Consider the following 60948-nt stretch of genomic DNA (forward strand, 5'->3'; position numbering starts at 1 on the left):
ACCAAGTTCTGCAGACGCAGGTAAAGGAAACAAAATGCAGTAGCCAAAAGTGGTACCTGAGGCAGAGGTGGTAACACTTCAGTCCATTTAGAATACATTCTCAAAGACAATTAAGATTTCTTACACTACCTTTGTATTCTTGCCTCTAATATCCAAAATCTACAGTGATGCTCTTTTTCCCTTTTCCAAGGCAAAGGCCAGCTGGCATTCTCTAATTCAAAGGGAACATTTTAATAAATCAACAGCAAATGTTGTATCTCTTGAACTGATGAAATGGCATTTGAGGACATAATATGGTTACATCCTAAGTCACACACATGGTGAAGATTCTAAGGACTGCTTGAAACACGGTTAAAATACTATATGAAGTGGTATTTCCATCACCTGAGAAATCTGCTCATATCTTAGCAGTAAATGTGTTCTGCCCTGCCACAGGAATCTCTGTACAAGCCATGCACAAGCCTGCAAACACCTGCAAATGATGCAGTTCTCAAAGCTAAGGTGATCACCCCACTATTCCAGGGAAATTAGGAGGCACTGCTGGATGCTTGGAATTTTTGAAACGTGTGTCACACACCTACAGACTCAAACCCAAGTCTTCACTGGACACCTTTAATAGCTTTGGAAGATGTTAATTTATGTATCTTCTTGTGTAGAGGGCTACCTGCTCTACTTTGAGTAGCCCTGGGGTCTGCCTTGGCTGACCAAGGTCAGCACTGCCACGTTCTGAGCCATCTATCAGGGCTGGCAGCAGTGTCAGAGGCATGAAAACAGCGGCTCCCATTTCCTGAAACCAGGAGCCACCATCTCACACACCGGTGGGATAAATCCTCTAAAACTAGAGCAGACAGACCATGAGTGTTGTGTCCTCTGCATGAGGACAAATCCCTCACTTCTCATTTAAGGCCACAGGCAGTGTAGCATGGCTGCAGTCAGAGGCAGTCATGTCTGGGGTAGTTTTGCCATGACAAGTGTTTGCTTTGGGTGTCTACAAATCTAAGTTACAGCATCTGACAGATGCCCCAGTACAGTGGCAATGTTAATGTGACCCATCAGAAACTGAGACAAGTTTCTACAAAATACAGCATTTCTCCTGGGTCGGTTCAGCCTAGTCATGCAAGGAAAGCTAGTGCTGCAGAGTACTCTGGAAGGCAGTCTAAAGGAAAAACAAATTGCAGAAAATGCTGAGGTAATACACTCCTCCTCAGCATGCCTGCAGTCCCCTCCAAGCATCTCACTCTTCCCCATGTCTCTGCCAAGAAGCATCCACAGTGGGCTGGATCTACATTAACAAACAGCTGCTGTTTGGTAAGCTTCCTTTAGCACTGCACCCACCTGGGAGGCAACAAACACTAGGAGTGAAAAGTTCATTTTTGCTGGCTGCAGAAGATTTGCTTGCTGCCCACAGCCTCAGTGCCCACAGACCAGCTTTCCAAACATTCACTTCCACCCAGAGAAATCATTCCTTAAAATAATTATTTTCCACACAGTATGTATTTGCCTGGACTTGGCTGCAAGGATGTGTTTGTGATCCAGAGAATCATTCTTCTCCCCACCCACAAGCTTTACTATCGTGCTCATGACCCTGTTCTTTTCTAGCAGAGAAGGATGGGAGATTATTTCAGAACTCAACTGCTGGACCACACAGAACACTGATGTGCTGCTTCTCCATCACTATAAAGTCTAGTAGGACACTCACTGTGTTTGTTCTGGCATCCTGGAGAGCAATTTTCCATGCCCTGCAAAAAAAACCAAAAACCCATTGGTTAGTGGAACACTGACAAAAATTAATGCCACCTTTTTCTTTCAGGTCAATCAAACAAACAACGTTAGCAACTAGAGGTACTGCAGGAGCAGAGTTTAAGGTACTGCATGCATCAAAGCCTGATGAGACACTCAAATAAATGCACAAAATTGTTACACCAAGACTAAGAAATCATTTCTTTGCGGAGCTGAGAAAGAACAAGGAGGAACAATAGGAGGAATGGATGCAGTTTTGGAGGTCCTTGCTGCAAGCACACCAGGTAGGGAACATGCAGTCATGCAGTCAATGGGAAGAGATGCACCCCAGCAGAACAGCTCATCTGTGCTGGTTAGAGCAGGGGCCTTGCTGCTGCTGCTGCTGTTCCCAGGAGGCAGGAACACCTCACCCAGCTCCTGCCCTGCCACAGGGCTGGGAGCACACTCCATGGAACACACTTCCTGCCAAACAGTGATTACATGAGTTATCTAATTCTATACAGCCCAGCTCAGCTGAGAGCTCACAATAGTGGAACATTCCTCCTACTGCTACTGGGATGTCCCTGGGCTAATGCCGCATCACGTGCTCTTGAAGAATGGTAAAAGTTTAAAAAAATCTGTTTAACAAGTCTTGTATTGATCATATTAATCAGATTCTTCTACTCCTCCTCACCCTTCAGTGTTTTCAGTGACTTAACTTGCAGTTAGTTTGCATGAGCCTGAAACTTCTAGGAGAGATACTGGGGTTTTTGTCACTGAAAACCTGCTTTCATTTGCTTGAAAACATTCTTAAAATATATCTCTGAAAGTCAGAAGGGAGGAAAATAACTAGGGAGAGGGATAAAAGAGGGAGAAGTAGCAAAAGCATTTTTCTCTGGCTGTCTTACAGGCAGTCATCTGCACTCTCTGCACAGAGGTTGACTGTCTTCCCATCACGGCAAACAATCTGCAGTAAGCAGTCTCTGTGCTTCCCCTCTGGAGGCTGGAAATCTGAGTGAGAGAAACAGACATGAGTTATGAGTATAAACAGCACTACAGGAGCACATGGACAAGGAGGGAGTCAGTTTAAGCAAGTCTGGACAAAATAAACTAGGGCCAGTTGTAGCTGCCTTCCGTGGCATCAGAGCCCCAGAAGGAAATAACCTGTTCTTACTCCTCAGAGTGTCCTGAAAGTAAGCAGCTCTGAACACCTTCCCTACAAAATGCAAGTGTCTCACAGCAGAACTAATCCACACTTAGCAATGGTACTGTGCAGCACTTGTGGCCTTCCCTTGTGTCAGCACCAAGTCAGCACTAACAAATGCCAGAAGTGAACTCAGGAAAAACATCTGCTGAGGTTTCCCATTTCTAGCTGTGCCTCTCTGTCCACCCAGCACTGTGGTTACACCAGGACTGCTCTGTATCAGACACACAGCTCTGCTGAGGTTTCCCATTTCCAGCCCTGCCTCTCTGTCCACCCAGCACTGTGGTTACACCAGGAAAGCTCTGTGTCAGACACACAGCCCTGCTGAGGTTTCTCATTTCTAGCTGTGCCTCTCTGTCCACCCAGCACTGTGGTTACACCAGGAAAGCTCTGCATCAGACACACAGCCCTGCTGGGAACATCCCATCCTCCTGCATGCGTGGAACACTGTCCTCCCTGAGTTTTAACAGGAAGTATCAAACCCTAACCTAACCTATCACATGGTGATACCACACCCTGGGTATCTCCAAAGCAATTTAAGAGTTGGTGGGGTTGAGTTTTTTTGGAAATGGGGGATTCAAGACCAGTGAAGTTGCACACACTTTGGACATGTTTACATCTGTAGCAGTGCTGTGTGTGGTGTGCTGGGCAGGCAGTGAACTTGTGAAGAATCTCTGGATACACAAACCCTGAAGGTTTCATTATTACCTCGACATTCGTTCCCCACTCTGAGGTTGATGCAGTGGACCCTCATGTGGATTTTATCTTCCAGATCACGGCGACTTTGATCATCATAGAATATTAAGCGGCCATCAGACCAGAGATCAAACCAGTTCTTCTTCCAACGCCGTAAAATAGTACCTTAAAAATCACACAGTCACTTTTGAGGGCACATATTGGGAAATATTTCTGTCCTAAATATGATAAAAATAAACCAAGAAATCCTTCACAGTTGCCCCAAACAACATTCCAAAGTGCCAAGCAATATCCTGTATTACAACATCCCCACATGGGAACATTAGTGAATTGGGTGCCATATTTTACCTAGAATTCAAAGCAAAACTGATTTTAAGTGCATAACCTAATGCTTGTGTTCTAACTTGCTGCAGGAACGAGCAGAGGGCATGATTAATTGAAAGACACTAAGCTGAGGTGTCAGGTAATGTTTCCAAGTCCCCACTTACACAGCACTAATTGCAGAGCAGCATCTGAAGCTGAATGCCAGCCAGACACCTCAGATATATTTATATCCTGTTTCCCACTGGAGCACCCAAAGGTCATGTGGGAATGCCGTCATGACACGTCATTATGTGACGTGTCCTTAAAGTAAAAAGGAAAAAACCCAACAAAAACAACCCACAGAACTTCTTGTTTTAAGAAAACCTGGGAATTACTCCAACATCAGCTGCTCTGACGTTTTCTGAAGAAATCCCAGTGAACAGAGAAAGAAGGAAGAGAAAGATCCGTGACTTACTTTGCCGGAGCAGCCATCCGCTCTTCACAAATGCCATTGCTGCTTAATCTAGTGGGCAGAAGAGGAAGGGGCAGGGGGCAGAAAAGCAGTTGTCAGTATTCCACAGTAACACATTAAAAACAGGCATCTCAATACCATCTATCAGAGCTGCATGTACCCAGCTCACGTAGCAGAGACGCAGCAGATCCCAGCTGAAGAGACTCAGTAAGCACAACTGGTGCTGTAGGACATAACAAAGGTGCAACTGCAGAGATCCAGCGTGACTGTCAGAGACCACCTTGGTGTTTAACTGGCCAACAAAACCCTCCTGCTGCTGCTCTTAGGAAATGGGGAAGAGACAGGCTGCAATGACTGCTTCCTGACTCACCAGCAGTTCCTTTAAAGTCCTCTCTGCATACGTGTACATCCTGTATTCTGCAGTCTCAAGTTACCAAGCACTTCTACCTGCCTCTCTTTTTTTTTTCTGTACTTCCTCTTCTGTGTTTTTCATTCACTGGCTCAAAGTCCAGACAAAACAAAAGCTGAAACAGCTTAATCTTAAACAGGAAGGAGAAAGCTGTTTTTATGACTTCTGTTTCTTTCAAATCATCACTAGCTCACTCTAAGAATTAAAGTAAGTAAAAGATGAGCCCATAAAGTAAGATTTTCAGTTCTCCTCAGCTTTTAAATGAAGTTTGAAATAGCATGGCAAGGAGTCTGTGTTAAATTCAAGCCATCACACGTGACATTAAGTACCCGGCCACTGCATTCTGGTTTATGAGCATGCTGAAAAAAGACATCAAACATGGGATGTATTGGAAAGTGAGGTTTTATTTTACAGCCTAATGGTGTTCTGATTATTGTTTTAAAAGAGATTATAAAAACTCAACTGTCCAGATGCAATTGAACTAGAAAAGGAAGAACAGAAGCATTTTAAGCTTCCCCTGAGAAGGCTACTTTTTAGAAATTATTTGTGGGGCCTGTAAGAGAGACAGATATGAGAGACAATATGAGAGACAGAAATGATACTGAAACCTAACAAAGAACAATAATTCTACTTGTGGCAGCATGAGGGGGTGAAAAGTGGCAGTAGATTTGGTAAACAGAGGAACTTTTCCCAGACAAACCTCAGCAGAATGTGCTTAAAGCTGAGGAGAACAGACAAAAAGAAGAGTTTTGTAATCTTCTAGCAAAATATGAAGTTACTAAGGATTCATCTGTTTCCTGACCTAATGGATATTACTTGTAGCTGTGTCGTCTTCAGATTACTGGGCAAATACTGTAGCACACAAGATTATAACCATCAGGATTTCATATTTAAGGAATGTCACATCCTGCACAGGCTTGGATATGATGGTGAGAACCACCTGCAGGTAACGTCTGTACTACAGAACAAACCCCTTATTCTGGACTTTTGTACCAGTTTGCTGGGAAAAGCAAGATTCTGCTGAGAGCCCACTTCTGAAAGGCAGTGTCAGACTCCTGTCCTGCTCTGGGGTCTGAGCGTGCTCTTGCCACCCCTATACAGAGAGAGAGCTCCAGAAATAGAGGCCAGTTAATTCTCCCAAAGTAACAAAGCAGCACAAAGGACCTCGGGCTCATTCTGCCACCACCCCAACACAGGCTTCCTCCCCTTGATTCTCCTTTACAAGCAGTCTACTTGCTCTTCATTTTCACAGCAATGAGTGTCTCTAATGGTGTTTCCATGTCTTCCAGTTTGCCCAATAAGGTGAAATCACTATTTCTGGAGGCTGTTTCCTAGTCTACAAGCCAGAAAAGAATTTGCATGAACTTCAGTTCTGCTGCAAGTGTTAGGCTAGGCCACGGAATGTTGTTGCTACCTTTAAACCAACTCTGTTACACAATAGCATAATTAGATTTAACTTAGACACAAAAAGGGGAAGGACCAAAGAAGAAAACCACTCTCTTGACAAATTGAGTTTTGCCTGTGATTACAGAACAGCTCACAAAGTCTCACATTCAGAATGTTTCAGAGCTGTCAAAGCTACAAGAGCAAAGGGGCTTCAGCAGCTGTAGAGCACCTTGCATGTAACCTCAGAGGCAGCAAATACCCTTTCCCAAGTCAGAGTTTAAGTGCCCAAAAGGTCAGCTCTGGAGAGAGAGCAAGGAATCACACAGAAAAATCTGTCAGCACTTAAAGTAGGAGGTGCAAAAACAATTAGATATTCTTCCTGGTCCTTTTTAAGCACAAGGGCTCATTTGAAGTCCTCTACAGTATTCACAGTCCTCCTACATGATGCTTAAAAGTGTATTTGCGGAGCTAGAAGACAGCCTAGCAAGATCAGCTGCATCTCAATAGTACTTGCTTGTTAAACCAGCCCAGTGCCATCAACATGAAAAATGAGATTTAAGCAAAGATAAATAGTAAAAATAAAATTATTAAATGTATTAATAAATTAATGATTTAAAATTACCAATATGAATAAAAGTGTTTTGGTGACTGAAATCTAAGAATAGTAGCACTCTAAACTGAACTTGAGTTAGGAGTAGATGCAGCAAAGAAGTGGGACAATTCCTTTCTGCTCCCTGGAACAGCGGTTTTCTGCACGGAATATAACGTGGAATATCCAACAGTCTGTTCCAGTACCTTTCCCGATAAAACACCCTTTAAAATAAACCCAGTGTTTCTCCCTGCAGCCTGTAGTCCCTAGCAGAGCTGGCAGCGGGCCCGTGTCGCTGGGAGGGCCGGGACACAGCGGCAGCGCCGAGCGGAGCGGGCGGTGAGCAGCAGTGCCCGCACACGGCCCAGGTTCCTCCACCCTCGGTACTGGGGCAGAGCACAGGAAGCGCAGTGCTCTAGCGTAACCCTGCCCGGCCCCTCCCGCTCCCCACAGCGCAAGTTTTCTATTCCTGGAGCTGCCTGACTCCGGCCCAGCTGCGCAGGCCCTTTTCCCGGCGCTGTCTGCGCTCTCCCAGCCAGCTCCCGGAGCCGCGGCTCCGTCCCAACCCTGCCCGGCGGTGCTCGCTCCCCCCGGGACAGCCCCAGGGCGGCCCCGGCCCTCCGCGCCTCTGCCCGCCGGGGAGCGGCTTGGGCTGGCGCGGCCTGGGCTGCCCCGAGAGCCGCGTCTGGCCCTCCCCGCCGCCGACAGCCGGGTCCTGGCACGGCTCCCGGCCGGGTCCGCGCCCCGCTGACCTTGGCGGGGCTGGCGATGGTCAGGCCATCCCCCGGAGCCGGCCCCCTTGGCCCCCTCCCCGCGGCCCTGCCCCAGCCCGGCCCGGCCGTACCTGCCGCTCCCCGCGCCCGCCGCCCGCCGCCGGCCCCGCTCCGCCCGCGGGCAGCGCCAGCCCCGCCTGACGTCAGCCGCGCCACACCGCCCGGCCCGCACGGAGCCGCGGGGAGTGCGCCCAGCACGGCTCGGCACGGCTCGGTCCGGTCCGCATGGGGACGGCTGAGGCGGGACTCTGACCCCGTCCCGTTAATGCCTTCCCCCGGCCGCCGCCACACGCGCTTTGCCGGCGCTTTAAATCCATCGCCTCTGCCCGGGCCGGCGGCTGGCACAGCGGCGGCCTCACGGCACTAAGCGTTCTTTCCACCGGCTTTTCCTTTTGCTCCACAGTGTGATCTTACAGAGAGCGGCAGGCGCTCTGTTCAGGCAGTCCCTCAGCAGCGGGGCCGGGCAGAGGCCGGCTGCCCTGGTTACATAAGGCAGCAGCGGCACGGCCGGGCCGGGCCGGGCCGGGCCGGGCCGGGCGGGCCCCTCAACTCTGCCCGCACGCCGGCACCCACGGGCCGTGCACCGTGCCAGCGGCTGATTGACTCCAGCGTTCAAACTGTGTTTCCATTTCTAACGCAAAATGTATGAGATGGTTACTCCGTGCGAAAAATACGTATTTTATGACTGGCTTTTTGCAAATATTAAAATGAATATTTTATGTGTAATGTTAGAAAGTTATGCTGTATTAATTTTCTTAAGTAGTGTGTTAAATATAGTTTTAGGTTACACCCTCTCTTAATCAACCTCATCATAGCCCTCTCCTATGCCCTCCCAACCTTAATTGCAGTAGCCTTCCTCATGCTAGTAGAGCACAAAATCCTAGGCTATGCACAAGGCCAAAAGGGCCCAAACATTGTTGGCCCATTCGGGCTCCTGCAGAAACTATGCTATGTAGGATACTTTTTTCCTAAAGAAAGGACTCACAGCGAGATAGCAGCCACAGGAAACCTGAATCTTTCAGAGAAAGAGAATTTATTGCTCTCTTATCAGAAGAAACTAACTTCTTCCCATTTCCTCAGCCCTGAAGATGCTGTCAGGATTCAGAGGAAGAAGCTGACACTGACCAGACAGAATCCTGTGTTTGAATGGAATTTATGCATCATGGATGAAGTGTATGAATATGCAACAGGCTGTTGCTTTTAAGGATTAATCCTCTGTTAACACGTGTCCTTTTTCGGGCTTGTGCTGCCCAGAAAAAGGTACCCAGACTGTATATAGCTCTTTGTTCTTATTGTCTCTTATTGTCCTAATCCAAATTACTATTACTCTAATTATATTGCTATTTTTCTAACCATTTTATTACTATTAAATTTTTAAATTTTAAAAACAAGTGATTGGCACTTTTGACACCAGCTAATTAACTCCGTCATTCAAATTGTGTTTCTATTTGTAACACAAAATGTATAAGATGGTTACTCTGGAAAATGAGAACAACCTCTTATGCAGATGTGATATTTCCCCTGATTGATGGGATTTCCTATTAGAACTTTTCCCAGGCTCATTCTAGCAGCCTAGGAGGGAATACTATAGTGGATATTTTTGCCCCTGACATCCAGGAGGAATGATAAGGAGAACTCCATGTTATCAGAAGGCTAATTAATTACTTTATTATACTATATTATTCTATACAGCACTATATTACAGAATGCCACTATTATAACATCTGTAATTAAAAAGAAAAAAAAATTCATTAATTTGTTTCCTTCAGTCAATTTCTTTTAGTCGAGATAATACAGAAGTAATATTCATCATAGTTACAATTTGACTTAATCTGTCAACAAGCTCCTCAAATTCCTCCTACCCATCTATTATCTCTTCTTGAGCACAAGAGCAGTTCTAACTAGAAATTACATGGAAAGCCTGTGGCCCTGTACTTCAAGGCTGCAGTGTGGCCTTTGCTTTCATGTATCTCTGAAGGACCAGAAAATGCTGTAGGCAGAACAGGGGGGACAAAAGCAGATCATCTATCTGTGAACAGAAGAGGTTTCAGAAAACACCAATAAAGGAGATTTGTATAGGTCAAATTCTATTTATGTAGCAATCCTTTCTCAGAGGCTAAAATTGTTACCTTTGATTGCTGAAAAAGTATTTTCAGAAACAGAGGTATTAGGTTGGTGGTGGGAGGCAAGACAACCTTTACACCGGGGGAGGGAGCAGTTTTCTTCTGGAATGAAAAATCCTCCTGTCAAGGATTTGGGAATCCAGCAGCTCCTGCCCTGGGTGACAGTCACGAGGGGACAGCTCCCTTTATGGCACGTGTTCAAGGCACTGGCTGTCTGGGTTCATGTAAAACTTTAGTTTTCATGTTAGGGTTACAACCATTTTAAACTTCCTCAGGCACCTGCCAGGTGTTTCCTGGATGAATTATCTCCATGAGTGCAGAGCATCAAGGCTTTGTTTTGGAGCTGTGTGGGACCATGTCCTGTCCTGTACCCTCCCTGGAAAGTCAGGCAGGGCTGTGAACCCAGCCACAGCAATGCCACACAAATCCCATGTGAGGCAGCAGGACAGAGGCCCAGAGCAGGAAAGATCAGATCTTCAGTGTGCCAGCACCCCAAGCACATGCTGCAAACACATGCAAACATCTCTCAGGTTTATCATTCTGAGATCTTTTGAATTAAACCTGTTGGTCTCCTCATTTGCTGAGGAAACTTTGATCAGTGAGTTTCTAATTAGCTGTGCTGCAGAGCTGAAGGCCTGAGTATTAATACCCTCAGCAAAAGAAGGAGAATATTTAGGTGAATACTATTGCAACTGGAGATTTCTTTTCAAGCCATTTGCCAGTGAAGTGTGAAAGTGAAGGCTTTTGTTCAAATGTTCAGCCTGTTCATAATTGCACTGTCAGTCTGGTAACTTCCAAAGCATGATGTAAGATTCATCCCTCACTAATAATTCTGAAAAAATGTTTGGAGTGTTAAAGACTAACAAAACCCTGGGGTTTTCACTCCCATTCTTGTCCTGAATCAAAGCAACCAAGGCTGAAGTTCAACTTCCCCATCATAGTTACAACATATCAGGTAAAATTGAATTGGCAAATTAAATTTCTAAACCCCTAAGAAATTGCTATTTGGGAAAATAGAGCCATATGTGACTTCTAATTCTTTGTCATAATGCAGCTGACATAATACATCTCTTCAATGCATGCTAAATTTTGATTGCCACCAACATAAGCATTTGAATTCTCACAGTTATTTGAGGGTCTTCAGCTGAAATTTGAATTTCAAATTTCATACTTTGATTCATAAAATATAATTAGACTCTAAACTAAGCAGAATATACATTTGCATTAAGAAAAAGCATTTCAAACAAAATACATGCCAGCATTATTAAGTATTATAATTAATGCTATTAATATTACTACAACTAACACATGCTTAATCAGGCTATTTTTTTTTTTTTTCAGAATCAGCATTGCTTACAAGGTAATGAAATGAAAAGGAGTAAAATCAAGAAAACTATTATTCAATCAAAGATCCTTGCTTGCAACAAAAAGATCAGGAGAGCTGCTGCTGGAGAACACCTGAATACGGAATTCAAAGAACTAGGACTCCAAAAGGATTATGTGGTTATTATTTATTAGTGTTTCAAAGCTTAAATATGAAGGTTATGGGCAACTTGAAATTAGGCATTAGGTGAGAATAGCAGAGAAGAAGACAGGGAATAAGGCAAGCTTGATTAAGTGTTTGGGAAACTAAGCCAGGTTTCAATAGTTTGTACACAGCCTATAAAGCTTCCCTGATGAAAGAGAGATGGAAAAGAACATATTTCTGTTTTTCCAGAAGGTTGTGTTATTTTAGCCATGTGTATAATAGTCCTGAGCAGAAAGGTAAATCATAGATTTGGAAACATCTTTCTGCAGACTGCCTTAACACACTTGGATGTCTCCAGTGGAAAAGCTCTTGGCTTTCAGTTCCTGCTACTTCTATGGGTAATTCACCTGCACCCATGATCAAAATTCCTTGGCAGATTTTACCTGCAGAAATGAGCCAGTGTGATCAGTTTGTGTGGTGCTGCCACATGGGAGGTGTGTCCCCAGCTGAAGGCGTTCCTGTGGAGGTCCTGCACAGCTTTCCCTCCTGAGCACAGACAGCTCTCCTAGCAGGACTATTGTCCTACACACCAGGAGCTAAAGTGAAGGGCACAGATTTTTAAATTGATTGGGATTTTGTTCTGCTCAAATTTGCAAAATATAATGTATCCATGCAGCAAGACACAACACAGAACTGCCAAGCAGTGTATAATGCATGTGGAATGGGCAGTGAGCTTGCAGGCTGCACAGATGCTCTGCTCCAGCTGAACTTGGCCAGAGCTCACACCCAGCACCACAGACTGCAGCATGTGCTAATAATCTGGGCACTGTGAGGCCTTGGGATTTTAGCTTTTCTATTTTTAATATATTTTATATATATCTTCTACATATTTTACATTTTATTATTATTTTATTTATTGCTAATTATTAGTGGTATTTATAACTTTTATTATTATTTATTTTATTAAATATATTTAATATATTTTTCATATATTTGTAATCCTGCTGTTCTTTAGTGTCTAACTCTAAACTCCACACACAGTGTGAGCTGCTGCTTTCCCATTTTGGGCAGACACAACAATTCCTCTCCAGGCCTGGCAATCAAGGACACCTCACTGCCTCAGGCCCCAGAGATGGAAGCAAAAGTGAGTTGGGGGGAGCAAACTTGGGGTACATGGCTTCATTACCTGCAGCTGGAATTGGAAGATGAACCCCCAATATGCAAATGGCCCAAACTTATAAAAGTGTGCAAACCTGTGAGCCATGGTCCATTTTGGGTGTAGCCCCTGTGGTACTTTGTCTCACCTGAATGTACCTGAAGGCCCTTCAATAAATAGAACTGCTTTTATTCCCTTAATTCTGTCTGGCCTCGGTTTTTAGGTAGCCCAACAAGGCATCAACTAGAGCATCTCTTACATGGAAAGGTTGAGGAAGTTTGTGGTATTTTTGGGGTCCCCAGGATGAAGGAGGAATTGAGAATCTGACTCCATGTTCTTAGAAGGCTAATTTATTATTATATTATATTATATTATATTATATTATATTATATTATATTATATTATATTATTACATTACATTACATTACATTACATTACATTACATTACATTACATTACATTACATTACATTATATTATTATAATGCTATACTGAACTATTCAAAAGAATAGAGAAAGAATACAGACGGAAGGCTTAACAACATACCAATGAAAAACCTGTGACCCCTTCCAGTGTCCTGACACAGCCTGACCATGATTGGTTATTAAGTTAAAACTATTCACATGAATCCAATCAAACAACCACCTGTTGGATAAACGATCACCAGCCACGTTCCAAAACAGCAAAACACAGGAGAAGCAAATGAGAGGATATTGTTTTCCTTTTTCTCTGAGACTTCTCAGGCTTCCCAGGAGAGAAACCCTGGCAAAGGGATTTTTCCAGAAAATGTGACAGTGCCACAGGTGCTGTGGCATGGCCCTGCTGGAGCAGGGATGATGGGGCACACAGGGACTGCAGACACACAGGAAGGGCTGTGCCTCTTGTCTTCCCACCTGCCCTTAACTTAAGAACTGGACTTTGCTAAAGGTAATGTGAGCAACAGATGTGTTGACAGAACTGAGAAACAGTTTCAGAGCAACTCAAGGACTCAAGTGCCTTAGAAAAATGTAGTTTCTTAGAAAAATTTGTGAGCTAAAACTTGAGAAGGATTAGCTCTTGCATACTGACAGCAGGAGTGAGAGACTTGCCCGAGGGCATGAGAAGGCTGTGGCAAAGGCAGAGGAGCTCCTTGACCTCCAACAGAAACCATCCTTGCTCTCCTTTGCCTCCTCCTGGCCTGCAGCTTGTGCAGCACTCCAGACACCTCATTTCTGCCGTGAATTGATCTCTTCAGACACTGATTACAGAGGGAACAGCACAGTATGTTCGAACAAGAGGCATCTGCAGCTTCCTGGTGCCCAGTGCAGCTCTCTGGAAGCAGATTGCAGAGTACACTGAGAACAGCAGACAAACAAAAAGACCAGCCAAAAGCTGAGGAACTTTCTGGGTGAGACTCTGGGATTTCATTGTCAGCTTCCATTGTTCAGATCTGATTAAAAACAAGCTGGCAGGAGAAAGACCACATGCTTATCAGACATCCCTGCTGGTCACACCACTGGAAAGCCATTTTGCTGTCACTGATGCAGCCTGTTTGGCAGGAACAGTTTTGGATCTCACTTTTATTTGCAGGCAGTTTTGAAAGGCGTGGGATTATCAGGATTATCCTTTGCAACTTGCAGAAAAGTTCCTGTCTCTTTGCAGCCATTCTAAAGAGGAAGAGAAGAAAAACCTAGAAAAACCTAGAAAAAGTAAAATATTTCTGTTTCCATTAATAGCTGTGTTTGGGCCTGACAGCCAGCCAGCATCAGTGGGAGCATTTCCTCTGAATTATCTAAGCTCTGACTTTCACCTTTACTTTACATTGGCTGTACTATTCCATTAGCATATAAAGAGTGCTACATGCACAAAGATCTACAGTCATAGCCAAAAGAAAGATATGTCAAGGAAAGAAGAGATCAAAAGAATAATTATATTTCATTTTCACTGAGGGACTAAAGCACAGGAACAGTCACCTGAAAAATCTGTGCCACTGTGATGAAACACATTTACATTCCCCTTGCCAAACTGTCAAATATTTGTGTTCCCTCATCAGACTGCCACAGTCCAACGGCCACCAGAAGAGAAGCTCCCAATCTATATTTTGGTCTAGGACTATTTTTTTAACCTTATTTTCAGTTACATTCTGCTTGTGATTTGGACTTTGGAAGAACTGTTGGTGAGGGGGCATCTGTTTTGCCTAATTTCATTCTTGAAGCTTGCTGGAACTGGTGAGTTAAAAGTCAGTTCTCATACTCTGAAGACCTGGTTCTATTTGTCTTCAAATGCACATTGAATTCCTAACTCTTAACCCCAACCTGCCAAACACTGGAACAGTAGAAATCACCATGTCTTCAGAGGCTTTTGCATTAGGCCCCATATTTTTTTCCCTTCTCTTGCAGCAGTCAGACACTAAAACACTGACACAAAGTTGAAGGTGAATATCCATTGCCTCTTGGGAATTAGCTTGCTGAGCTACAGTGACATGTGCAGGACATGCTTGTGTTTGGTTTCTGCTTTTCCGAGGGACAGGCTCCAGTTCCTGCCTCTCCCAGAAGCCCCTGCATGCCTTTGGATTGAGCAGCAGGAGCTCTGGCTGCGAGTAGAGCTGCTTGACTGCTGGAATTTTATTTTACAGCTGAGATCTGCTGAGGTATTCTGGTTTTTTCCAAGTGACCATAGGAAATCCCACAGTTATTTTTCAGAACCAGGGCCCTGTAAGAGGGCCAGTGCATTCCACATGCCCAAACTCAGGTACTCAGAATTCTGTGCTAAGAATAATTTCTGCCCAGCTGTGCATTCCCACTGAGGCCCTCTGACCACATTGCAGCATAGTGCCAGTTGTTGTTGCTAAGACAAGCCAGAAGCAAATTATCTCCTGCCAGCCAAGGAAAGGGCCAGCATAGAAATATGTCTCACAAGGGTCTCTCTTCATCTACCCCTTTTATTTAGGTCTTCTGAATGATCATTCTCATTTATTCTTGTTCTTTTCAAACCTCCACTCTCACTTCTGGGACTGGACATTTTCACATACAGATATTGAAGCAAAGACCTTCTAGACCTGTGGCTGCAAGAGTTAAAGCAGAGAATTCAACATTTAGCACCAACATTCAACTTGTAGAGTTAGGAGGAGATGGGCACCTGAGGAAGCAATCAGGAGAATTTACTCATCTGAGCACAACTGCAGATTGCATATCAAGCTGCAATGTTCCATATGTAAATCTGAGTGCATGGTAGTTCCCTTCCAGCCTGCACCTAGGTTTGCCTTTTCTAGAAAGGAACAAAGGATGGAAGTAAATGCCTAGGCTGAGCTAAGAAACTTCCCTTCTATCCCTTCTCTTCCTCACCACTAACATGACAGCAGTGTCTGGAAGTCTAAACTTTGGATTTGAATCAGAGCAGAAATGTTCTCTCTTACCTCCTCACTGTGTCAGGTCTGGAAGTGTTTGCAGGTAATTGTGAAATGCAAACAAAATGAAAATGGTGAAAATTTCCATTTGAAGCACATGAAGGTATTTCCCCATGTTGTTGTGTCAGACCAGCATTAGAATGTAATGAAAAATACATTATAGAATATAGTGAAAAATACACTCTAGAATGCCTGTTTCTGCAGAAGTTTGTAAATCCAGGAGGATAATAGCCTCCATATCATATGTTCTTTGCATAGACAAAAGCTTTGGAGACAATTACTTGAAAATTCCTCTGTACCTTGCGGAAAGCATTCACCAGATAACAGTGATGGAACAATTAAGCTCCAGGCACAGAGCCAATATGCAACTGATTTTAACAGTGTGTGGATCAATTGCTGAAAACCTCATCTGTATAGAAAAGGCTTCTGAGCACACACTGAAAGCTCTTTGCATGACTTGACCCATGCTCTAACAACGACCAGAAATGGAAAGTTCTGCTGTTGTTTGTGCCACAGTAAGAACAGAGCCTGGGTGTGTCTGTGTGTGTGCACAGAGGCAGCCCTTCCTCCGGTCACTTATTTAACAGAGCCATGCAGGAAGGGTTAATGCACCCATCTCTGACACCAGCTTTCCAGATAAGGTGCTGTTTATTTACTTGGAGCAGGTTAATAAGTTGGCTCAAAAGCAGAAAGCTGTTCCAAAACCATGCAAGCAAGAAAAGCAGATGAGTGGTTTCAGGGACTGTGGTTGCACTGTGGTTTTATTGTCAGCTGTGTCTGCATTTCAAGGTGCACTGTCTGGTTTCCAACCACCGTAACATTCAGCCAAAACCCATGTCTTCAAAGAAATTATTTCAGCCAAAGACATAAGATCAAAGAGCATATTTCAAACATTCTTTGTTCAAATGTTACTTGACTCTAAAAAAGTTACAAACCTCCAGAAAAATGTAAGATCTGTGGGACTCAAATTTTTTCTGCTGTGTTCTGTGTGGTCCCCTACACACTGGGGTTTGGGCTCAGCCAGGCCCTACTGTAAGTCTGGCACTGAGTGTGCCTTTGGTTTCAGATTCAATAAATCCATGAAAATCACTAATCTGGAAACATTTCATTTCTGAGTCCCTTCATGGTGCCCTTTTCTCTGCCAGCCACTGAGCCCCTGTAATGTGGTAATTCCACTGCTGACAGAGCCTAAATGAAGCCAGCCAAGTTATAAATGTGTAATAGGATTTCCTGGAAGCTTCCTCAGGCTGTCCCTATTTGTGTAGCTGGAAGTGCAGACTTGCCAGTTTATTAAGTGTTTAAAGAAGCAGTTAGGAATTAATGTTATAAACAATCCAAGGAGGTACATCATCCTGCTCCTTAACTTTCTGAGGCACCTTTCAAACACTTACATGGTACTAATTCATCCCATCAGACTTCAGACACTCCATTTAGGCACTGGAACAGAGTACTTTTGTTAGATTCCCTCTAGAAGACAGAAAGGCCTTTCCAGAGATTGCTTCCACCCATCTCAGCTTCAGTTCTTTAGGAGGGTCTTCTTTTAAACTTCACTTTTCAGGGGTGCCATTGAATAGACAGAAACGCTAAAGTGATCCTTCTCCTGGTGTAGGTATGTGAGGAGTTTACCACTGAGTAGAAACATCCTGGACCAAGGGTTTGCCACGGTATCTTGGAATGTTTGGAAATTGTGGTTCAAGATGATTGCTGAGCATGGGGTTCGTGCAGTCACTGACTCACAGATAGCTCTGGCTTCAGCCTGAACTGTGCCTCCAGCCCTCACCACTGGGCCATTTCTCAAAGCTTGGCTAAACATCTGCCTGCTCTTTCCTTGGGGGAGAGGGAAGGGTTGAGAACTATGAATAATACTAATTAATATTTTATTGCTTTGCAGTAGCACAGAGCTCTGCCCAGTAACCTAAATAATGCTTGTCCCAGGAAAAGCACAGGTACATTAAAAATGCTGGAAGGCTTTAATACTTGTATTAAATGTTTATAATTTAAATGTTCATAATCATCTTTGAGTCTCACATGCTTTCCTTTTGGTGAGTTGAATTCTGTAGCACTTGTGCACTGTAATCATCATTCCTGGAGGCTTCCATCTGAGGGCTGGCTGCTGCCATTGCCCAGCTGAGTGCCAAGTGCTTTGCATCCTCCTTCTGTTTGTACCAGTCTAATCTCTGCATGGCATTAATGCTCTCACCTCTGTGGCACTAATGCTTTCACCCCCAGCCCTTGTGATCTGCATTCGAGAGCCAATGATGACAGAAGGAGCTGCTTAGAGGAGCCACAGCAAAGCCTTTTCCTAATGAAAGCATTCCCGACAATTTACTTAGGAACTTGTCAGTTTTCTTTTCTATTTCATTCAGGAAGCTTGTGTGGGAATAAAACACATCATCTCCACAGCTTATGCAACTGTAACAGAAATACAGCACAGACATCCCCATTAAGTGCAAGTGGATTTTTTCTGTTTGCCTCCATGCACTTGCTCTCATCAGAAACCTTCATTGACCTCCTGGGAGCTCTTTGGTTTCACACAAAATGGAGGCAAAACCGATGCCAAGTTGTAATAGGACTCCCATTTGTTCCTGCATCAAAAGACTGCCAGATAGGGCAGAAGGGAGTATCTGGTTCCTGGTGTCACTCTTTATACCAGCAGGCTGAAGGAAACAACATCACTGCTGGGCTCATCTCTGCAGCCTCAGCTGACAGGGCTGGCACGGAGCGGGGCACACGCTGCAGGGAGGGACACAGAGCCGAATTATTCCCATGTCCATGATACACTGAGTGCACTCAGTTCACCAGGGATAAACAGAGCTTTCAGGGGGATGGGGACAGCTGAGGAGAATTCTCTTTTGATTTACATCCTGCAGCACTCGTCACAGGCAAGTGCTATGAAAACAGCAGGGATATGGAAGCTGCTTGCTGCAGCTGGGACATTCCTGGTTCCTTTAAAAACTCACTTTCCCAGGAAGAACAGATCCAGTCTAACAGAGCCCATCACAACTGGCCTGTGCAGAGAAAGGCTCTCACTGCTGGAGCTGTAACTCTGCTGAGACGTGGCTGTTATGAGCCAGCAAGGCTTCAGGAGTGCCTGCCTGCCTAAATAAATAGAAAACTTGTGGAAATACAACCCCCAGAGGATATGCAGCATACCAATATGTGCTTATCAGTAGCTTGTCCATATTTGCTTTGGACTTCTTTCAAAGTTATTTAAATGTATAGGGGGATAATTGACTATCTAGCCTTGTATTTTGGTTCACTTTAAAGCCTGTACCTGCCTCGGGCTCAGGTTCATTAAAGTCCTGCAAGGTGCCTGTAGCATCAGGGTATTGGCATTCTCTCTTCTCCCTGCCCCCCTCGAAGGCTGCACCAGTTTGTGCCCTGCCATGGCCTGGATTTGGCTCTCAGGGCTGCAGCTGCAGAACAGGGGCTGCATTGAAGCACCAGCCAAGGGGCTGCAGCCATCAGACTGGGTCTGTCAGGAGGATCCCACTTTTAAAGGGTTTGTTTTGTTCTTTATCTTTGCTGCACTGGCAGAGAGAAAAACCTGTGAGGCTGAGGTCAGCCAGCTGAACTGGGAGGAAAGTGCAGGGGAAATTCCATGGAACTGATCAGACTTGTACCACGAGGTCACAAACCCAGAGCTTGTTTAGAAAGGGTGTATCTGGTATTTTCTGGATACTTGCAGAAAGGCAGGGAGCTCATGATATTCAGAGTTGTGAATTTGTTCTGGCTTTTTATTTTTTTCCTTCTCAAACAAAATTGAATTTTCTCAGAGATGTTTCAGAGCTTTGTCCTATGTCCCCTCTCAGGTATGGGTTACGTGAGGGAAGAAGGATGTTAGAAAGAATACCAAACATAATCCAGTTTAGAAGAGCTTTATATAGCATCAAGAAACATCAAGTAACATAGAATCCACTCCAAGCATTGTCCCTGTGCCCGAGTGCAAAGCTCTGAAGGGCAAGGCAATACAGAGCTGGGAATAGCTTATTGTGTCCATTTGCATTGGATTGCCTTCAATTTCTTACTAAACTGCTTACAGAAATTTAATTATATTTGTAAGCCGTATTCCATCAATATGTGGTGCTACAGAATTGTCTTTATTTGATTACTTTTCTGTGTATTAAAAGAAGTATAAGTCTTACTGTGGTATGCTATAGTTAATATTTGTAATATTTTTTTTTTGTGACTAGATACCTTCTGAGGCTGATAGTAGGAAAAGCAAGTGAAATAGGTTCATCTAAAGTTCAGCACCTAAACTTATAATTTAAAAAGCTGACTTTGTAGAAAGAGAGCAGCTGTTAAATCCTGTAAACTACCTGTGCTGAAAAGTAAAATTTTGTTAAAGACAGGCAGGGTTGAACATGTACGATTAACCCACCAGCAAAATAATTCTGATAGAGCCACCAAAGAGTCACCTAGTCCAGAATTCAGTTTATGGAAGTCAAGCACTACTTTCATGCCAAGACTAATGTAGAAAGTCTGGATATCCCAGAAAAAACCACAAGCATCAGAAAGTCATAAAGAATTCAAGGGCAAGGCCCCCACAGAAAGCAGCACTTACTAACAGGCACTGTTAAACTCGATGAGAGCAGCCAGCATTTCACACACGTGTGAAGGATTACACCTTCCTGCAGAAGGGGGCTGAAAGCAGCAGCATAAGGAAAAAAGGGAAGAGAAAAAGAGAAAGAAAAAGAAAAAGAGAAAGAAAAAGAAAAAGAAAAAGAAAAAGAAAAAGAAAAAGAAAAAGAAAAAGAAAAAGAGAAAAAGAAAAAGAAAAAGAAAAAGAAAAAGAAAAAGAAAAAGAAAAAGAAAAAGAAAAAGAAGATAAAGACTGATATCAGCATTACGTACCCCAGACATGTGAAAAGACATGAAACCCCTTGGTTGATACAGAAACTTTCTTGTTGTAATTGCAGACCGTACACATTAGTTATTCACATGAAGCCTCTGGAAAAGCAGGAATGTTCTGGTTTTATCTTGAAATGTGACATATTTTACTTGGTACAAGGAATTGTACTCTAGGCACTACTTAGCTCCATAGCTGAAGGAAGAGTTTCTGCCTGAGGTGTTTAACATGTCAGTTAGCAAGTTCAGAAATTGCAGTGTAAAATCCAAGGCACCATGAAGACTGGAAATACTCTCAGTTCTGTGTGGCAGTTTAACATCAAAGATCAGAGAATGCAGTTGAAAATATTGCTAATATCAAGACAAACAACACAGTATTTTTATGTAATAAACGTCTTATGGATCAGTCTCAGTGAAATGTCCCTCTTTGCTTGTTCACTAAACAATGCAAAATAGCACTTGGTAAACAAAGACATCAACTGAGAACTGCATTTTCCTGGGTAGAGGGCTGTAAACATGAGTTATTTCATTAAGGGTAGCCTAACTTCATCATAAAAAATGTTTTCTGGACCTGAATAAATAATGAAAAATATCCCTACTGAATGGAGTTTCAGTATCTAGTACCTCCCTGGATATTGCTCCACAGTAAGAAGAAAGCACTGCAGAATGTGGTGTGGGAAATGTGCTCACCTGATAAAGGCTGCACTTAGATTGGGGAACTTGAGATTGGCAATTAAAAGTGAGAGGAAGCTCACTAATGTGGTGGCTCAGGCTTTGCACAGAGAAGGGAAATATATTCAATATTGTCCAGGGCAGGCACAGCTAAGCTCAGTTTCCCTGTGCTTGCTCCATGTCTGCCCTGGGGCCAATGCCCAGCCATGACCTGATCCCTGCTGCTGCCGCTGGGAATGGTGTCACAGGAACAGAGGATTGTCCCTGCATTCACCAGGCCTGGCAGCACTGGAGACCAAGGAGAGGTTCAGGTGCAAGGTTGTCAGGGATAGAACACAAGGAAGAGCTGTTTAGTCATTTTAGGGGCAGTCGTGTGCTCCTAATTCTAGTAAAGTTCTGGCAGTAGTTTTGGAAGAAAACAGTTCTCAGTAGGGCCTTATTACTGTCATGGAAGTGTCAGCACTTCAGTGGATTGCCTGAACTTTCCAAGGGGAGTGTATTGATCAGCAAATGGAAATCACTGCACAGAGGAGGTGCAAAGAACACTGAATGTTCACTTTCTCTTGAAAATGTCATGGAAATGTCTGGCAGATAATTGTCATTTGCTTTTCTACAATAACTACTCAAGACTTCCATCTCTCCTATTATAAGAACTTGGACAAGAAATTCACAAAGCTGAGTTTATTAATCTTAGTGCATGTTTCTGCATTAAAGTGCTTCAAATATGTATTGGAGTGAGACAGGTACTCATCAGAGCAGAAGTGTACAATCACTGCTATCTGAAAGTGTCTCACTGGTGTTAATTTTAATAATTTGGAAGAACTCTAAAAGCCCTGTGAAAAGTGAAGAAGACAAAGGAGTTCAGTTGTCAAACAGCACAGCTTTTGGAAAGGTGTTCATCCCCCAAAAGAAGAAAAATACAAGTTCAGCAGCTCTGCAAATGTTGTTCCTATGTAGCAAGAACAACACTTACAATTAAATAGGCAAGAACAGTAACTGACATAAATTAGATTCTGTGTGACCATATAAAATGAACTACTGGCTTGTAAGCTGATGTAGATAACAAAAGGAACAAACTCAGTGGATAAACAAGAAAAGGTTGTCACATTCACATTCTCTGAAAAATCCCTTTGCCCAGGATTTCTCCTGGGAAGCTGGGAAGCCTCAGAGAAAAGGGAAACAATTCTGATCTCATTTGCTTCTCCTGTGTTGTGCTCCTGTGGAATGTGTTTGGAGATTGTTCACCCACAGGTGATTGTTCCATTGGATTCTGCTGGGAGTTGTTTTCACTCTTTGGCCAATCAGGGCCAAGCTGTGTCAGGGCTCTGGAAAAAGTCAGGAGTTTTCATTATTATCTTTTTAGCATTCAGTAAGTATCCTTTCTGCATTCTTTAATTAGTTAGTTTAGTATAATATAATATAATATAATATAATATAATATAATATAATATAATATAATATCATATCATATCATATCATATCATATCATATCATATCATATCATATCATATCATATAATATATATAGTATTATAAGATAATAAATTAGCCTTCTGAGAACATGGAGTCAGATTCATCATTCCTTCCTTCATTGGGGCACCCTGCAGATACAATAAAAGCTAACATCAGAGAAGTTGCAAGACTCATCCTAAAGTTTCTGTGTCCATCCACATGCCTGCAGCTCTTGGTCTGCTGCCCTTCTTGGAATCCCATTTTTTATGGCACTCCCCACCTCTGATTTCCATGTGTGACACACTGAACATGCCAGCCCCATGGTGTGCAGGTACCAGGGTACACTCACAGCCACACAGCTCACAGGTGCAGCAGGATGGCTGTCAGCAAACACCTCCCTGGCTCTGAGCAGCTGCCTCAGAAGGGCTTTCACAGCACTTAATGATGCCCAAGAGACAGACAGATGGTACCACCTGTGCAGCCTTCTGACTTCCATGCCATCTCACTGGGTACAAATTTTATTTAGAAATAACCTGTTCAGCAATTGATTCACATTTAGAATTGTCCTAAAAATGTCCAGGGCCAGTTGTCATGTCCCTGCCTCTTTGGTGGTTCTCAGGAAGCGCGTTTTGATGGAAATGAGTCACATCCTTAGAGCATGCTTCACTCATTATCTTGTCAAAACAGAAACACAGATAATGAAAAAATGTACTTAGGGAGAATTACCAGGCCATGGGCTTAAATGGGACCCAAAATCACTTGAAGTAGTCTTAGAAGAGAAAATGTTGAGCAGTGAATGTTTCAGTAAATAGAATAGGAAAAAGAATAAATCATACTGTGATTCTGATAACAGATGTGTCTCTTATCCAAGCCTTAGCTTCAGTTGGCTGCAGGTTTCAAACTTTGCATGGTAGCTAAAAATACAGAAAAACATGCTGTACATTCTTCAAGAGGGGTGATTAGCCTCCTGCTGGAGGAATGTCAGCTATTGTTCTCCTCCCAATCAGGGCAGTTTCAAGATGAAGCTAAAGTCACTTTTTATTTTCCATCTGAAGTTTCCATGGTAACAGTATGTAATCATCATATTTGTAAATAGCAACTACCCATTTAACTTCACAGCCACTCTGAACATTTTCTGCTACAATTTTAACATCCTTGAAATGTCCAACTCTTATCTTCTCACAATCTTTCTATCAGTATAGATAATTATTTGGGGATATTTCTGTGTAAGAAATCTTCAGTGATGCAGTAGCACATCTGTATATAATACAGATGTGTGCGGGTCTGTACATGCACAGACAAAAAATTAACATTTTCTGGCAATTATAAATCTTTATTTTTTTCAACTTCTTACAATGTTGCCAAGCCCAGGCCACTCAGGTTGAATGCCATTTGGCCTAATTCACATTCCAGAGATTTCTTTTGGAGTTTCAACTAATGTTTTTTTAGTTGTGGCCAAAAATATAGCTATGGAAGAAAAGAACAGTTTGCCTTTATGGACAGGATCCTTACAGCTTTTACAGCAACTCTGGGAACAGGGCATGGATGATACCTTGGATGATACCATGATACCATGGATGATACCTTGGATGATATCTTGGATGATACCATGGGTGACACCATGGATGACACCATGGGTGACACCATGGATGATACCATGGATGACACCATGGATGACACCATGGATGATACCATGGATGACACCATGGATGACACCATGGGTGACACCATGGATGATACCATGGATGACACCATGGATGACACCATGATACCTTGGATGACACCATGGATGATACCATGGATGACACCATGGATGACATCATGGATGACACCATGGGTGACACCATGGATGATACCATGGATGATACCATGGATGACACCATGGATGACACCATGATACCATGGATGACACCATGGATGACACCATGATACCTTGGATGACACCATGGATGATACCATGGATGACACCATGGATGACATCATGGATGACACCATGGGTGACACCATGGATGATACCATGGATGATACCATGGATGACACCATGGATGACACCATGATACCATGGATGACACCATGGATGACACCATGGATGACACCGTGGCTGACACCGTGGATGACACCGTGGATGACACCATGGTACCATGGATGACACCATGGGTGACACCATGGATGATACCATGGATGATACCTTGGATGACACCATGGATAATACCATGGATGACACCATGGGTGACACCATGGATGATACCATGATACCTTGGATGATACCATGGATGATACCATGGATGACACCATGGATGACATCATGGATGATACCTTGGATGACACCATGGATGACACCGTGGATGATACCATGATACCATGGATGACACCATGGATGACACCGTGAATGACACCATGATACCATGGATGACACCATGGGTGACACCATGGATGATACCATGATACCATGGATGATACCTTGGATGACACCATGGATGATACCATGGATGACACCATGGGTGACACCATGGATGATACCATGATACCTTGGATGATACCATGGATGACACCATGGGTGACACCATGGATGATACCATGATACCATGGATGATACCATGGATGACACCATGGGTGACACCATGGATGATACCATGGATGACACCGTGGATGACACCGTGGATGATACCATAATACCTTGGATGATACCATGGATGATACCATGGATGACACCGTGGATGACACCGTGGATGATACCATAATACCTTGGATGATACCATGGATGACACCATGGATGACACCGTGGATGATACCTTGGATGACACCATGATACCATGGATGATACCATGGATAATTCCATGATATCATGGATGATACCTTGCTGTCACAGACGCAGATTTTTCTTATCCTACTAAGAATTACCCCAAATTGGGCCATCTTTTAATCTTCTGAGAACTTTTATCTCTCGTATACACAATCTAGATTTCCTACAATTCATAGCTGGAATTTGTTGGAATTTCTATCTGCCCTAAACACAGTTTGGTCCATGAGAACTACTACAAGCTGCATGGAATGACACTTGCTGCCTTCCTGCCTCTGCTTGGCTCCAGGGCAGGCTGGGGACAAGTGGTGGGGACAGAACAGAGAGCAAGAGAGCAGCAGGAGGACTCTGCTGTGAGACCTGCACATCTGGTTATCATTAAACAGGTATTTAAAGGCTTTCCAGAGTAAGGACACAGAGCACTTTTAACAAAGCCATTTCCCTGAATATCTCAAATCTCATCCCTTGCAAACTTAAGCCTCTTTCCCATTTCTTCCTCATCCACCTTACATCCCCAGAACACCTCTTCCTATGGAATTAAACACCAAGAATTCAGCTTTTGGGTTTGATCTGAGGTCTGTACTGCAATCTTGTCAGTTGTTTTCCATTAGGAGAAATGGAGAATGAAGTGGGGGATTACTTTGATGTAGCCCTTTTCTTTTCCAAAGAAAACACAAAGGTCCATTTCCTTGGGCACAGGAGGAATTGAACAAAGAGTTGCTTTACTCAGCATCTAGGCCCTCCCATTTGCACTTGGCCAGAGAAGTTAATTCTGGCCATGATCCTAAAGCTATTCCACAGAGAAACCTGTTTTCCCTACATTTATCCTGCCTAAAAGGTCACTGGTTATACCCATGAACTCTGGAACACAGCCCTCACTCACAACAGGACATAATTTTAAAGAAAAAATAGCAACAGAAAAGTCCCTGCAGGTTTGTTTAACCAAAGTTAAACAGTTCCATTGTGCAAAAATTAATTAATGAGAAATGCCTGTTATATGAAACATGCTTAAAACTTAGAAATACTAGAAAAATATTCTTTTTTTTCCTTCCACATTCTAGGAAATAATCCTAATTTTTGCAGATAGACACCTGAAGTGAGGCACATTAATTTTGGGTGATTCCTGCAGGAGTTCTGTTCCCTGCTCCCCAGGGGGCTGAACACAGACAAGAGAAGCTGGGATCTGTCTGCAGCAGATTCTGCAATGCTCCCAACTTCCTCCTGCTTTAAGTCATTTATGTTGAGGTGCATGGAGAAATACACAGAAAAGGGGCTTGATTACTTTAAACAGAAATTAGATTAAATATACTCATTCACTTTAGTAGTGAACAAATGAAAAAGGAAGCATAAATGGTAGATTTTTTTCTTTAATATATTAAAATTATAACATTATTCTTCTCCACAGCACTGAATTAACCTTGCTTCTCTTTTGCAAAGTGTTGGCATCAAATAAACAGCAATAGATCAGTGACAGGGAATACAAATGAGCTTCGTTTTCTCAGTGCTATGGTTCTTCCTCCTGATTCTGGCAAATACAGGGGAAAATTGAATGTAGTATTCCATAACATTCTCTGGGAATTGTCAAATATTCTGCTGATACCAGACTGAATGATGTTAAACATTTATCTGTTGCAGTTTACTTATGTTGAATTTGGGGGTGGAGCTAACTAGTTGTTAGTTACAACAGTTCTGTGTTGGATTTTTTTTGTAAAATTCCAACAAAATCATTTGTCAGTTGTGTTTGTAGAGGCTGGGGGTGGCTCAGAGCTCTATCATAGCAGAGCAGGTGTTCTCTGTGCCAGAGCAACTGCTGATGGCCTGCAGGTCTGGGAAGGGGCTCTGCTTTTGAAACTAAAGCAGAGTATTACAGTATTGCCAACGATACTCTGCAAAGATGTAGCTGAAGATTAACATCATTAAAATAAGTCAAAACAGCAAGAAACATTTGTAAAGCCTCACTAAATGCCACAAGGCTCTGGTCCTCACTGTAACCTCTCACAACAGAAACACAGAAATATCTGTTTCCTTATTTCCTCAATCTTTAGGCAGCTATAGACTTTGTCTGCAAAAGCTGTCCACACATTTATTAATAGGACACAATGGCTTAAAACCTGTCTCCAATTAGGGCAAGAGAAATCTAACCAGGAAATCAAGGATTTTACCTCACAAATTCATTTATCTGTGTAGTAACAGATACTACAGAAACACAGAGTTGATTTGAGGTATTTATGACACAGTGATATTTACATACACTCCAAAATCTGTTTCATTTTCTGTCTTTAATTTTGTAATCCCTGGCTTTTGGATGTTAGGGATCATGATGAAGTTCTTACCATGTTTTCTGTCCCACACTTCCAATACTCAGTATGATGGAACTGGTATTTTGTCTGGTGAATTAATTAAATATGAGCTACTTTTAGCATGTTGTGTTTGGGAATTAAGAGCCAGGCTGTTAACAGCCCCAGTGTATCACTGCGTTAGCTGTGTGGAGGGATGCTGAGTGAAAATACTTCTGATGCCCATAAAACAGAATCAAAAGAAATGGTTCTGGTGAGTAATAAATCCTGTCTGATGTGAGTTAGAATTGTGCCACAGCTGGTGGCCACATGGACTGCTATTTTCAGAGGCTTTTGTACCTGACAAAGATACCTGTGAGGGATTTTACATTAGAGGAAAGCACGTGTTCCATGCAGAAATTAAACTTGTACAAAAAGGCAACGTGTCCACTCCTGAGAAATGGCAAGTTTGAGGAATAATAACAGCCTGAGCTATTTTCATGTGGCTGATGGGTCAGTGAGGTTCTCAAAAAATCAGAATGAATTTGCACATTTCCTTTTCTGTACGCCACCCTTTGAAATGTGTTTGCCACCCAAAGTATTTGATCAAAATGTATTTTTGAAAACTTTTAATGAAGGAGAATGATAAGGCCTAAAGAGATGGAATTTTGAGCTTGTGGAAAAAAATAAGAAGGAAAAGCATGAGAATTCCTGGATGGTAAAGAAAGGGGTAGGAATGGAAGAAACTAAAAATGACAAAGCTTGTGAATACTTTTATAGCATTCACCAGTCTTACTGAGGACAATCAAAACTGCCTAAAATCTACTTTGCAATGACCTTTTTGCCAGTTCTTAGGGATATTTTTAAATACAGGGCCACTTGAGAGTGCTGAACAACAAGCAGTGCAAATGTACCCTGAATTAACATGAGCCTCCACACATCTTCATTCCATGTCCTTACTGGCAAGTTTTGCTTCCTTCAGAGATTATATCATTTAAAATACACAGACAGTACCATTCAAAATTGTTGTAGATACATATTACTATATAATATATTATATATAACATATAACATATAATATATCATATAATTTATTATAATATTGGCTTTTCACAAATATTAAAACAGATTCTATACATGTCACATTAGAATAACTTTATTATAAAAATATACTTTTTCTTTCTATTGTTAAGTAAACTTAATAAAATAGCTGATTTAATTTTACTTATATTAAAATACCTACCTAAATGAAATAACATCCAATAAGCATATAAAGAAAACACCCACTACAGATATTCTAAGTATCAACACTCAGTGCCTAAAAACAGTGTAGACCAAGACCCAAAAACTAAAAGTGATAAAAATAAACTAAAACCACAACCAAAGAATACTCTAAGAAAATAAAACCAAAAAACAGCCATACTAAGCAGTTCTTAGAATATGTAAACTAATTTAGGTAAAAAAATTACTATACATAATTATTGATAAATATATTTCATAACAAACTGATGTAATAAAAATAATATACAAAAAGTATTTCCAAAATAACAAGTGGACTCTTAACTAAATACCCAACACCCAGCTGTTTTTAATGCTTTACTTTATTTCTGTCTCCTACTGCCCTTTATTAAATTTTCACAAGAAATTAAAGGTGTTTTTCACAAAAAAACACCAAAAAGCGCCACGCAGAAGACAGTAATTCAGTAACTATTTGTTTCATACAGGACTGTTAGATGGATAAAAATGTCAGAGTGTTGCAGTGGGTTTCATTGGCCCTGGGTGGGGATTCAAGGCAGGGATCCGCAGACGCACAGCGTTCCTGAGCAGTCCAAGCAATTCCTGGGGAGCCAGACTCTCAGCAGTGCAGAACAGGGGGATGCTGGGGGCTTCAAATACTCTGGAAAATCCTACAAAACACAGGGAATAATTTTGGAGCAAGTATCACCTCAGTGTAGATGGGACAATTCCCTGCAGTGCCTTTGTTTTCACATCCTCACTACTGCAAATTGAGTCCCCCTGTGAAAGATGCATATTTTGTGATTGGCTTTTCACAAATATTAAAATGAATATTATATGTGTTATGTTAGGAAGTTATGCTGAATTAATTTTCTTAAGTAGTGTGATAAATATATTTTAGGTTATAACAAAATGTTAAAATAGAAAGTATGCTATGTAAGATACATTTTTAAAGAGAGGAAGGAGGTACCCACACTGAAATAGCAGCCACAGGACACCTGAATCTTTCAGAGAAAGAGAATTTATTGCTCCATTATCAGAAGAAATGAACTTCTTCCTGCCTCCCTTAGCCCTGAAGGTGTTGTCAGGATTCAGAGGAAGAAGCTGACACTGCCCAGACAGAATCCTGTGTTTGAATGGAATTTAATGATCATGTATGAAGTGTATGAATATGCAACAGGCTGTTGCTTTTAAGGGTTAATCCTCTGTTAACGTGGGGCCTTTTTCAGGCTTATTTTGCCCAGAAAAGGTACCCAGACGTCCATAACTCTTTGTTTCTATTGTCTCATATTGTCCTAATCCAAATTGTCCAAATTATTATTACTCTAATTATATTGCTGTTTTTATAAACATTTTATTACTATTAAATTTTAAAATTTTAAAACCAAGTGATTGGTGTTTTTCACAGCCCCAGCAGACAGCCTGCAGGTTCCACACCCCCAGCTCTGCAGGTTTTGGTGCCAGTGCAGCAGTGATGACCTCTCATCACCCCCCAGACAGGTCCCTCTCCTCCTCCACAACCCATCCCCACTCAGAAGGAGTGCAGGGCAGGGCTGGGCACTGAGTGTCCTTCCTGCTCGTTCCTGCTGAGCCATAATGGTGCCATTCTTCTTTGTCGCAGACATATCTTCTGAAAAATCCCTTTGCTAGGATTTTTCCCCTGAGAAGCTGAGAAGCCTCAGAGGAAAAGAAAAACAATGATTGTCTGCTGCTGTGGGGATGCAACAGGTGCATCTGTGATTGGTCCATGTGAGTTGTTTCTACTTGATGACCAATCAAAGTCCAACTGCCTCAGACTCTCTGGTCAGTCACAAGATTTTATTATCCTTCCATTCTTTTCCTTTCAAGCCCTCTGATGAAATCCTTTCTTCTCCTCTTTTAGTAGAGTTTTAGTATATAATTTTCTTTTAATATAATATATGTCATAAAATAATAAATCAGCCTTCTGAAGCATGGAGTCAAGATTCTCATCTCCTCCCTCGTCCTGGGACCCCTGAACACCACCCCCCCTTCTTGTCCTGCAGCTGCCATTTACTGCAAGGTTCCTCTGCAGGTGAGCACACGAGGGATGAATGCCAGCTCACATTCCTGGGAAGTGTGTTACAATGAGAGGGAGACATTTGAGGATAATTAGAAAAGTGCAAGGTGCCCTACCTGTCATAAATGTCAGCAAGCTGAGGACCAATTTGCATTTCTCCTACAGAGAACATTATCACTTCTACATTGTACTACTGAAAATGTGACACTGCACAAGGGAAGTATCAGAAAGTCTCCAGTTTTATTCATTTTTAACAATAATATCCATTTGACTGTGATTTTTTCCAACCACATTTATATGTGTGTATTTGCCTGGTTGACAGGGGTTGTGCATCATACAACTGATCCACAGTTAATAGATTGCACAATAATTGCACAAACCAGACAGAGATTGCCTTCTGAATGTGCTGCCAGGGTGGAAGAGCTCAGAGTGCTGCTTTGTCATCTCTTTGGGATCAGGTTTTTGTTTGGGCTGGAATATTTCCTGTTGTGATGGATGGAATTACACCAGGAGACAAGCTGGAACTTACACTTGAATTTACAACAGTTTGCAGAATTCTGTCTGGCACAAAGACCAGCAGCACTGTGGTTTCCACAGTGAGGTAACTGGTGGGGGTGTCAATGGTGCTGCACACCCCCAAGTGAGGGAAACTGTCACCATGACATTTTCTGGAAAATCCCTTCACCAGGATTTCTTCTCCTGAGAAGCTGGGAAGCTTCAGCTTCTCCCTGTTTTGCTGCTTTGGAATGGGATTTGGGGATTGTTTACCCAGTATGTGAATTGTTTTAATTTAATGACCAATCATGGTCCAGCTGTGTCAAGGCTCTGAGGAGTCACAGGTTTTTATCATTCATTCTTGTGAATCACAGAATCACAGAATCACAGAAGTTCAAGGCTGGAAGAGACCTATAAGATCATCTAGTCCAGCCGATGTTCTAACTGTTCAACTAGATCATGGCAGCAAGTGCCACATCCAGTCTTTTTTTGAATTCTTCAAGGGATGATGCCTCCACCACCTCACTGGGTAGATGATTCCAGTTTCTGACCACTCTTTCTGTGAAGTATTTCCTTCTTACTTCTAACTTACATCTAGCTTGACGCAACTTGAGACTGTGTCCTCTTGTTCTATCCGTTGTCGCCCGGAGAAAGAGGCCGACCCCCAGCTCACCACAGCCACCCTTCAGGAGAGGCCGACCCCAGCTCACCACAGCCACCCTTCAGGAGAGGCCGACCCCAGCTCACCACAGCCACCCTTCAGGAGAGGCCGACCCCAGCTCACCACAGCCACCCTTCAGGAAGTTGTAGAGAGTGATGAGGTCGCCCCTGAGTCTCCTTTTCTCCAGGCTGAACAACCCCAGCTCCCTCAGTCGTTCTTCATATGGCTTGTGTTCCAAGCCCTTTATTAGTCTCGTTGCTCTCCTCTGGACACGCTCAAGTAACTCGATGTCCCTCCTAAAGTGAGGGGCCCAGAACTGGATGCAATACTCCAAGTGAGGCCTCACCAGTGCCGAGTACAGGGGAAGAATGACCTCTCTGTTCCTGCTGGCCACTCCATTCCTGATACTGGCCAGGATGGCATTGGCCCTCTTGGCTACCTGGGCACACTGCTGGCTCATGTTCAATCGACTGTCAGCCAGCACCCCCAGGTCCCTTTCCACCTGAGCACTGTCCAGCCATTCCGTCCCCAGCTTGTATCGGTACAGGGGGTTATTGTGGCCAAAGTGCAGGACTCAGCACTTGGACTTATTGAAGTTCATCCCGTTTGATTCTGCCCATCCATCCAACCATTCCAAATCTCTCTGCAGAGCCCTACATCCCTCTAGCAGATCTACACAAGTTCCCAATTTAGTGTCATCACACATGAATTCTAAATCTCTTATAAATCCTACCTGGTTTAATTCACTATGCTCCTCTATTTCAGTTTTGTACATAGCTTGGTGCAGTTCAAACCTCTAGAGAAGTTTCCTGAGTTCAAACAAAAACTGTTGGGAAAGCAGGGGTTTTAAGGGAGTGTTCCCATCGTGGCAGTGATTTTCAGGAAAAAATACTCCACAGCCAGCAAAAGCCATGAAGTGCGCCCTGAGCCCATGTCTCAGCAGGAGTGCCTTGCTGAGCTGCAGCCCCTTGGAGGGGCTGTTTAATCCTGCTTTCAGGATTAAACCCTCTTTTCCCCAATTTTCAGCTCACACAGACTTTCAGCCTCTGCCTCTTCCCTTAGCAGAGGGTCCCTGAGCCCTGGGACGCTGCACCCCCTGGAAGGAGCAGCCCACAAAGCTCTGCACAGCTCCCACATCATGTTTTCCATAGGACTTGCAGAGGCTTTCATGGAAGCGGGATTTTTTTCAAAAAATAGATGTGAAAACTGGATAGCACTTCCAGAACCGTGCCAGGCAGCCTCATTTTCTTCACTGTGTGCCACACAAGCACTTTCTTCAAGCTGCTGTGCCCGCGGCCATTGGTTTTATGCATCTAACCACGGCTGAGGGAAGAACCAGAAAAACCAGCGAGCTGTGCTGCCAGGAGCTTTAACAGAATTACGCAGCAAGCCATTGGGGCTCGCTGCGACACTGAAACGCGCAGTTAAACCACTGCGCTAAGCCATTCGCTTTCCATGGCGGCACCTTTGTGTCCCACAGCCAGCCCAGCCCCGCTCCAGCCCCGCTCCGTGAGGGGCCGGGACGGGCCGCGCCCTCACGTGCCCGGGCTTTCCGCGCACGTGACGGCCGGGCGGAAGTGACGTCAGCGCGGTCGGTGCGCAGTTGTGCGGTGCGGCCGGCGCGGAGCGGCCGCCCCCTCCCGTCCCGTCCCGTTCTGTGCCGTGCCCGCGGGGCCGCGCACGCTCCCACGTACGCACGCACGCACGCAGGCGCGGGCACCCGCACGCACGGCCGAGCCAGCGCCCGCCGCGCCGCCCGCACGCAGCGCCGCCGCTCACGGTGAGTGCGGGCCCGGGAACGGGGGGGGACGCGGGCGGCCGCGCCGGGCCCGCCCCGCTGCGCCAGCCCGGGACAGCCGCGGCCCGCCCGGCCGAGGGGAGCCGCCTCCGGCCGGAACAGGTACCTGCGCAGGGCCCGCGGCCTCCCCGGCACGGCGGGGCCGGGCGCTGGCGGCGGCGCGGCATCGTCCGGGTGCGAACTCGGTGCGGGCGGAGCGCGGCGTCATGAGGGCTCCGGCCCGCGGCTGCGGCTGCGTGAGGGAGCCGTGCGGGGGCCGTGTGTGCCCGGCTTGGGAGCCGCAGGCACCGATCCCCGCTCGGCCCGCGGCGGAAAGGGAGGCGGTACTAACGGGGCTTGCCGTGCTGTTCTGCGGCGTTCGGGGCCGATGGTGAAATCGGTGCTGTGAGAAAGGTAAAAGTCAGCGCTCGGTGAGGGCAGCCAGCCAGCTCTCGGGGCAGGTCTGGTGTTTGTGCCCGGCTGTGGAAATCAGGAGGAGGAAAACACATGTGCTGCAGAGCAGTGCGCAGTGTGCCTCACGGTGTTTGCGTTATCTGCGGGGTTTTACATTCATTTCAGTGAAACTTGATTTGTTCGTGAATCGCCGTGTGCGTGTTCCCTCCTGCGAGCAGACTTTCTGTCCGCTCTGATGGTTTTGCTGCAAGATGTGTAATTGTCAGTGTCATAAAAGTTCCAGGCTGGTGGAATTCAGCCTTTCCTGCGCGTTTGGGGCGGTAATTACACATTTCACTCTGAGGTTGGAACGGAGGAGGGCTCGGGAGGCTTTGGAAATTCTGTGTCCGTTGTGGTTTGTGACAGCTTCGTGTTATTTCAGAAAGTAATAGGGAATAAATTGAAAATTGATGTAATGAAAAAATGCTTTCTAGGATTTTAGGAAGAAGCAGAGCTCTGGGCTTAAATACAAGTTCTGAATACAATTCCTTCATGCAGTGAAGCTGTACTCTTCCAATTTGATTTTTTTTCCGTTTCTCATAGTTGATAAACTTCCCTACATTTGGCTTCCATGATTCTTACAGTGAGGACTTGGTGATTTGAGGACCTGTTTGAGATGAGAATGCCCACAAATTCAAAGTTATACAGGAGATACAGGGATTGGAGCTGGCAGCTTCTTTCCCCTTGTGCCATAGCAACAACAGAAATTGTGGACTTTGAGAAATATTGTGCAGTTTGTTTAACGTTTCCATAAGTTAGAAGGGGTTTTTTGAAGAAAGGAAGGTTTTGGTAATGTTCTGTGACATTTTGGAGACTAGAGCAATGCCACAACGTACAAATGAAGTTGGATCACAAGCAGGATCTTTGTGTTACGTTTTCTGTGTGGGTTTTGTTTGTGTGAGTGACATGGAACTGTAGAGTCTTTCACATCTGCTCATGTTGTCTCCATCCTTACTGACACTGAGCACTAGTGTTGGTGTTAATGCAGGTGTATTTAAATAGGGAAAAGCCCAACAAACCCTGGCTAGATCAGGCTTGCAGGTGAGAGCTGTATTCACTAGAAAGGATTAAAAAGCCTAAACTGCTCCATTCCTGGTTTAGCCTTAGGAGAAAAGAAGGCATGCACACCAAACACAGAGTGCTTGGGGCTGTCCTGTTCTTCCTCTGTGACAGCAGCTTGTAACTCAAGCAGGGGAGGAAGGCTTGCATGGGAATGAGAGTTCCAGCTTTGTGTTTTACTTTGTGTGAGAGCTCTGAGCAGAGTTGTTAGCTGTCCTTTTCTAGGCTGTGGTTCTGCATCCTCAGGCTGTGCTGGCCCTGTCCAGCCCTGCTCCCTTCGGTCTTGGCCATCTGGGGGTGTGTCCCAGTTCTCTCAAGCTGATAGATAGAAAGCAGCAATCCTTTATGCAGAATCCTGGCAGGCAGCTTATCTGTTATCTGGTGAGGGTCCCGGTGCAGGGACTGCCTGCCAGCTCTGTGGGCACTGCCTCCAGCTGCCTGAACCCTGGGCTGCCCCAAACCTCTGCTCTGCCCTGGACAGGCTTCTCCTCCTTCCTGGGGCAATCCAGGGGCTGCTTCTGAGCTCTTTGGGTGAATGGAAGGAATTAAATACTGCCTGCCTGTACCGGAGCAGCGTGGGGTGCCTTGTCTTGGTCTTTATAGCATGAGCCCCCCCCTTTTTAACTAATTCTGAGAAAAGTACCTGCTTTTTGGCCTTGGATTTGCCTCCTTGGTGGCTGAAGGTTTAACAGAACACAGTGTAACTGAGACTTTAATTGTCAGTTGCTTGAAGAGCTGAAGTGTCATGAACTATTTTCTTTGTTACTTAGCAGTGGAAATGACTTCTTTTACATTACCAGGCACTTATGTCTTTCACTTGTATTATGCTTTGACTGGAAGTCAAACGGGTAAAATGTAGAGTGTTATTAAGATGGTAAGTAACTTAGCAAGTGCAAATTGGGTCATTTGTACAATTTCATGGCAAATGGCTTTCTGAAAGTGTTCCAGAATGGATCCATGTTAAACCCTGCAGTGGCTCGGTGTGTGTGTGTCTGCCTAAGATCCTAGAAGGAAAGCATTCCTGGGCCACAGTAGTGTGCTTTAGCCAAGGTGTTTGGAGATTCCTCCCCAACTCTTGCGGTGGAATTGTCTTCACAAGAGCATTAAATGGCATTTGGTAGGTCTTACTCTGGTAGTGTGAAAATGAGGAGTAACAAAATACATCTTTTACAAAGGGATGTGCAGTTTGTCTCACAGTGTTTGCATTGATCTGTGGGCTCTTACATTCACCTCTGAGAGGATTTTTCAAAGCAGAGTTTCCTAGAAGCATGCTTGTCCTGGGTGTAGCAGGAAAAGCTGTGTGCAAGACAGATCCAACTGGGAGTGCCAGAGCTTCAGCACTAGCAGGGGCTGCCCTTTGTGCTCAGCTGCCCAAAACCCGGCTGTGAGAGGAGGGTAGCTGCACCAAGATGGGATCTCACAGGCCTGCTGAGAGCTGGCTTTGAGTGCCTGGCTGTAGGCAGAGTGAAAGGTGAAGGTTTGCACTCCCAGCATCCTTGGGCACTCCTTAATCAGAGCACCTTTAATGAGTATGATTGCCTTCATTTCAGCTGAAGGAGTAATGCATATACAGTTAGCTCTGTGCAATTTATATACAGATGATGCGCTGTAGACACTGATTTGCATATTCATTAGCATGAGAATGCTTTGGAGGGAATGCCAACAAAGCAGTTGAAAGACACGAATTCTTTGGGCTCCCTTTATACCCACCCTCCCTAGTGTTTGATGTGGACTTGGAGCATTCCAGGGAAGTGGACTGCGAGGTTCCACATCCCAGTGTAACAGAAGCCCTTCCAAGTCAAATTATGGTGAGAGTGGGATGATTGCAGCCACTGGGTAATGCTACATAATTATACTTACACATGTTGGGTCCTTCAGAGAGGACCTGAAGATAATTATTTTTAATTAGAAGTGGTGTGACATTCTGTCTGCATTACAGACTGTGAGCACTTCGTGTAGGCTGGTGGCTCTGACTTGTCTGTCAGTGGTGAAAGTACATCCCTGTCCCAGCAAAGCTGAATTAATTTGTGTGTGTGGAGTTGGAAGCACGGATTCATTGGCAGTGCAAGTGAACAGCTTGAGGCTACCAGTGTTATAGGGGGTTTCCCCCCTTACTTAGGTGGAGTTCCTGTCTGTCAGTCTGTACTTCCTTTGAGTTCAGGTCTGTGTTGTGACATTTTCTATCCATTTCCTCCTCCTCTTCATTTTTGTGTGGCTCCTCCTTAAGCCATCTCCCACAGAGTATGTCCATGTGTTGCTCTGCAGTGCTTGTCTGCTGATATTTCTAATACTTGGGATTTTTTTGTGTATTTAGCCTAAATATTCACAGGAGGCCCTTGCTGGTTTTCCACCCGACAGTTCTTTTTGTTCACTGCCATTCAGAATGGTGAGAAGGTTCCAGAGTGTTTTCTCCTAATTGCTGTGGGGACTGCAAGGAGGAGCAGCACATTTGTGGGATATGAGGGTGTGGGAGAGCACTGTGTTGAGTGGAAAGGTTTATCCATCTCCTTAAGGCTTTAACCCCATAACTGGGAAATGCTGAAACCAAAGTGAAGCTTGAGCCCCTAAGGATTTTGTAAATTTACAGACAAAATCAACATTGAAAGTGCAGGGAGATATAAAGGGAACAGACTGAAAGTTTTCAAGTGAGAGTTGTACTTGAGGGAGAAGGATACACTGAAGAAAGTAGGGGAGAAAAGAGCAGCCTTGCTAAAAGAAAATGCTGGTCCAGCAAAATACACCTGTTGATTATGGCCCAGAGTTAATGCTGCTAAAACTCCACAGGGCTTCAGTGAAATATAGCACTTTAAACACTATATATAGCACTACAAGCACTTTTTTAATTCTTGAAGTATAGCTTGCTGTAGAATTTCAAAGAGATTTGTTTCAAATGGCTCTAGGTGTGGGTCAGGTGATTAAAACCTGCTGCTCTGGGGAGCTTTTTTCATCCTGAGTGATGTAAATGGCAGCTTGTTTGCTTGTAGCTCAGTGGATTCTGTTTTCTTGATGTGTAATCACATGAATCCGAATGAAAAAGGCAATTCTGTGTAAGTTAGTATTGTTGGAAAGTGAGAGGAGGAAGCCCATGAAACTGATGAATCTTCTAATTATCTTATATTGACTTGGACTGTTTTGTGAAACCCGGTTATGAACTTTCTGACAGCACTTACTGATTCCTAATTTTGCACAATTGGCAGTTTTATATCTGTTGTGTACCAGGTGCTGCCAATTCTCTTGGCACAGAGCTGGTTTTAGTGCTCCTTTAAAAAGCAAACTATTTATGCTTTATAGAGTCACTTACCCTGGGTTTATCAGTGCAGCTATACTGATAAACTCCACTTGGATTCCTGCCATAACATATCCTGTAACCAAGGTAGTGCATGTGTAATTAAACTTCCTTGTTTCATAAATTTTATTTACAAAATTTCCTTCAACTGTGTTTAACTGCTTAACACCCAGTTGGTTTAAGTAAGATGTAGAAGAAGTTGTTCAAGTGTCAGCTATCAGCAGTTAATAAGAAAGTCTGGTTTCATAGAGTGCCTTTGTGTCTTGGGTGCTTGCAGGAAGAATTATTGAATGTCTGAGCTGGAAGGGACACACAGGGACAATCAGGCCAGCTCTTGGCCCAGGAATTCCACCATGTCCTGAGAGCATTGTCCAGACATTCCTTGAGCTGTGTGAGGCCTATGCTGTGAGCACTGCCCTGGGGAGCCTGCTCAGTGCCCAGCACCCTGTGGGGGAAGAGCCTTTTCCAAATACCCAGTGTAAGCCTCCCCTGTGAAGATCTGTGTATGGAAACCTATAGATGTGTGTATGTGAAATCCTCCCCTGGGAGATCTGTGTGTAGCTACCTATATATGCAGACAATCAGATGATTGAAGATCCTGAGCTTTAATATGAAGAATTTTTTTCTGAAGCACCTTCAATGCAATTTTATTTTCCGTGGTGTTTGCATACAGAGTTCTTTTTAAGAAGGGATTTGGTTTTATTCCTGTGGGTGATGCTGGCTGTAGGAGCCTGGGTTTTGTGTGAGTGCATCATTCAGAAATGACTGGACAGGACTGTGGGCTTGTCACAGGCTCTGAGGAGCTTGGCAGGAAGCAAACAAAGAGCTGTGGGCTGCTGCTGAACGCACAGAGCCTTTTGCCACTCGCTGCTGTAGCACTTGGATGGATGTTTGATAGTAAAGGACTGGAGTCCAGGCTCCAAGTGGCAGTAAGAACAGACCATGAGCGTTTGCATTCCTTGGCTAGAGGCTTCTGGAGAGAACTGGGAAGAAAGTGAGGGTGGTGGATGGCAGAGAGATGCTGATGACTGATAAATGGTAGAGAGGATCTGAGTGACTGATAAATGGTGGAGAGGAGCTGAGTGACTGACACACGGCAGGAGGAGCTGAGTGACTGACACATGGCAGGAGGAGCTGAGTGACTGACACATGGCAGGAGGAGCTGAGTGACTGACACACGGCAGGGAGGAGCTGAGTGACTGACACATGGCAGGAGGAGAGGAGCCCAGCCCAGGAGAGCCCCTGCCGTGGGTTTGGAGCTGCACACCACGGGGGAGCTCTGGGCTATGGAAATATTTTGAAAGCGTGCTCCACAACAGGGAATGTTTCATTCCTGAGACATTCTCTGGCTGACTGAGGGTTAGGATGCTTTGAAACTTCTTCCTGCAGTGATTCTTTCCTGCCTGTAGCTACAGTTTTAATGTTGAGAAAGTGGTGGAATTGCTGCTTTTTCATTTGTTACATTTTCTTCCAATGCGTTTCCTTGTTTCTAGTTTCATGTTAAGTGTTGCAATTTCAAGCTTTCCCTACACTTAAGTAAATACTGGTTTTGTTTTTCTTTATTTCCTGATTCAGTTACTGAAATCATGAATCCTGTGTATAGCCCTGGATCTTCTGGGGTTCCCTATGCAAATGCCAAAGGAATTGGTTATCCAGGTAAGCAGCTCTGTTTTCTGATGAGTTTTGGTTACACTGCTCTTTGCTCGTGGTCAAGAAGGAGCAGTCACTTGTGAATGCCTTCATGGACATCTGTTTTGGGATTGGGATGAGGTTGCTTTTAAATTTAAAAAGTGACATTCCAAGAGTCATGTTATTTCTTCTGTTATATTTCTAACTTCAGTATCTCTTCCAATGCAGCTTATTTTAGGAGTTCTAATAATTACGCCCTGCAAGAAGAGGAGGCAATCTATTCCTGCTGCCAGTTGACTGGCACTGTTAACCTTTTTATCCTCTAATTCTTGTTCATGCTGTCTGTTCTCTCACTGCCCAAAGCATGGCATCAAAGGTGGCACCAAGAAAATGGCCAAAAAATGTTTTTGAAATGGAAATACATTGAATTTTCTGTTTTATCTGCTTCTCATTGACTTAGTTTTTCATTAGGTTCCCCCCCATCTAATGTATGTGCAAGGATGCTTCATTTCTCATATCTCTATAGTCTAAAAGTTGGATGAGGCAAGATTAGATTGGGACTTAACTTTCCAGGAAGGCTGAAGAGAAGCCTGAGTGCCTCTGGGAGACATTTCAAGCAGCATGTCTTGATGCTGTCCTTTTTTTCTGTTATCTTTGACAGAAGGGAGTTTCCATCCTGGGAGAGGCTGCAGGGTCTTTTCTGCTCAGCTTTGCATTTCATAAGAAGTCAAACTTCTTTAGCTTTTACAGGGAGGCAGTTTTATGATTTAGTTGGTGTCTGTGTGGGGAGGCAGAAATTATTCTGTGCTGCTACTGTTTATATTCTTAGTAGCTGTACTATATTTTCCTGCTGGTATTTACCATTCTTTACCATTCTTAAATCTGTTTTTCACCTTGGGTAATGCACTAAAATTCGTTTTCCTGTTCTACTTTTCTCTGTTCCTCCTTCTAAACAGTGGTGCATGAATGAATTCTGCTTATCTTATTGGCTTGATTGTGATTGTCTCAAAAACATTTTAATTTTTTTTTTTTTTTTTTTTTTTTTTTTTGCTTTTCATGATCCTCTAACTAGTGTACCTTCCTTGATTTCTGCAGTATTTCTAAGGGAAACACCAAATGTGTTTAAATGCTTTTAGATCTGTTGAGTGACTGGAATGGTGATAAATGATAAAGCTGACACTGTGTAACCATAAGTCCTGCAGGATGGTTTTACTCTCTGAGTTATAAAGGCTGTAGTAATCTTTTAATAAGGCAAGCAGCAGAGGCTTACTAATTAATATAATGTATGGGACAGTAATTTCTGTATTTATAATGGATTGCTTTTTCCAGCCTTTCCTTTGCTTTAGATAAAGATTATTATGGATTATTATGGATTATTTGAATATAACTTCATATCTTTAGCTCTGTTCCTTTTCTAAACTCAGATTTATATTAGCCAGCTTGGGATTTGTAATTATAAGTATCTACATATTGCATTGAAGCTTTTGTCTATACTAAACTAAGTTGTATCTTTATTTAGGACAAAATACTATTGTAAATTCATAAATAGCAGTTTAAACAACATTACAATCTCTAATCTTTTATTCTACTATTATATGTACTAGACTATATTTTTAATTATGTGAGTACTTTGCTTGCCATTCTGCATAACTAAAATATCTGGAATTGAAATAGAATTGTTGCAGAAGTGCCTTAAATGTCATGCTACAGGGTGGTTACTTGGAATTCTCCCTTGCAGCAGTTGCTTGGTCAGTTCATGCAATGTTGGCCCCTAAATTCAGCTTAGTCAGTGATGTGTTACTCCATTACATAGTTTGCTGAGTGCCTGGTCCAGCCTTTAAGATTGTGGGATAAATACAAAGCACATTCTCTAAAATGAAAAGTAGAATTGCATTTTAGGATTTTTTTTAAATGTTGCATGACTAACTCCTTGTTCTTTGCTTCTCCTAAATTGAAAGCTGCAGATTCTCCACTCCAAATCATTGCATTTACATGGGGTGCATGGTGATAGAAAGTGAGGAACACAGCAGTAGGTGGAATGCATTACTGAAAGGCAATGTGTTTCTAAAGCTGTTGCATATTTAATAACTGTTTATATTATACTACACCTATTTTAGGCTGTTGGGTAGTTTTACAGCAGCAAGAAATCAATATTCAAATGCTCTATATGGATGGAAGTTCCTTGTAGAAGCTAAAGCTGCTGCTTGTTGCAGTTACATTTTCCATAAATGACCTGTTCCTTGTGTAGCTCAGTGCTCCTCAGTGCAGCTAAAGCTAGGAACAAAGAAAGAAAGGACTGCAAATGTTTCCCACACACACTGTTGCAGATGTGTGGTGTGTTTGAGTATCGTTAAGTTGTACTAAAGCTTTGCACCAGGACCTTGGGAGTTTGAAAACTGAAGAGCTGTTGACACTCTGAAAAGTTGTTATGACTTGGAGATGTTATTTTTAACTTTGATTTTTAAGCCTAAGGCTTTTCTTAGTCTTCTCCATGCTGACCACCTCATAGTAGTGCCAAGTGTGTCACTTGATATGTTTACAGAGTGCTTTACAAAACTGGGCTAGCATATATACTCCTGAGCTGAGTAATTCTTATTGTTGGGAGTAATTGCTGAGGACTCTGGGATTCACAGTGAAATAAAAACCCTTCAAATCTCAACAGCAGTTTGAAACTAAGCTCTGAGTCTGACAGTGGGTATGCAAATACTAATTGCCTTTTATCTGAAGGAGCTGAAATCTTTATAAGTAGAGAGCAGAATGTGGTAGGAACTCCATCTTTCTGAATACAGACATTACTTGGCTTTACAGATTTGAATAATGTAAATAGCTTATTGGGAAAACTAACTGCTATGATTAATTCAGAAATTTCACTTAATCTGAACAAGCTGTGTGTCTTTCAGGTAACAAGCTTTTGCTAATGCTGTGTTGTGCCTTGCACTGGAGTATATCAGTGTTCTCTGGTGCAGAAGTGTTTCGCTGTCATTTTGGCAATACCTCTGTGAATCCCAGTCACTGCTGTCACAGTGTGTGTCTGAAACTGGGGAGCTTCCTTAATACCCGCTGTAGTAGCAAATGTGTGTCAAATTCAGCAAGCAATTTGGGCTGCTACTGCTTTGTACTTTCTACTTGAGATACCTCTGATCTGGAGAGCCAGAGTTACTCTCACTTCTAGGAATTTATTTCTGTGAAAAAGTCCATTCAGATAAATACTGTATGTGATGCCTTTTGGGGGGCTACCTAAAAACAGAAGGCAGACCGTTAAGGGAATAAAAACTTACATTTATTGAAGGGCCTTAAGGTACCCAGGGTATTGAGGGCAGACAAAGCTTCCCGGGGGCTACACCCAAAATGGACCATGGTTTTTGCACACTTTTATAAGTTTGGTCCATTTGCATATTGGGGGTTCATCTTCCAATTCCAGCTTCAGGTAATGAAGCCATGTACCCCAAGTTTGCTCCCCCAACTCCCTTTTGTTTCCATCTCTCAGGGCCTGAGGCAGTGAGGTGTCCTTGAGTGCCAGGCCTGGAGAGGAATTGTTGTGTCTGCCCAAATTGGGAAAGCAGCAGCTAATACTCTATATGGAGCTTAAAGTTGGAAAGTAAAGAATTGCAGGATTACAAATACATGAAAAACACAAAAGCGAAAATCTTAAGGTATTATTTGTGTGTCACACCAGGGGCAGGAGTGCAGGACAGCTACACAAAACTTGGTTTTGCAAGTTAAGAGTTAGTTGGCCAACAGAGATGGCTGGAAGAGGGGTGTAAGAGAGAATGGACTTGTGAAACTATAGCTGCACTCTTCACTTAGCATTCATCTTCAGGGGGCTTGGCAGAGGAGGATTGCAATGTTTTATTTGAGGAGGTGAGATTGAAGGCTGTTTGCTTGCCTCAGTTAAAGCACGTGCAGGGAGAGCTTGGAGAGTGAAGTGAGCCTGGAAGGTAACTGTGCTGTGTTCTCTCTCCCAGCTGGCTTCCCCATGGGCTATGCAGCAGCTGCTCCTGCCTATTCCCCCAACATGTATCCTGGAGCAAATCCCACCTTCCAAACAGGTATGTGAACTGGGGGCTCAGCAGGGACCTGGCCTTTGCAAGGGGTTATGGAAAAAGGCTCCCAATATTCCCAGTTAGATTGTGCCTGGGCCAGTCTGACCCTCGCTGCTGGGCCAAAGGCAGCAACTGCGGTGTGTCACCCCAGAGATACCTTGGCTTGCTGGTGGTTGCAGCTGGGCACTGAACAAGTCCAGGCTTGTTAGGGACCCCGTTTACCTCAGGAGGAATGGCTTCAGGCGATGGTGAAGAGAAAAAGGAGAGGATTCTGCTGGAGGGTTTAATGTCCAGAGGTTTATTCCATGGTTACAGAGCTCTGAACGTGAGCAACTGCTCCAACAGAACCTGGCCGCATGCTCTGATCACCTTTATAAGCTCAGGGACAGGGGGAGGGGAGGTACAGGTGAGCACCAACCAGGTGAGAGGGGCAGGGTCTCAGGGGAAGATGACACCCAGACAGGCCAATGACCCCTGGGCACAGGGGCATCCTTTGAACTTGAGCAACCACACCACGCCTTGCTGGAATGTTCAGCCTGATTGACAGGACTCACTCAGCATGGGGGTAAGGGGGAAGGGAGAGAGGCACAGGCACACCTGGGGAAGTGACCTGGAAGGCCAAAATGGGACATTACAGCACACCACAACAGGGTTAGAGGCAAGAAGGAGGAAAAGCTGGAGGGGCTCACAACAACACTTGTACTGTGGGATAAGTTTTATATTGCCTTGACCATGACTCATGAGGAATCATCTGATAAATTAAAGATACTATAATCTCAAGTCATACTGCATGCACCTTTCAAGAAGGGAGCAGCTGAGGTTTTAGCTGTTTTTTCTGTATTTCCAGATGATCCTTGAGGTTTGCACTGCATTTCTCTTCACTGCTTCCTTCATGGCTCTGCTTGCTTTGGATCCTTCTGGTCATTCCCAGATTCCTGGGGTTTTTTTCTGTCTGTTATCCTCAAAACTTTTCTATTTCACCCCTTTCTTAAATTGTATCTTTCCAAGTTCAGCTTGCTGGCTTCTCTCTGCCCTTAGGATTGTCTTGCACAAGCTGATGGTTGCTGGGTGAGGCTGATCCACCATTGTGGATGCAGGGCAAGGACTCAGGTTACTGCACTGTCATGGGAGTCGTTTAAGGAAGGGAATGGGATGAGCCTGGGAAAGGGGGAGTGGGAAAACAGACAAGAACAAGGCACTCACCAAAGTTTTTTTTTGTGTAGTTCTGCTTTCACTAGTAAAACATGATTTTAATGTGCTAATCCTCGAAACAAAATAGGAACTGGTAGTGTTTCATTTCCACTTAAAGCAGGAACATGCTGAGACAACAGCGTTCTCCCTATGGTTATTTTGTATAGGAAGGAATTCCTTACATTGCCTTGGTAATGCAGAGCTGGGCATCCCCAGAACTCCTCCACTTCCATGTATCATGCCAGTCCTCCAGAGCTACATGTGGCACACAACCAAATTTGTCCCTGAATGCCCTCGTGTAATTTCTGGCAGTAGGAAAGGATACTGCTTGAAATTGGGAATCTTATGCTGTGGGAGCTTGCTTGGTATTGAAGTTCAGTTTGTAATGGATGGACTTCATTAACTACCAGGAGACTCTTGAGGGTGTGGCAGCAATTACTGAGACAAAACACTCATGTAAAATGTTTGCCTGCAGAACCTGTTAACAGTGTGTAGCTTCCCCTGGAACTGTGTGGGATTCTGTTGGTACAACCTCTGTCACTGTGCAGTTTGCTGCTTAGAGGCAGAGTGAGTGCAGGCTCACACTTTGTCTTGTCTTTGGCCTTGAATTTAAAGTAAGGAGGCAGATTAATGTTAGAGATTGCAGAAGCTAAAAGAAATCAGTCCCATGGCTGGGTATTGCCACTGTGCCAGTCTCATATCTGGGATGCCAGCTTGCACCTGCACTGGATTGCTCCAGACCTCACCCTGAGAGCCAAGTTCAAGGGAGAGCAGTTCCCCTCAGGGGGGATCCCCTAGCTCAGGTGGCAGAGCCCCATGTGGCCTTTGATTATTGGCTTTATTTCTGTCAGGCCTCTCAGTTTCCCTGCCTTCTGTGCTGCCCTGCATGTGTCCTGCAGCTGAGCTGAGCAGGAGCTGTAGGCTTTGATCCTGGGAGCAGGTAACTGAAGGTAGTACAGTCTTAGTACAGGCTGCAGCTTGCACATCCTGCTGCAGGAAGCTGCATGGAATCAATTTAGCAAATCATGAGAATTCTGGCAAAGATTCTGGACCTGTTAGACTTAGTCATGTTGTAATATTAGTTTGCATTGATTAATCTTGGAATATATCTCATGCTATATACCAAAGTCAAAGAAAGAACCTTTTCACTTCTAAGAAAAAGAAATAAAGATGCATAAAAATCATATTCTGTCCTTGAATGTCATTAATTTTTTAAAAACTAGTACTGTGAGTCTTTATTGCTGTTGAATAGGAAGTACACTTTTATTTCAGAACTAAGAATAGCTTTCGTTTTTAGCTGCTCTTCAAGCTGTGAACAAAAGTTCAAAATGTACAGACCTCCAATTCAGGCAGATAACAACTTGGAGTACTTTGTCCTAACAGCTGGAATGTTTTTATATCTGTTTTAACCTTTCTGATGTAACAGCTTGTTTGTAGAATCAAAGCTTTTGTAAATTCATACTACACAGCAGTATTTGAATGTGCTGTGCCACTGCTGTTACAAAAGGGTGCTTTTTACAGGTAACTGTCTTAAATTACTGTGGTTTTGACTTCTCCTGTCATTTACTGTTAAGGTCTTTGTTCCATATTATGGAGAAGAAAAAATGAGTGCAATGACAGAATACCTCTTGTGCAGATTTACCACTTTGCAAGAATGAAAGAGAAATTGCCTGTTGTGCAGCTGCATCAGTGGGTTTTTAGAATGAAAGTGGGCTTCACTGAGGACATGGTTGCAGTGATTCTTCATGTTCAGCATTTTGTAGCTGGGGTTTTCACCACAAGTAGCTCTCCATACTAATAGAAGTCACTTCCTCAGCATGCTGGATCTGTGAAATACTTAGAATCTCAGAGTAAGTGCTGTGGTACAGCTTTTTTAAAGGTAAATATTCTATTAAAAAAAAAAAAAAAAACAGTCAACCTATTTCTTTGTTAGATAAGCAACTTCTAGTTTGAAGGGTGTCATGAAATTGCAAAGAAGCCCAGACTTCTTTAAGAAGAATGAAGGTCATGTGTCATCATGCTGTTTGCACAGACTGATTTTTGACAGCACAAATGCCACAAATTCTCTGCTGTACAACTTCAGATCTGTTCTCTGTATTGAAGTCAGCCCATTCCAGGCAGTTTTTAAAATCAACCTGATCTCTACTCTGATACTCTTATTTTTTCTATAATTACCAAGTGTCTATTCTTTCTTGCACTGCCCTGGTACTAATTTATTCAATTCCAACTAACTATAAATTGTACCTGTGGATGTTGTGTCTCCCAGTGTGACAGACCTGCAGGAAATCCAAGATCACAGCAGCACAGGCAGAGCCTTGATGCTTTCTCCAGACCAGGTCATGCCTGCTGTGTGCCACCCTGAATGTTAAAGCTGTTGGGTGCTGCTGCTGAGGTGTTCATATTCCCACTGTGGCCATGGAATAATCCTGGGAGTGTAGCATGCAGAAACATTATGTATATTATAGAAAATATATATATAAACATTATATATAGGTAGATAAATATCAGTATATCACAGTCTCCTCCATGCCTCTTCAAGCACTTTTTCTGACCCTGACACCTTGTCTGATGAGAGCTGGAGAAATTAAGGAAAATCTGTCTTTGGGCAATATGAACCAGCACTTGCCAGTTATCCCTCTAAAAATTTCACAGTTCCAAACATTTACAAAGGCAGGCTGATTCTGGGGGCCCTGTAATAGGAATGGCAACCACATTGTGATGGCATCTGAAGTCTTACTGTGGTATAAATTCTTAAGTGATGTTTAAGGACATGCCTACATCTATAATACTGAAAAAGAAGATTTAAGGATCTTAGTGCCTTCCAGGTTGAATTTGCAGCTGCACTGAACTTTGCAGCGTTTGTGTTTTAAAGGCACAGCATTTCATGTTTATTTCAGCCAGTTCAGAAAATGCCAGAAAACAAATAGAAGTAAAGGTAAGTTGAAGTAGAGGTTGCAGATTTTGTCTCTGTTCTCTGAAAATCCATCATGAGGTTTATAGATGATTCTGGCTTTTGAAATTCTTGCTCTTGTGCTGTATCATCCCCTACAGCAGGTTAGTTGACTGCTGCTGTGTTTTGCCAGTGTGATTTGGGGTGTGTGGAGAATTGACTGCCACATGTGCCAAGTTCCCCTGTGTAGAGGTGCTGCCTAATATGCCACATCCTGGTATTTAATGTGTTAATATGAAAATGTGCTTTTTGCCCTGTATCCATAGGTGCAATACACAGTTACCTTTTCATGCCAAATACTATTTCCAGACTGTTTCTAGTATTAGGCAAGTGATAGACCTTGTGCTTGGATATTGGGACTAAATGAAGTGTGCTGTTACATTTTAGTAAAATGGTTTGCTCTGTCTCACCCCTCCAAAATGTACAGTTTATTCCAGGCCTGTGATCCTTCCCTGCACTATCATGGCTCTGTAATTCCATTGGCCCAAGGCCTATTCTGCACCCACTTTGAATCTCCTTGTTAGGCTGTGGGGGGAGACCACAGATTCTCTCTTGGCCCTTTTATCCCCAGGCTCTCCCTCTCTCCCCCTCCTTCCCCTTCTCTCTCAGAAGCCATGCTGCTCCTGGGGGTGGGACCCCCAACAAACCCTCAGCTAATCAGCACCCTCAGAAGCTGTGTGGAGCCTCCTGGCCTGCCTGCTGCTGCCACTGAGCACACAGCTTAGGGCCTCCCCAGGGATCCCTCAAACCAGCAGCTACAATCGAGTACTCCCATGTGACAGAACCCAAGAAATTCCTCTGACTGCCCTGGAGGACTTGAGACCCTGACAGGGGGCTCAGAGACCTTGGCACAAAGCTCAAGATCCCTGTGCCTTTCATCTTGACCCATGGAAAAAATTACCAACCTTATATGAGGATTTACAAGCCACGAAAGTTTAAGTAGAATGATAGTGAATTTATCACAGGGTGAAAAATAGATATTTAGAGGTTTTTAGAATGGGGGTTCAGGAGGCAACACGGAGGAATCTGGGGATGTTCAGCCTTTCTCCTTCTTCTTCTTGGCATCCATCTTCTGCTGTGATGTTGGCACTTTTAGATTGGTTTAGAGTAGAAGCTCACTGTCTAACATAGGTGACAGGTATTGGGAAGTTATGGTAAATAATGTAGTTTTTAGTATAAAGAGACAACACCACCTCTGAGGTGGGCACTGTGCCTCTGTCTGACCTGCCAGACAGATCTCAGTGGGTCAGAGAAAGAATGTTCTAGATAAGAAACAATAAACAACCTTGAGAACCAGAACAAGGAATCCTGACTCCTCCTTCAGCTGCCAGGCTGGGAAAAGAAGCCTGTACATATCTGAGAGTCACTCTGAGCAGCAGAGACTCTGAGAGCCATGAAGCTTATGGAGTTGGGGAGTATGAAGATGATTGCAGCGTGCTCAGAGTGTGACTGCAGGTTTCCTGTGTTGCAGGTTACACGCCAGGCACCCCCTACAAGGTGTCCTGTTCACCCACCAGTGGGGCAGTGCCGCCCTACTCATCCTCACCCAACCCCTACCAGACTGCTGTGTACCCAGTCCGAAGTGCCTACCCCCAGCAGAACCCATATGCACAGGTATGTGGGCAGAGCACACAGGGCCTCTGGGGCACCTCTGTGTCCCTGTCACCTCTGGGGAACTCTGAACTTTCCATCTCCTTCATTTCTTTGTGCACTGGGAGAATGTGTAGCTGCCTGCTGGAAGAATTCTTAACTCAATGATTTAGTGTGTCTGCATTTTTACATCCTCTCTTGCCTGACAGTTACTCAGCACTTACTGTAATGTGTTCATTCTTTGAAATGACACTAAATTCAGCAGTTAATCAGAACCTGCTGGATCCTATAACTACCAGTATCCTGTTTTCCTGTTTGTAATAATTGTCATAATTTTTGTTATGAAGTTTCTGTTGTAATTTCACAGATTTGCCAAGTCTCATGCTAGGGAAGTTGTTGAAAACTATTACAAAGGATAGAATTAAGACACTTCAGTAAATATGATATTTTAGGGAAAAATTGGCCTTCTTTTGTAGTGGGAACTCACCTGGCATGTAAAGAGTAGCTGAAGAGGATTAATAAGCATATAACAAGTTTTATTCAGTCTGCTTAGTGTACTTGGATTTGCCAAAAGCATTGGATTCTTTTACTAAAAGCAACTGAACAAAAAGTTGTGATATAATGAAAAGTTCTGTTATGGATTAATATATGACAGGGATCAAAAGGAAGGGAATGAATGATGCATGAGTCCTTATGGTTGAACTACTAAGGTCCCTACTTCACTTGTTATCCTAAATGCCTTAAAAAGGGATAAAATGTTAAATTGCAAGTGAAACAATTTTAATAGCTACAATAAATGTTTCAGCTTCTGCTCTGTAAATTCGTTGCATTTAGAGTAATACTTTTATTGTATGATACATTTGTGACAGAAGCTATCATTTATCTCCAGATACACTGTAATTACTTCATTACTGTTTTTTCTCCAACAGCAAGGCACTTACTACACACAGCCTTTGTATGCAGCACCACCCCACGTAATCCACCACACCACAGTCGTGCAGCCCAATGGAATGCCAGCAACCATGTACCCTGCTCCGATCCCGCCGCCCCGAGGGAACGGGGTCACCATGGGCATGGTGGCTGGGACCACCATGGCAATGTCAGCAGGTGGGTGCCCTCACTCCCAGGGGTGGGTTCTCCTCAGTGCAGCTCTCCTTTGAGCCTGGGGGAGCACAGCTACCTGGCAAAATGGGATGCCACAGGTGCACTTGACAAAATCATACAAATGTCGGTACAGATGGAGTTGTGCAGGTGTGTGTCTTCACAGAATCACACAATGACCAGGTGGGAGGAAACCTTCAACATCATCGAGTCCAACCCAGCCCCAGCAGCTCAACTCAGCCCTGGCACCCAGTGCCACATCCAGGCTGTGTTAAACACACCCAGGGATGGGGACTGCACCACCTCCCTGGGCAGAACATTCCAGAACTGTATCACTCTTTCTGTGAAAAGCTTTTTCCCAATATCCAACCTACATTTCCCTTGGTGCAGCTCGAGGCTGTGACCTCTGATTCTGTCAGTGCTGCTGCAGACAGAGCCCAGCCCCAGCTGAGCACAGGCACCTTTCAGGAGCTGTGCAGAGTGATGGGGGCAGCCCTGAGTCTCCTTTTCTGCAGGCTGAGCACCCCCAGCTCCCTCAGGGGTTCCTCTCAGGGTTTGTGTTCCCAGCCCCTCTCCAGCCTCGTTGTCCCCTCTGGATGTGCTCAGTGTGCCAAGGTCCTTCCCAACCTGACAGGCCAGAGCTGAACAGAGCACTCAGGGTGTGCCCTCACCAGTGCACTTCTGAGTGAGTCCAGCTGAGTCAGATTTGTTCTTGTTCAGCAGTACCTACCACCTCTAAGGATGGAGGTGCCACATCCTCTTTCCAGAGTTAGTATTGTGGGACAGCAGTTTTCTTCATGTCTGTATGGAATATCACTTACTCTTGCACCCTTTGTTTCTCCTTATACCAGTGTCAAGAGTGTGACTTTGTTTTCCCACTGCATTTCTCTGTGCCAGTTGAAATCAGCAGCCTCTTAGAGCTGAGGAAAATGCCATGTTCTGGGCTCACCCCTAAGATCACAGACCTTCCTTGTCTTGAGATACAACACTGTGTGTTTGTACTACCTGCAGGTCCTCTGTGTCATGGGAAATGGTTGGAGATGTCACCTTCCCGTTGCCAGAGTCTTTTGGTGGTAGTGTTTTGGAGAGAATGGTGTTTAATCAATAGTTCAGTGTCATCTCTGAGTGTTTGCTGAGGGAGTGTCATGCTTTGTTACTCCCTGGGTAACTCAAAAAGAAAACTCCACATTCACTCAAGGGATGCTAATTTAAAAATCTGATAAACAGGAGCCATAAGTTTGTTTTGAGATTCTGGTTTGTATCCTGTCAAAGTTATAATTTCATTTGAGAAACTTCAAAACTAGAAGAGTTAGGTGTCACTAACATTAGTGGGGAAGAAGCGTATCTGTAATAATGCAAACAAGAACTAATTTATTCTGATTTATCAGTCGAGTTATCTCTACCATCAAATATTCTTAATGGCATGTTAAGCCTGCTGTGGGAAGAGTTGCTTATGTTGCAGGGTTTCTGCTAGAGCTATTTTTGAGTATTGAATATCTTTGTATGCATGAGCCTAAACATCCACTGAGCCACAATGGCCCCCTGGCATAAAGGTTTGAAGAAGACTGGGCCTGGAATGCAAAACAATTCTGGTAATTTTGAAGATGAGTAAGTTGTAATTGTCTTTAAAATTACTTCCATTTTTCTCCCCTCTTTTTTTTTTTTTTTTTTCCTCTCTAGTAGAATTTTTGCTTACTGTAAAACTGTTCTCTTCATTCCAGGTACTTTGTTGACAACTCATTCCCCAACTCCAGTAGCCCCTCATCCAGTCACTATGCCCACGTATCGGGCTCCAGGAACACCAACCTATAGTTATGTGCCCCCACAGTGGTGATCATCCTGGCAGTCAGTGTAAGTAGCATTGAAAGCCCTTAATCTTTCTTACAAACAACAGCATTTCAGGTTCTCTGGGGGACATTTTGCAATGGGGGGTGCTTCTGCAGGATTCTAATTGAGCAGGAATACTCAAAAATCCTGCTGGGGTTTCTTGAGTGGTCTGTGTCTTCACAAGTCGTGAATAATTTTCATGATGTGTGACTGTCAAATGTGAAAGAATGTGCCTTAAGTTGACCTTATTAAAATACATGTGGAATTTAATATATTCAGTAATTTGGAATCATTGGTAATTGTTCAATTCAGCAGTACTGTGATTCCTAAATTGAATGTATTTGACTCTCTAGTCAAATTATCTGTGATTGGCTAAATATGTAGGCAAGGTGTTTTGCCTTGCTCAGAGGGTGAATATTTGTCAGAAGCTGCTGAAACCATGAGGTGATTAGAGATAACCTTGAGATGATTTCATATATTCACTGTGTTTCACGTAAGTATCAGTTAATACTTCTTGCAGTCAGCATGGAAAAAGCTTTTTTAGTGTGAACCAAAATTTAGATAGTGGGTTTCAAGAAAAAGAGTTTAATTTTGAAATCTGCTATGAAGGGGGATGGATTTTGGAGGTGTAATCTGTGTCAAACTGACACAAGGACTAATGTTTTTGTGATACCCACTTCATTTCTAGTTTGTTTGGTTATTCTTAGCATAAGTTGAAAACAGCTTCATTTGAATTAGTGACTTGTCAGACCAACTGAACTTGAAATTTTCACTTTTAGTCCATTTAGTTTATGACAAAAGTGAACTTTGTTTTAACTTTTTCTGGATTTCTGTTTCAGCAGTTAGACGTGCAGAGTTCTGAGATTGCAGGTGACCATTCCCTTTGAGTTAGTAATGTAGCAGCCATTCCTCATTTTGCTGTGATGGTACTCAGCTGTCTGCAGATCTGAAATGCATATCATTCATTAAGTATTTCAGCCAAGAATCTCACACCACCCAAGTACAAGAAGTGAAAATCATGCTGCTAATAAACTCATGACTGCTGGTAATTAAATTTAGCATAAAATACCCTAATATTCCATCTTCTACCTTAAAAGCAATGGTGGTGCTGGCAGAAAGCTGGACTGGACATGACCAGAGCGAGTCCATGTAGTGTGTTCTGACCTCAAAATGTGGCAGGATAACTGCTAGGCAACATTATTTAAACTTGGCATTTGTTGGTGTATGTGGTGCATGCAATGTTAGTGTGCTCTGCCACGCTCAAATGGAATTTCACCTAATTGAGAATATTTCCCACTCTTTTCCCCCTCTTAATGTAGGTTTAAAGATGGGAGATATGCAATCAAGAAATTGAGGTTTAAAAGTTGGTGCTGAAGCCCTCATGCCTCCAACCAGGACTTTCCTTCTGAATGCTTTCAACACTTGGCTAAACACTACTAATTCCTGATCACTGAAGATTTTCCAGTGCTGCATATCTTACATCTTGGAACTCCAGCAGTTAGTCTTAAAGCAAATCCTGTTTTGTGGACTGTCTTGCAATTTTTTAGCTAATTATAATGATAAAAAGGGAGTATAAATTTATTCTGATCCATATCTAGTTGAATGCATGTTAAAACACAAAAACAAAGCTTGCTCAATCTACCTGCAGTGACTGATGCAAAAACCATCATATGCAAATCCAAAGGAACCGAGAAGTATTTTACAACTTGTATCACTAATGCACTGTTGTAATGTATGCAGGGTCTGACAAGGTAGAATCATGGAAGTGAGTTTCTTTCTAGAATGCCATAACATACATTAGATGAGTGCTTCAGCCTGTTTCAGGTTGATGGAGTTGCCAGTTTCAAAGGGGCATATTTTTGTTTAAGTGATGTGTTCTTTTCAAATTCAGCTAATAAATTGGAGTGACTGGAAAATGAGTCAGACAAGCTGTAGACATCCCGCACACCATTAGTTTACTTCATACCTTTTCATTTTCATTGTATGGAATCAGTGTTATACAGATGCTCTTAAGGATCAGAATTAAATGACAGAGGTAATGCTGTGTGTGCCAGTAAATAAGGCAAACTTCCTTGAGGCAAAACTGGCTCTTAGGAATAGTAGGAGGTGGTATCACCTGCAGAATGAATAGTATGTCCTGGGGAGATTTCTATCCAGTGCTATCTTTCAGATAATGCAAGATGTGTCAAAGTGAGACTGCCACACAGACTGATAGAAAAACTCTTAGTTCTCAGTTGAGCAAATTCGTGCTGTTTTTCCTAAAGAATGTTGTAGTCAGTTGAAAACATATGTGCAGTTGATCCAGCTTGCTTTCCAGAAACTTAAGAGGTGCAAGGGCTTTCTGCAACAGAGTTCAGCTGCATGTTATTCTGAGGAAAGCTTGTGTGCCTGATGAGTATGTTAAAGGGGAACAAATCATTTTAACGCAATTTCCTTATTATCTACTTGCAGTATGGACTATGGATACTGTGTAGTAGGGCTGCCAGAATATAGAGGGTTTAAATAGCAGTTTTGTTTTGGTTTTTTTTCATGAAAATATTTGTAATTGAAGTAGGAGCCATTTGTTGGTTACAGCCTTTTGATGTGTTTTCTTAGTATTTTCTTTTTTTTTACTTCCTAAATTGCACTTGGAAGCACGTAAAATAAGACTCGACTGCAGATTAGCATTTCATTGCAATGAGTCATTTGTGATATTCTTTCTTGCAACTTCAATTTTTAAAGTACCTCAAAGCAAATGCTGTGGGGATAAAGGGCTAGCCTTGGAACCCATTTGTATACCAAAATTGTTATGGGAGAGATTTTAAATTTTTAAATTTGAATATTGCACATTAAAACCGAGGTTCTTCTTAAACCTGCTTGATTTACAATTCCAGAAAGATGCAATTTTTTTTTATACATTCTGCCTGCAATAAATTATGCAGTAAATGGATATAAAATGTTGTTCCCTTTTAAGCATTTACACAGAGGTATATCAGGCTGTCTTGTTCTCGTAGGTTAACTTCCATTCAGAATTAAATTTTTTGAAGTTGTGTATCTTAGTTATGCTTTGTTTTGGGGTGTTCTGCTCCTGTACAGGTTTGGCAGCTGATTTGGGGTAGCATCAGTGCTGATTTAGTGCTGCCATCCCAGTACTCTGCCCTGGTGAGAGGCTTGTGTACCTTCATACCCCATTGGTGGTTAGAGCCTTCAGTAACTTTATTTTTTACAGTAAGCACTCTCTGTATTTTGTACCCTTTTTTTTTTTTTTAATAAAGTTTAGGTTTATTTTGCATGAATCACTGTCAGTGGATGGCCCCCTTATTTCTAATGCCTTGAACATAACTATGTTGTTGGAATAAGTACTTTCAACCTTACTCATGAGCACTTACTGCAGCTTAGGGATTTCCATATGTTTTTATATGGAGCAGAAAATGATCCAAGACAAACTTAGTTGAATGTGTACTGCTTTGTTGAGTGTGTGTAACAATTCCATGTGTGTGTTAGATTTGCAGCTGTGATCAGTCAGGTGTGGCAGAGCACAGTGAGCACCAAGCAGGGCGCTCGTCCCGAGCAGGAGCTGAGGGCTGGAGCAGAGCTGTGCTGGGGAGGAGCTGTGAGGGCCAGGCTGGAAGTTTTGCTGTCTCCTGTCTCATCATCATGAACTAAAGTCATAGGAGAGAACTTCCGTGAATGCTGCAATAGAGAATAGTCAAGGAATGAATATAACTTCCTATAGATTTGCTCTAACCTCAGATTCCTCAGTGTCAGCTTGGAACTGGGCTCCGTGTAGTATTCCATAACACTTAGGCAGTCTCACTTACTTGAGCACTTTTTTTTCTGAGTTGTATTATGGGATTCATCCAGGAGGGAGAGAGTGTACCTTTTCCAAAGGTACTGCACCTTCCAGTCCTGAGCGATTCTGATCCTACTGGGAGGCTGGAGCTTGTCTCCAGGAGTTCTTCTGAAAAGTAACCAAAAGCACAGTGCAGGGGGATGGGGGAATATGTGTATATATAACTATCTCAATGGTATTTTGTTGCAAATAGTAGAAAGCATGGATATAAAACTGCAGTGGGGGAAACTGTACATCATTAAATAGGCGTTTACACAGCGAGGGTCTTACGAAACATTCTCTCCTGCTTTTTATATAACATTCCCTATTTAGAATTCCTTTATAAATGAAAACGCAGTATGTGTTTGCACTGAAGCTCCTCAGCAAATTAAAAGAGCTGGTGCAGTAGAGACATTTCAGATCAAGCTTCTCTTTAAAAAAGAAAACTTTTATGGCAGCTTTATATAATTAAAAAAAAAAAAGTACTACTATAAACCTGGAACTGAAAATAACTGTTGCAGCAATAACTAAGAGAAGTCCAAGAATTTTTTTTAATTCAAATTTCAAGTGTTGCGTCTAGATAAAGTATTTTTTAAAAACCAAGGTATTCCCTATGTCAGTAACAGCTGATGAAAATGTCTTTTAAATGTAGCAGCAGCGAAAGAAAAATGGCTAATAATTGGCACCAAAACCACATAGCCCTATCAGTGTGGTGGTGGTTTACTAAACACCAGGAAGGAAAAGAGACAACCTACTGCTAGATGTTGCTTGTGCTTGTTGTAACCCTCTCCTGTTTGGAGTTTCTAGGAGACATGCAGGATTGCTGCTCAAGAAAGCTTCATTTTGAGTGTACTATGCAAGTTAAATGCTTAGATGCAGCTGTAGGTGAAAAAGTCCTTTATTTCCATTGAAGTTCTTCCTTGTATCGCTCCATCCACTGATAAAGCTAACCAAACAACAAGCAAACCACCACCCATCAGTACCAGGGTGTCTGGCTGGTGTCAGGAGAGCTGATGGTTCAGAGCTGTGCCCCAGGGCACCCAGCATGGGCTGCTCTCCTGCAGGGTCCTGCCCTCACTGCTCCTTGGCCAGCAGGGCGAGAGCATGGACTTGGAACCACTCCCCAGTGCTTCAGCACAGTGCTCCACACTGCTCATGTGGGTGTGCTCAAACGGGTCAGCACATCAGCCTGACCCCACCACCTGACTCTAGGCTCAAACCAGGGGTGGGACCTGTGTTACCACACTCTGTGTGTGTGAGACCTCCCATCTTAGGAAGGTGAGCAATAGTGATGCTGCAGCTGGAGGTGTGGCACAGAGCCTGTGGCTGTGCCTGCTCCACGGCTGCCTGGGCTGTGTTTGTGCAGTGCTCCTCAGGACACAGCCCCAGCCTGTCCAGCCCTGGGAGGCAGAGGCAGCCTCTGGGAGGGCTGTAAAAGACGTGGCCATTTCAGCTCACTCACCCTGTTCTCATTAACGAGTGTCAGCTTCCAATCCTGTGTTTGTCAGCTCGAGGCTTCCTGCAGAGCCCCTCACACAGGAGGTGAGATGCCACAGCTCCTGGCAGGAGCACTGCAGCAGGGTGGGCACTTTGAGCAGGGCTGGCCCAGAGCTGAGCTGGTTCCCCTCTGCTGGGAGGGCTCTGGGCACTCTGCAGCCTCTGCCCAGCAAGGTGTGCTGTGGGCACCAGGGAGGGAAGAGGAACAGTGGGGACAAGAAACCTTTTCTTGTGCAGGTTGCATAGAACCCTGAAACATCTGAATTTCACTCGCAGTGAGGGTCCATTTGTGACTTTTACATCTGGACAATTTATGGGCCCTGAAGTTTCAACATCAAGAAAATGAACATGACTTTTCTAAACTGATTGTGACTTTTGGGCACTTAGCAGGCAAACTGGGAAAGCTTTTTTAGCTGGCTGCTGTACAGACTTGTTTTAAGTAGAAGGGATTTGTTAGTGGGTTTTTTTTAATTGTAATGCTATTATTGGCTGCCCTCCTGTCCTAAGATCTAAAAAAGTGAGTGCATGCAATGGAAGTACAAGAGGCCCCAGTAATAGTTCTCCATGTTTGTTATGAAATAGACACAGGTTTCCTTTTTATGACTTTTTTTAAAACTGTCTTAGGAACAGTTGTATTGGTACTTTTTTTTTAAGTTTAGGTCAGTGTTGTCTTCCAGAATAAGTTTTAAGGCATCACTCACTCCTGCATTGAACTATTGCATCAACACAAAGAGTGGAGATTCCATTCTGAGCCAGTTCAATTGTGAAAATTCATACTTTTTTATTTTTTATGCAATTCAATGAGTAGATGAGCTCAAGTTTAAATTCTTAAAAGCACGTTTATTGTAACAAGAATTGTTATGTATTAATACTTCAGTTTTCAATAAAGATTGACTTGTGTTGCTTATTGTGGTTTCTTTCCTACTGTCTTTGGTGACATCCTTCCAGAAAACATTCTGTGCTGGAGAACAGTATGGTGCATTTAAACTCTTCAAGCTGATGGAATCTGGTGATTGATAGAAGCAAAGCAAAATGTTGAAATGGGATGAGTGCCTTTGCTCAGTAAGGTTTTCTGATTCCTAACAGAACACAATGGCAAAGCTCCCCAGTGGGGAATAAAGCTGCCCTAAGTTGTCCTGTCTGAGAGTGTGGTAAAGATGTTCAACCCTGCCTTGTTCCCTTTTGAGACATTTCTGGGGTTTGAGGGGTTTTATTTTATAGCTTAAAACAAAGGAAATGGAACAGATGTAAAATTTGACAATACTTGAGCATTTGCTTCATACCAAAGCCGTGCTGTTTGATTGGAGAGGTGACAGCCCTGAGCAGAAAGCTGTTAGAAATCAGTGTTTTGAGTGTTCCCCAGAAGGAAAGGAGCTGAGTAGGTGTGAAGTGTGGGTAATTATCCTATTTCTTTAGTGTGTGGGTGGTTGTAAAGCTCTGGGGGAACAACTAAGCTGCTTGAACTAACTGGCTATTTTCATTTATTGTAGGTCTCCAAAAATAACAATAACTTATCTGATAACCTTCTGGAAAAAAGCAACGCATGTGGAAGAGGAAGGTGCAACGTGACTGCATCAATCTGCAGGAATAGTGTTTCATTGTCAGGATTTTTGCTACAGGTAGATTTAAGTAGTTGAGCTTCTAAAATTGTAGCTGAGCGCAAGGGATGCCATGGACAGATTTTTTTTTTTTTCAGTGTGTTTTTCCTCAAGCTAATTGTTGGTCAGTTATCCTGGGATTGCTTTCATGTTACAGGTAGATAGGTTTGGGAGTGTTTTTTGCAGAGCACTGCAGTTGATGAAAATTCATAATCCTCCACCAGTGGGTTGCTGAAATCTGGGATGCTATAAAGGGAAGAGCTGTTCTTCAGAATGGTGCTGATCACTCCCAGGCTAGAAGGGTGCTGATGTAGCTGTTCTCCTGGGAGTCTGCTGCTCTGAAACCTGGCCTTGTACTGGATTCAGCACCTGCAAGGACGTGGTGCTGAGCTCCTCAGTCTCTGGTGGTTCTAAACGTATCCATGGACCTGCCAAAATGGTGGCTCAGTAATGGTTTGACTTCTCCCTCTTGCCAGATGGATTTTGCAGTGGCAGTGTAATTAATGTGTGTTTCCCTCCCCTCGGTGACAGGTGGCTCCACTTGCTGTGGAGATAAGAACTCCCTCATGTAGGGCAGCTCTGAACACCTGCGAGCAGCCAGAGCCCCCTCCAGTGCCCTGTTAGTGATTGGTAGAAATCAGGCAAGAAATTTTGAGTTTCAGGTTTTCCTGTAACTAATTCTGAGCAAAACCAAAACTTGCTGTTTCTAACATCTTGTTTTAGATTCTAAACTCTGTGGCTTGCTGTAAACAAAGTCAGGTAACAGAAAGTTTCATTGGTGAGCTCCCTTGGAATCAGGAATGATGTACTTTGTTAGATGGGATTTTTTTGTGTAGGAAATGTCAGTGTTGCTGAATTGCATGGATGAAATGTCTGACTGGTGTGTAGGAGGCTAAGTGCACTCCAGGATTTTATTTTAGTATCCATCAGGCTATTAGCTATCCTGTCTTTATCATCCAGAATAGAATGGAGGCCAT

General features: G+C 43.4%; 2 protein-coding genes across 4 annotated transcripts in view; one reads left to right on the forward strand and one right to left on the reverse strand.

Moving 5' to 3' along the window:
• The window catches only part of PLEKHB2 (pleckstrin homology domain containing B2), a 15344-nt gene extending 7662 nt beyond the window's left edge, over positions 1–7682 (reverse strand). Inside the window, exons 1-5 of the mRNA XM_063166463.1 lie at positions 7623–7682; positions 4398–4445; positions 3632–3784; positions 2628–2730; positions 1700–1739 (exon numbers count right to left, since the gene is read on the reverse strand). Coding sequence (XP_063022533.1) covers positions 1700–1739; positions 2628–2730; positions 3632–3784; positions 4398–4434 — 333 coding nt within the window. The 5' untranslated portion in view covers positions 4435–4445; positions 7623–7682. The remainder of the gene's footprint in view (positions 1–1699; positions 1740–2627; positions 2731–3631; positions 3785–4397; positions 4446–7622) is intronic.
• Positions 7683–33878: 26196 nt separating this feature from the next.
• FAM168B (family with sequence similarity 168 member B) lies at positions 33879–59280 on the forward strand. Of its 3 annotated transcripts, none has more exons than XM_063166469.1 (7): positions 33879–33939; positions 40310–40390; positions 44329–44412; positions 50019–50161; positions 51067–51244; positions 52960–53089; positions 54385–59280. In XM_063166469.1, exons 2-6 carry the CDS (start codon positions 40321–40323, stop codon positions 53070–53072), a joined length of 588 nt encoding a protein of 195 aa, XP_063022539.1. In that variant the 5' UTR covers positions 33879–33939; positions 40310–40320; the 3' UTR covers positions 53073–53089; positions 54385–59280. The 3 variants fall into 3 exon arrangements, with proteins under 3 accessions (XP_063022539.1, XP_063022540.1, XP_063022542.1); XM_063166470.1 differs by lacking the exon at positions 33879–33939 and adding an exon at positions 34038–34059; XM_063166472.1 differs by lacking the exon at positions 33879–33939 and adding an exon at positions 34330–34350.
• Positions 59281–60948: the final 1668 nt, after the last annotated feature.

This window comes from Melospiza melodia, chromosome 12, assembly GCF_035770615.1.
Source record: "Melospiza melodia melodia isolate bMelMel2 chromosome 12, bMelMel2.pri, whole genome shotgun sequence".
Taxonomy (NCBI): Eukaryota; Metazoa; Chordata; class Aves; order Passeriformes; family Passerellidae; genus Melospiza; species Melospiza melodia.

Coding starts and splice junctions, on each gene's coding strand:
- FAM168B (XM_063166469.1), top strand. CDS start 40,321: ATGAATCCTGTGTATAGCCCTGGATCTTCTGGGGTTCCCTATGCAAAT. Junction 50,162..51,066: donor AGCAGAACCCATATGCACAG/GTATGTGGGCAG, acceptor TTTCTCCAACAG/CAAGGCACTTACTACACACA. Junction 51,245..52,959: donor CACCATGGCAATGTCAGCAG/GTGGGTGCCCTC, acceptor TCTTCATTCCAG/GTACTTTGTTGACAACTCAT.